Source organism: Adiantum capillus-veneris, chromosome 6 (assembly GCF_014529385.1).
Source record: "Adiantum capillus-veneris isolate H3 chromosome 6, ASM1452938v2, whole genome shotgun sequence".
In the NCBI taxonomy this organism is placed as follows: domain Eukaryota; kingdom Viridiplantae; phylum Streptophyta; class Polypodiopsida; order Polypodiales; family Pteridaceae; genus Adiantum; species Adiantum capillus-veneris.
Window position 1 is genome coordinate 168,211,369 of NC_140936.1, and position 65,001 is coordinate 168,276,369.

At 44.2% G+C, this 65,001-nt stretch overlaps 1 protein-coding gene across 11 annotated transcripts; it reads right to left on the minus strand.

Moving 5' to 3' along the window:
• Positions 1-22,995: 22,995 nt before the first annotated feature.
• LOC147456680 (uncharacterized) lies at positions 22,996-60,679 on the minus strand. 11 transcript variants are annotated; one of them, XM_086515120.1, is made up of 6 exons: positions 60,553-60,679; positions 26,066-26,462; positions 25,882-25,948; positions 24,036-24,204; positions 23,660-23,757; positions 22,996-23,571 (listed from the first exon to the last, which is right to left on the minus strand). In XM_086515120.1, exons 4-6 carry the CDS (start codon positions 24,165-24,167, stop codon positions 23,418-23,420), a joined length of 384 nt encoding a protein of 127 aa, XP_086371246.1. In that variant the 5' UTR covers positions 24,168-24,204; positions 25,882-25,948; positions 26,066-26,462; positions 60,553-60,679; the 3' UTR covers positions 22,996-23,417. The 11 variants fall into 11 exon arrangements, with proteins under 11 accessions (XP_086371246.1, XP_086371244.1, XP_086371238.1 ...); XM_086515118.1 differs by having other exon boundaries at positions 24,312-25,948; XM_086515112.1 differs by having other exon boundaries at positions 24,036-24,102; positions 25,882-25,952.
• Between the last annotated feature and the right edge of the window lie 4,322 nt (positions 60,680-65,001).

Sequence of the window (65,001 nt, forward strand, 5' to 3'; positions counted from 1 at the left end):
GAACCGGTGTCACCAATGCATCAAAAAGATACTTCTTGAGAACCCAACACTTGATGTTTCCCGCATTACACATGTTCTCAAATGCATAATATGCTCTCTTTCCCGCTTCCAAACGACGCATAGCACATTCATGCCACTTGTGATTGGATGGAACCTCAAGGCCAAGGTACTTAAAGCTCTCAACAACTTCAAGTGTCTCATTGTTGTACACAATGCATGGCTTCTCCTTATGGTTGGTTTTCACAAGCATAACCTTTGTTTTGGATTCATTTACAATCAGTCCACTATGTAAGCAAAAGTTCTGAAGGACAACCATAAGCTTTTGTGCATCTTCTAAAGTGTGTGCTAGAAGCACTACATCATCCGCATACAACAAAAGCATGATTACCGCATTGTAAATAGTGACCTCTTCAATGCCTTCTTCTTGTATAAAGTCAAGTACCATTTGTTCCAATTGATCGATGCATAGACCAAAGAGAGTTGGTGACAATGGACATCCTTGTTTAACCCCAATAGTGCTTACAAAAATTTCTGAAATTTCTCTTCCCATGCGCAATTGACAAATCACCTTCTCATAGATTCGAGAAACCGCAAGCATAAACTCACTTGGCACTTGGAGTTCTTCCATTCTTCTCCACAAATTGTTACGTGGAATCATATCAAAGGCTTTCTTAAAGTCCACAAAACAACAATACAATCGCTTGCCTTTCAACCGACTTTCCTCCATGAGAACACGAAGAGTGACAAGATGATCAATGGTGCTATGGCATCGACGAAAACCCGCTTGTCCCTTTGCACGCTTGTCATTCTCTTCAGCCCAATCACTCAATTTCATCTCCATTATGCACCCAAACAACTTTTCCATAAGAGACCCAATCATTATAGTCCGGTAGTTGCTTACATTCTTTACATCCCCTCCTTTATGCAAAGGCTTAACCCAATTAGTACTCCAATCATAAGGCATACCATGTTGAAGTGCAAGGTTGAACATATCACACATCCACTCATGGGTAAAATCTCTCGTCCATTTGATCATCTCCGGCTTGATACCTTGAAGATCTCCCGCTTTGCGAGTGGCTAACTTTTCAAGCCCATTGCATACATCCTCAATAGTAAAAAAAGACGGCATACATGGGAGTGAACCATAAAATGGCATTTTTTCAGTATTTGCTTGCTCATATAATTGCCTACAATGTGTGTACATATCCACTAGACTCAAGTTATCAAAATTCTCAACCCGCTTGCCTCTCAAGTTTCTCTAAAATCTTCCACATGCATGTGCCTTTTCTTGGACTTGAAATTCTTGTTGCTTTACTTCCCATCTTCTTCTCTTCTTTTGAATCAATGCCTTGTATGTATGCAAATGACTTTGATAGTTGTCTTTGTCCATAGTTGCATCAAGCTTTATCAAGGACTTTCGAGCATCTTGACATTCTTTATCAAACCACCTTTTGCGTGATCTATCTTTGTTGATACCATGGAGATGCTTTATGGCAAAGTATTCTTCCGCACAAGAACAAATAGCTTTCTTGAAAGCTTCCCATTTAGTTTCCAATGGTGCATCACATTGAAGCTTTGTCATCCATAATTTTTGCTCAACCATTTCAATGTACATTGGTGCCCGTTTGAAATCCATACATAGTGATAACTTCTCTTTCCTTTGACTGAGATTATCATGCTTAGTTGCTTCTCCACATGAAAGGTCAATACATAAGGTGCGATGGTCGGATTCCGGGGTCCATTGACCAAACATAAAACTCTTTATGCGATACATGATGGCTTCAGAGAGTAGCATATAGTCAATCACACTATCCCCATTATGTCTCCTACATGTAAATCCATTGGTTCCACTCCACAAAGATACACCATTGGCAATGAGCATACTTGTGCTATTACACATGTGTAAAAGTAACTTTCCATAGTGATCCGGCTCTTTCTCATCCATTGAAGTACGATCATACAAGTGAACTTCCTCCAACTCCCTTGAAATGTATGGCATATCAAATTGTTGAGTATCATGTTGCAATGTTTTTGTGCGAGCATTCATATCCCCAAATACAATAACATCACCTTCACCTTTGAAATAAGCAATGTCCTCTTCCAAATCAGAAAATGGTTGATCTCTATCCATGCAAGCATAAAAGGGAGAATCATGATGAGGAATGTAGCAACCGGCTACAAAAATGGGTGCTCTTTTTGGTGTCATAATTTTCAGCCATACATAACGTTTGTACTTGTCATCTTTCACAATTGATACAAAATCTTCCAATCCTTTCTTAACCATACATGCTAACCTTCCTTGTCCTCTTCGTTGCTTGAGATTCTTTGACCACATCAATGAATGTACATTGTAATCCTCCAAGCCGTTAATCCTTTGTGTATCATGCTCCCAAGTTTCTACAAGAAGTACAACATCGGCTTTGCTTGTTAGTTCATCAATGCCAACCCCCGCATTCCATGGGTATCCATTACAATTCCAAAAGCATATTTTCAATTGTAACTCGGTCTCATAGGTCACGCATCCCTATTTGCTTGAGAGACTTGCCTCCTCCTTGGGCACATTTTCTTCATGAGAGATCTCCTTGTTTTTATTATTCTTTTCCTCATATGCCTTGCGACGCATATTTTGTTGCTTAATAGTGAGATCTTCACATACAAAACATTTTGTATCCCTCAAATAGATCCAACTATTATCAAGGATAATCTTTTGCTTGGTCTCATCCGGCATGGTGCATACAATTGGCCGTTCTCCCGAGCGAAGAGCTCCTTGCTTCCCCACTCTATGTGCTCCATAGACCATAACTCCGGACATGCCAAAGTGGGTTTTGAAGAAATCTTCAATAACAATGGCAAGAGAAGGAGGTGTCTCTAACTTCTCTTCGGGAATTCCACGAATAACAATGTTCTTGGAACGTCGCTCCCGTTCCTTCAACTCCTCCACATCCACATTCTCAAGATTCTTTGTTTGAACCATAGCTTGCATGAGTGAAGAATTAGAAACCACATTGCTACCACATACATCAGCCCAAGACTTAATTGTGCATACATTTTTCATGTCGCATACATCCCGGCTCATAGTGTCAAATTTCTCCTCTTTCAATACATGCTCTACCTTGCTCATCCGCTCCTTCAAAGCATTCAAGTCCACAAGAGAGCGTTTACATTCCTTGACTTCCTCTTCAAGTTGCATCAAACGTGTTGTTTGCATCTCAAGTCTCCTCTTGAGATTCTTCTCAACCACAAGTACCCTTAGTGTGCCATTCTCCATTGCAAGTGCTCGTAAGTCTTCGCCTTGTTTGTTTACGGTCTCTTGCAATGATACCAAGTACGCCATGATCATGGTTTCCGATGTCGTTGGTTGGGTGGTTGTGTTGCTATCTTCACACTTAGAAGATTTTGGATCATTTTCCACAATGGTTGTGGACCTTGTTGAAGAAGAAGAACCCTTGCGAGTGCCGGAAGACATTGTATGTAAAATAGGAGATGAGAATCAATTTTGTTGAACCTGTTCACTTCGAAAATGCTGCTACAGAAATGCCTTCCATAACTCTGAAAATTTATGTCTTTACATCAAAGCGTAGAGGACTTCGTGCTCTTCGATTGAGGCTATAGATCACCCAAATCGGAGTTCGGATGAAGAAGTTATGATCAAAAGAGTGGACCGCTGTCTACTAGGTCAAAAAACGGCTGCGTTTTTTGAGAGAGAGAGAGAGAGAGAGAGAGAGAGAGAGAGAGAGAGAGAGAGAGAGAGAGAGAGAGAGAGAGAGAGAGAGAGAGAAACGAAATGTAATATTAACGTCTTCAAAAGGCCAAAATGACCTATGAGACCAAAAGGTTACGTGTGGTGAATCTAATACCAGGTTTGGGTACAAAAAGTACAAAGAACTGAAAAGAAAATAGTGGATAGGGGTGGGGTGAAAGCTGATACAAAGGGAATACAAAGGGGTGAGCTGATACAATGGAGCTCTCTGATAGTAGAGGCATCATGTACATATGCATCAGTATCCAAAACGCTATAGAGGTTCAATGTCCTCCAAGGTAAACACTTTGTCGGCTCCTATGTCGCGCCAGTATGGTATATATCCTCTGTCGCAATCTGCGTCGATGTCGAGAGGGCCGTCTCATTCGTGGGCTACGGGACCGCCCCAACTCTATCACCCGATCAAGCTGTATGCCTCTGGTGCTGCTATGGTGTGGGGGCTGCTCGAACTCTTTTGTCTGTGACTGAAAGAAATCTGTAATTTGCCGCTGTCGCTGGATCTCTCTCATTGTGCCCCTCTTCAAGAGGTCCTCTCTGTGTCTGCAAATCTCTAGTAAGCATAATCCGAGGCATCTCTGATCCTGGTATCTCATGACTCTAGAAAGTGGTCCAAAACCCTCTTTGAATAGACAATGAAAGAGGCCTCGTATCTCATAGTATACTGGGCAGTGACATATGTAATGTAGCTCCGTCTCACGCTCTATTTGGCACAGCTGACAAATTCTGGACTCAGCGGGTACTACTCTAAATCTGCCCGTCTCGATCTCTAGCTGATGTGAGGATGTGCATATCTGACCAATACCACATCGTATCCCGTAGGATAGATGAGTATCCATGTATCTTGGTCTGATCACAAAACCATCCTCCGTAAGCTGGAGAAGATGCACAAGAGAGAGAGAGAGAGAGAGAGAGAGAGAGAGAGAGAGAGAGAGAGAGAGATATGAAATGAAATGAAATGATATATTAACGTCTACAAAAGGCCAAATGACCTATGAGACCAATTGATTACAATGATGAGTCTAGTACCAAGTCTGGGTACAAACAAAGAAAACTACAACTAAAAACTGAGATAGGAGTGCTACCGACTCCTATGGGTGGCTGGTAGGCCGAGCAATGGTATCATGCCACAGGGATCCTCTGCCGCAATCTCCGCCGGTGCTGCATGGCTCCGCTCCTCAGACTTGGTCGTCTCGATCTCCCCAACTCTATAGCTCGGTCAATGAGAGTACCGCTGGTGTGTGTATGGGTGGGAACCGAGCTCTGTGATGGTGGTGTCCCCTCTGCCTCTATGGTACTCAGATTGAAGAAATCTGAGATGCGTCTCTGGGGCTGTCTTTGTCTATGCCCTCTCAATAGAGAGTCTCTATGTCTGTGTATCTCAAGTAGAAATAATCCGAGACATCTCTGATCCTGATATCTCATGACTCTATCTAACGAGTCGAAACCATCTCTGAATAAACAATGAAAGCGTCCCCGTATCTCATAGTAGACTGTGGAGTGACATATGTAGTGAAACTCTGTCTCTGGCTCTGCATGGCATAACTGACATATCCTACTGTCTGTTGGTATGCCTTTGAATCTACTTGTCTCAATCCCAAGTTGGTAGATGTGCGAATCTGGCCTATGGCACATCGTAACCCATGAGATGGATGTGTGTCCATGTAGCTGGGCCGTGTGACATATCCGTCTGTCGTGAGTTGGAGAAGATGCTCTCTATAGAAAGCCCTCTTCGTACCCAACTCCCGTGATGGCTCTATCCAAATCCTCCTGCTATCAAGCTGGATAAGATCCTGCCGAATGAGTCTAGTAATCTCCATCCGTGTAAGAGCCAAAGATGGTGCATCAAGAGAATACTGGAAAGGGGGCAGCCTGTCCATGCTGAAACCATGCCTCTGAAACCATGAGCTCATCTGTGCATACCAACATGATGTATCTCCCTGTAATGCCAGCTGTCTGGATGACTCAAGAGCAAGCCTAGCATACCTGTCCCTAGTGGTAAGCTGTGTACAAATGATACTGATGTGGTGAGTGCCTCAACCTCCATAGGTGGGGCAGCCAGCTCCGCTCGTATGATGTCATGTGGAATTGAGGCCTTGGCTCTAATCAGCCTAGAAATCATAGATATCAAGGGCCTCTCCATATTACTCCATCCAGCACTGTCAACAGACGGTCCCCAAACCTGAACCCCGTAGTGCATAACTGAAGCGACTAAAGTGTCGAAAAGCGAGACCTGCGAACAAATCCTCTCTAAACCGTCTAGTGCTGCATAAGCACGAGTTAATCTAGTGTCTACTGCCACTTTCAGTGTGAACCTCGGTCCACTAAAGACCACCCCAAGATATGTGTATGCATCAGTGTACTCCATACTGTCCTGACCATATGTGAATGTAGGTGCTGATCTCCTAACCCACTGTGCGTGGTATTAAATACCATGACCTTGGTTTTACCAAGGTTGACAGACAATCCACTATCCCCTGCAATACTATGCAATGTGTCCAAATGTCTCTGCATACCCTCTGGTGAGTCTGATATCAACACGATATCATCAGCATACAATAAAAGAGGGATCCGTGTCCCTGCAAGCTGAGCACCTCTATCTCCTCCTCTGTCAATATAATCAAAGACCTCATCAACATACATACCAAATAAAGTAGAGGACAATGGGCATCCCTGTTTCACTCCGATAGTGGAGTGAACTATGTCAGATATCCCCTCTGATGTGCGTACATGACTCATCACTGAACTGTACGATGCAATAATCCCCTATATCAGCTCTGTGGGTACCCCCTATTCCATAAGTCGGCGCATCAATCTGGCCCTCGGTATTGTGTCAAAAGCTTTGCGGAAGTCCACAAAGCTGCAATAAATCCGTCTACCATGTGCTCGACCCTCCTCAATGATAGCTCTGAGTGTAAAGACATGATCCAGTGTGGAGAAACCCCTCCTGAAACCAACCTGCCCAGGTGCCCGTATGCCCATAATCTCTGCCCAACTGCTCAGCCTATGCCCAAGGATGGATGCATACAACCGTGCCAATGTGTGTCCTACCATGATAGTATGGTAATTCCCCAACACTGTGGGGTCTCCTGTCTTGAAGATAGGTACAAGTAGATAATCTCCAAGACTCACGAAAGCCCTCACACATGACACGGTTGAATAACCGTGCAAGCATCTCTACCAACAAGTCCCCAACATGTATAATGTGCATCTCTGCCAACAAGTCCCCAACATGTATAATGTGCTCTGCTACAAAACCCTCATGATCCTGTGCCCGTCTGGTCTTCATCCTGTCAATGGCCTCCTTTACCATCTCAGTGGTAAAGAAGGTGCTCGTAGCTGGACATGGTTGTGGTGGATCTGGTAGTGGTGGCTGTCCAGGTACAGTGTATAAAGATGCTGCATACTGCCCCCATATCTCTGTAGAAGTAATCACTGGTGGGGGAGACTACTCATGGAATAGACGCCAAGCCTCTCTTGAATCTCTACTTAGGAAGAGTTGATATAAATCTTGCTCCATCTGGACCAAGAAAGCTCGTTTCTTCCATCTCACTAGTCGTCGTGTAGCAATACGAGACTGTCTAGGTGATCACTCCCAATGCAAGCTCCCGCTGTATCTGAGCTCTCCTCTGTCGACACTCCTCATCATACCAGCTGTTCTGAGGCATGTACTCAGAACGACGTCTCTGACCAAGCTGAGTGTGTGGGTATGCCTCTGTTGACACTCCTCATCATACCAGCTGTTCTGAGGCATGTGCTCAGAACGACGTCTCTGACCAAGCTGAGTGTGTGGGTATGCCTCTGTGGTCGCTACCCCATGTAATATCAGTGTCAGCATAGATGTGATCTCCTCCACTGTGTATATTGGCTGTGATGTGCATAAAAGCCTACGTATCTCCTTTGCATAGACTGAGTCAGTCTCTGGCGTAAAAGTATAGCGTGGATGTCTACCACCCTGTGAGGCGTGAGATGTATTGTACTCAAAGGAGACTGATAATGTCAATAGTGCATGATCTACTGCTACCTCAACAGGCCTGGGCCCCACTGTGAAATCCTGAATGTGAGAGATAAAGCTCGGATGTGTCAGAACATAGTCTACAGTTGGATCCATGTGTGTGCGGAAAACAAGTAAAGCCTGTAGACGATGGGAAAGTCGGTAAGCCATTCAGCATGGCTAAACTGTGAGTAGTCGTCATCTCCCTTAGATATTTCCCATACTCCGTGCTCTCTGTCGTGTGAGCATCTCTCAAGCCCCATCTCCTCTGGCTCTAGCTCTCTGAGCATCTCCTCTGAGGTGTCATAGAAAACCGTCTGTGAACTGCGTGTACAGGCATTGAAATCCCCCAAAAGTATGATGTCTCCATCCCTGGAGAATTCCCAGATATCATCATCAAGTACAGAGTAAGGAGACTGTCCTCTGGGTGAAGCATATATTGAAGTGCTGGGAGGAAAATAGCATATGGCGATGTACAAGAAACGTCCAGTCTCTGCCCTCAGCCTCACCCACAAGTATCTGGCCTGATCATCTCTCCGAACTATGTGCAGTAGTGGCTGGAGCTCCTCTCTAAAAAGAACTGCTACACCTCCTTATCCTCTAGTCCCATGCTCAGATCTGGTGCATGTCCGGCAAGCTATCTCCCATCTGTATCCTGATATATGTGGCATCAACTGTCCTGGAGCCTGATGAGTCTCTGAGTAGAAAACAATGTCTCTGTCTTTGAAGCTGTCCTCAAAGGCCCCCACATCAAGTCTATACGAACCATTATAGTTCCAAACCGCCATCCTGAGAGTGGTCCCATAGGTCTCGCACCGTCGTGTAGAGCGGTGCTCTGTAATCTCTACTCGTCCATTTCTGTAGAAGGCTAACTTTCCCTTCTCCCTTGCTGCTATAATCTCCGGCATGACCTCTCTCATATGTGCAAGCTGTGAGAGGGTAAGGTCATCTCCTAAAAAGATACCTGTTTTCTTGAGGGTTGGCCTCTTCTTTAAAAAGTCTTTCTTTTCTTCCATGGAGGGAAAGCGCAAAATGAGAGCCCATTCTTTTGAACTCTCCCCATTACCTTCACTCTTCTTCCCCACTCTCCAAGCTTGTGTGTGCAAGGGCTTCTCCACCCCCATCATTGACATGAGGCTCTTCACCTTTTGGCCCACCTTATTTGAATCTTTTAGGCCGGTCACTCTCACGTGTAGAGCGCGTACCCTTCTTCATTGTTCCTCTTCAAGTGTTTTGATGATGTCGGGTGTAGTCGGAATGTCCTTGCCCTTCCCCTTCTTGACAACTTCAATCCACTTTTCAGCCTCTTCCACCTTCTTTTGCGTTTTGGAGAGAACCTCCACCCATGAGGTCTTCTTTTCTCCTTCCTCCTTTATTTCTTTGACTTGTGCTCGTATACTATTCAGCTCATCTATCATTGATGGCTGAATTTCTCCATCTTCAAGGCGTCCTCTATCTTTGGTTTCGTCGAGTTCCTTCCGAAGGGCTGAGATGCTACCTTTTAGAGCTTGAATTTCAACCCGGAACTCCTTGCGCTCTAGTTCCCTCGCCTGTTCCTCCCTCTTTTTCCGTTCAAGAATTGAGTTCTTCTCTTTCTTCCACTCATCCATGTGAGCTTTGCATTCTTTCAACTCTCTTTCTATGGCTGTCATCCTCTTGCTTGTGACCATGTAGTTGCCGCCATCTTTCTTGCCTATTTGTTGCACTTCCTGAGAGAGAGAGAGAGAGAGAGAGAGAGAGAGAGAGAGAGAGAGAGAGAGAGAGAGAGAGAGAGAGAGAGAGAGAGAGAGAGAGAGAGAGACCTGAAAAGAAATCGGAAGCTGCTCCCGGTAGCGACGCAACTATGATCATCGAATTTGTTTCAAAATCATCGTCATGTTGCAAGTGATTGGCTCCTTGCTGTGAGGTCTCCTTTGCGCCTTCAAAGTGAGAGCGAGCATGCAAGTGATGACCTTGCAGATACAATAAACACAAGTGCAGCAGAAAACAAGGTCAAGGAGGTTGCCAGAGAGATGCAAGAGAGAGAGTGTGAAAAGCCTGTGCCTTTGCCTCTGCTTTGCCCTGCGCGCGAGACAGTCTGCGCCTCTGTCTCTGCCCTGCCCTGCGCGCGCGAGACAGCTTGTGTGAGTTCTGCCCCGCGCGTCCCAAGCTCCCTGGCGCCTTGTCCCTGCACGCGCTATTGTTGTAAAACAGAGAAAGAGATGCTGCGCGTGCTGCTGAACCTGAGAGAGAGAGAGAGAGAGAGAGAGAGAGAGAGAGAGAGAGAGAGAGAGAGAGAGAGAGAGAGAGAGAGAGAGAGAGAGAGAGAGAGAGAGAGAGAGAGAGAGAGAGAGAGAGAGAGAGAGAGAGAGAGAGAGATGAAATGAAATGAAATGTTATATTAACGCCTTCAAAAGACCAAAATGACCTAAATGACCTATGAGACCAAAAAGTTACAATGCGGTGAATCTGATACAATATTTGAGTACCGAAAATGAAAAGAAAAGGTACTAAAAAGGGAATTGTGTATGATACGAGCAAGGGAGGGGTGAGAGTAGTGAATGATGACTAATATGACAATGTGGGTATGTGTGTGGTACAAGATGAGCAAGGTGAACAGTCCTCAAAAAATCACAAGAGATCCATCATCGGGCGTCTGCGGATCTCATCAATCTCCTCCATGGTCAGTAGTCTAATCGGGCGGTGTGCATGTCGGGCCAAAGTGACCCGGATCCTCTGTTGCAATCTCTGACGGTATTGTGTAGTCCTCCGCCGTAGTGGGCATCTGGATCTCCCAAGCTCGATCGCTCGATCGATCAGCGTGCCTCTGGTATAAGGAGAATGTGAGCTCTGCTGTGGTAGCTCCTCCTCCTGCCGCCTAGTGTCCACTTTAAAGAAGTTTGTGATCCGTCTCTGAGACTGGCTAGCCTCTCTTCTCATCAGGCTCTCTCTGTGTCTGCGCAGCTTGAGCAAAAACAATCCCAGACATCTCTGATCCTCATATCCCATGACTCTAGAAAGTGGTCCAAAGCCCTCCTTGAACAAGCAGTGAAAGCGGCCTCGTATCTCATAGTAAATTAGGCAGTGGCATGTGTAGTGCAACTCTGTCTCCGGCTCCATGTGACATAGGGGACATGTCTTGGTCTCTGCTCGTACTCCGCTGTATCTGCGTCGGTTGTATCCATGTCCTCCTGGTATCTAGTTGAATCAAATCCCGACGTATGAGTCTATTGGTCTCTATCCGTGTGAGAGATAGGGAGGGTGCATCCAAGGAGTACTGGAATGGAGGCAGTCTATCATGCTAAAGCCATGTGACTGAAACCATGAAGTCATCTGCCCATACCTGCATGCTGTGTCCCCCTGTAGTGCTAGCTGTTGAGATGATTAAAGGGCTAGCCAAGCATATCTGTCTCTGGGGAGGTCCCATAAATTATGCATGAAGAATATTGATCTACTAAGGGCCTGACCACGAGAGGTGGGGCAGCTAGCTCTGCTCGAATAATCTTATGTGGCATTGAGGCTTTAGCCCGAATCATCCGAGATATCATAGAGACTAGAGGCCTCTCCATACATCTCCATCCATCAGTGCTACTAGATCTGCCATGGTGGTCCACCGAGGGTCCCCAAATTTGAATCCCATAAAGCATAGCTGAAGCCACTAGAGTGTTGAAAAGCCATAGCTTTGTTCGAGGTTCCTAAAACTGAACCCACGAACACATCTTCTCCAATTCTCCCAAGGCTGCATAAGCTCTCGTCAATCTAGTTTCTGTTGCTCTCCTCAATGAAAACATTGGTCTATTGAAGACTACCCCAAGATAGGTGTATGCATCTATATACTCCACGGGCCATATGTAAAAGTGGGTGCTGACCTCCTAACGCTGTATCCCCTATGGGGAGTCAGAAATCAACACAATATCATCAGCATATAACAATAGTGGGATCCATGTCCCTGACAATTGTGCTCCTCTATCACCATCCCTCTCAATGAAGTTAGCAACCTCATCCACATACACGCCAAATCGTGTAGGAGTAGCGAGCAGCACTGTTTCACCCCAATAGTGGAGTGAACCGAATCATGAATCCCCTCTGGAGTGCATACATGCCTCACTACTGACTTGTAGAGAGCCATGATCTCCCAAATCAACTCTTTGGGTACCTCCATCTCCTGCAGTCTGCGCATCAATCTAGCTCTAGGCACTTATCGAAGGCTTTCGGAAATCCACAAAGCAATTATAGAGCCGTCTCCCACGTGATCTCCCCTCCTCAATAATGGCTCTGAGTGTCAGAATATGATCAAGAGTAGAGAAACCTCTCTTGAAACCCACTTGTCCTGCTGCGCGTACACCCTCTCTCTGCCCATCTACTTAACTGCAAAAGAGAGAGAGAGAGAGAGAGAGAGAGAGAGAGAGAGAGAGAGAGAGAGAGAGAGAGAGTGTCACAAAAATATGGAAGCGTAAACTGACTTTTAATTGTACTTCAAATACTCAAGAGAATTAGAGAGAGAGAGAAAGCTTGACACTTCATTGGGGACCTGTCCTCTATTCTTTCTTGGCCTTTTTCTGCTTCTGACTGAGAGAGTAGAAGAACTGCTCTCTAACTACTGAGAGGATCTATCCTCTTCTGCGAGATTTTGGGAAGCTCTCGTAGGGGAGAGTCTACCTTCCACAAAACTCATCGGAAGCTCTCACGAATGAGGGTCTATCTTCCGCTAACTGTGCCACTTTGGACGTAATCATTCCTGCAATCAACCAACCACAGAAACATGCAAAACACACACACACACGCTTGCTGTAATTTTCTGCACATAATCAGAAATTGTTACCTAAGCGCGTTCCAATGCCAAAATGGAGGTCCTTTTCGCGATAGAAATGCTCCAAGCTTGGTGTATGTGTAGAGTAGGTAGTGGGGAACAAGATTCTATTAAGACTTTGCTGAAATTCACCCTAATACAAGTGATTAGGGGCTGAAAACAGGGAATTGCAGTAGCTAGACAAGGGAGAAAGAGAGTTTTCTACTACTTTACGGGATGAAACTTCTCCCAAAGCTGCATGCAACCATGAGAGGCCTTGTTCTAGGTGATGGGTGCTCAGAGGCTCCACATACACCACAAGGTGCTGCTCTCAAGCTTTAATGGAGAGCTTCACTGCGTAGAGGGTGGTCAACTTTGGGGGGGTAGTGCACTGCCAACCTGGCAAGAGGGGGAGGGGTTGCTCTCTTATAGCCTCCCAGAAGAGGGGGCGCTAGCATGAAGAGAGGGAGTGAGGGAGAGAGAGAGAGATTGCATGGGAAAGTGTGCCAAGTGGCACACTTACTTTAAAAGTTAAAAACCATTGAACTTTTGACTTTAAAAATCCTATGCTAGTTAATGAAATGTGCAATTAAGTGCACAACTGCACACATAGATGCAACAAATGAAAACGTTATCTACTCCCTAGCGCATTGCCATACCAGCAATGCTCTGGCATTACCTGTTTGCACTTGTCCGGCTATTTGGTCCAGCGCAAATCATTTAAGAATACTTTTAACTAACTTATCCTAAGGCCGTAAAATAATCAGGCCTTAGGGTTATTATTCTAAGGACCCCATCTCATTCCTGTGCTTGCACCAGCGCGCGTAATTTTCTAAGCCTGAAATCTGAGGCTACTATCTACCCCTTCATTGAAGACCCGATTTCCCAATCGCTAGGGCTTCAGGGTATTTTCTGCTAGGGTCTCCCTGAGGTGCACTGGCCCAAACTTGGGCGCACTTGAGGCCTAGAATTGCTAAATCTATTCTGATGTGCACTCAACTAATTAGATATTTCTTTTCTCGTAAATAAATTAATTATTTACAAAGTCTGACTTAGTTACATTTCATGGTATTTTCTGCTAGGGTCTCCCTGAGGTGCACTGGCCCAAACTAATTTATTCTGATGTGCACACAACTAATTAGATATTTCTTTTCTAGTAAATAAATTAATTATTTACAAAGTCCGATTTAGTTACATCCCTCTTGGTTCTAAACAGTTGACTTCAACTGTAGAGCGTCAGCATAACTATGCAATATGTCCGGGTAGTCCTTAATATCGGACTCAGTCATCCACTTTGCATCTAAAGGAGTGTAATTCTTGAACTTGACTAAATACTTTCGATGTAGACTTTCCGACTTGAGTTGTCTCTCCGAGTGGTGTATTATCTGTTCAGGTTGAAGGATTTCCTCAGTCTCTTTGATTTCTGTAGGATCTTCTTGTACTGGCGCCACTGGAGGAGGTCCAACATATGGTCGGAGGAGACTGACATGAAAAGCATTATGGATGCGCCAGTTAGAAGGCAAATCCAATCTGAAAGTCACGTCATTGACTTTATCTGTAATTTTGAAAGGGCCGTAAAATCTATGGGAAAGTTTGACAACTTTCCCTTTTCCGACCTGCTTTTTCAATCTAGCTTTCTCAAACTGAAGCAGGACATATTGTCCTTTTCAAGATTGAGATTCCTTCTGTGCTTGTCTGCTTTTCTCTTCTGTTGCTTTTGAGTACGAAGAATTGCTTGCTTTACTTGTTGATGGGCAATATCAATATTGCGCACAAATTCATTTGCGGCGAAGATGTTTTCTTTGGTAACCATAATAGGAAGTAAGAGTGGCTTCCCATAAATAATTTCGAAGGGAGCTTTATCAGTTGAGGAATGTATGGTATTATTATACGCAAACTCAACTATTGGTAAGTACTGTTCCCATTCGGATTGTTGTTCCGAAACATAGCACTTGAGGAGATCTAAAATAGTGGCATTAGCGATTTCGCTTTGACCATCTGTTCGAGGGTGATAAGCTGATGAAAAATCAAGCTTAGTTCCCAAGTTTTCAAACAATGCCTGCCAAAATAGACTAGTCATGTGTGGATCTCTATCGCTGACAATAGTCTTTGGCAATCCATGGTGTTTAAAAATCTGAGCTAGAAATATTCTAGCCATGTGATCAGCTTTGATCGTCTTCTTTACTAGAAGGAAATGTGCTTGCTTACTGAATCTGTCTACTATAGTCGAGATTGTATCATTTCCATTCTTGGACCTAGGAAGATCCGTAATAAAATCCATGGCAATACTTTCCCATGGTGTGTTAGGCACAGGGAGCGGCTGAAGCTTGCCATAAACTTTATGTCTGTCATATTTTACTTTTTGGCAGACTAAACACTCACGTACATGTTTTTCAATGTCCGCACGGAGTGTTGGCCAAAAGAAATACCTTTCGAGGGCACTAGTGGTGGAAGCAATTCCCCGATGCCCGGCATAAGTGGCAGGGATATGGGTGGTGGTCTAGTCGACACCGTGGCCAGCGAAGAATTTGGTCCCAACATGGCAAGGACCATACATGGGACATGAAATTTTGCCACAGGGTGCGGTCCACCTAGCGACTTTGGAGGTGTTTCTTTGCCGTTGGTAAATGGCTCCAGGATCAAATGCTACCACCCCTCACCATAAACCATACATCGCCACTCTCTCCCCGCTGGTATTTAACCTGTAGCGTGTCTTCTCCCTCATTCAGTCTGGCATTAGACACCTTGTGCTCCCTACCGTCCTGCTAACGATTCACCTCACTTCTATCATTTGTCTTCATCACAGTCTTTGCCTCACCTTTCTCCTAGCCCCACTGTTTAAACAATGTTCTTCTGCTAATTAAGTCTGTATTCTGCCCTGCAAATTCTTCAATTGATTCCCACTCTGTTTAATAGACGCATTGTGTTCTCTCATGCAACATTCTCCCATTTGGTTAATTGGGTCTGTACCTTTATTCAGTGGCACTTAGGTCTCTATCTGTTTAATTGGGTACTTCTGTCTTTTTCATAGAGATTTCTCTCTTAAACTGCATTACTACTTCCTTTCCTTGGTCTCCCCTTTTTTACGGAGTATGCCTAGCAGCTGTTGTACTCTTCTTTTCCTGAATGCGGTCTTCACTTCACATGCAGAGTTAAGTTTCTGTTTGTTAGCCCTTGTGAACATAACAGTGTATGATTCATTTGCCAAATGTTTTACAAACCCATCTATCTCTCAGGGTAAGTTCTATCCCCACCTTAAGTTTGGTATTGACTCTAATGTCTTCATCTCCTACACCCTCAACAGCAGCCTTGGGCCTTCCAGATTGTTACTTGCTTTAGACAGTTCAAATAACTTTCCACGAGCCAGAGCATTCCCTCACCATGCCTTACTTAACCAAGTGAAATATCATCGTATCCTGTTTTCTCTCTTGCTCCACCAACACTCTAGAGGGAAATCCCCAAAAAGCGCCATCTTCCCGTCTCCCTAGTTGTTCAACTTCCACCAGCTCTTTAATTTCCTCTTTGTTCTACTCTCTCCATCTACCCCGTATGTCTGGTACCTGAAGGCCCGACCTTCCCCCCTCGTCCCTATCTAACTCTCTCGTCTCTACCTCACTATCTAACTTCCTCGCCCATACCCTCCCCCCTCGTCCCTATCTAAACCCCCTCGTCCCTACCCTCTCCTTTGGCCCCTACCTAACCCCCCCCTCGCCCCTACCCTCCCTAAATCGCCCCTACCCAAACCCCCTCGCCCCTCTCCAATCCCCCTCGCCCCTACCCTCCCTAATTCCACCCCTCGCCCCTCTCCCATCCCTCTCGTCCCTACCCTCCCTAATTCGCCCCTACCCTCCAAACCCTCTTGACCCTACCCTTTTTCACTCACCTCTGTCCAATCCCGATCGTGCCCTTTTCCCCTCACCCCTACTGTCACCAGCGTGTGACTACTATCTATCCTTTTTGTTGATTTCTTTCTTATTATCTATTTACTTTCACTTTTTGGAAACACCCCTCGGGAAATCGAACTGCCCTGCATTGCATAGCTAGTGTGGAACTGTCCAGAGGGAGTCCAGGCTTGAGGGCAAGAGAGCACTAAGGTTGGACAAGGACTATGGTTAGCCAAGTGGGGTCATTGACTAGCCAAAGTGGAATCCTTTGCTACAGAGGCTACATTTCAGTTCTGGATGTGGCCGCAGTGTACAAAGAGGGTCGGATGACCTAGAAAGATGCAATGGCAGCATCTCCTAAAATTTAGGGAACTGCTATTTTGGGACCTGAAAATGTGTTGACGTCATTACCTCCGGAATGACAAGGGGAACATTTTCTTACTCTGCCGTGAAGTCAACTGGGCAACCGGTTGGGATATTTTTAGACGGCAACCCCGAAACGGGAAAATGCTTATAAATGTGCCAAGTGGCACCTTCTGGTGCACTTGCCTCATGCAACAAGAAGTGGCGCTGAATTTAGGAGGGGGAGAGCCTCATTTTCAGATTGGTCACAGGTTAAGAGCTATGGAGTGCTTGCTTTCCCTCTTATGCACAGTGCGGTGCCAGGAGTGATGCCCTGCACTCTACGCACTGCCCTCTCTCTCCCCTTTGGCAGTATGTTATGCCCCTCTAGTGGGCTCTTCATTTGACCAATGTACAGTTGTGTGGGTTCATGCGCGATTGCCGAGGCAAGAGCCTCTTGCACAGGTACTGGATTAGCTAGCGGCTAATCCCCCCGCAGGTACAGGTGAAATCGGAGAGGTTTCACGCCAGAAATCTCGTCTGATTCAAAGGGCAAGTAGCCCTACAGGTGCGGGAGCTCGAGGACTTGCTACGGATGCGACCGGCACGCGAAACGGAGCCCGAAACAATGAATTACAGCCTGCTGTGTATTTTTGCAGGTTTAGGGTTTTGGCCCTAAACGGACCATAATACCCCCAGGAGGTTCGGGGACGCAAGGGGACCGCTGTACAGGTGATCTGGTGCATTTTCAGGGCTGAAAATAGAGAATTCAGCGTGCTGCAGATTCTCGCCAGGTTTTGCAAAGTGCCCGTATGCGTCGGGAAAGTCAGTCAATGCGTGGGAATACTGACTGTGAAGGGTTCTAGTACAGTTATGTTGCTGAAATCAGGCCGGAACAGTTGAAATTCAGCCAAGTTTGTGCGGGGCAGCTTGTAGGGATCCACAACATTTATTCCCTCTTTTAAAGAATAAAGAAATACCGAAAGGGGCGCCTAAGTTAGGGGCCAATCTGGTGTCGGTCTTATCATACAGGTGCATTCTAGCATCTGTATCCCATTCCCCTCTCTTGTGTCACTATAGCGCAGGTATAATAGACGACTAATAATGGGTGAAAGCTAAATCAAGGTTTGAAGTAAAGTCTACCGCCCTTTTTGGATTGTACAGGCCGGTTTCACCTACCCAACCCCGACGCCCCTCTCTCGTTAGTATCGCTCTACCTCTCTACCCGTGTCTGCCTTGCCCTTGCCAAGCTCTTGCCCTACACTCTCTACATTCGGGCCTCCACAGATCTCTAGCCCTTACCTTTAACCCTAGCACTTTCCCTCTCTCTCAGTTGATATGGCAGGTAGCAGCATGCAATTACGAAGGGTAGCTTTGCGGAAAAAGCAAGCTTTGGTTGCAGGTTCAGGGAGTGATCATGACTTAGACAACAATAGCCACGGCCTTGATGACATTGTAGCAAGCTACAATGTCACTTTCACAGGAAACTCAGTTAGTACGGTTGGTCTGGTCTGGTTCACACTGGACGGACTCTCTGGGCTGGGCTGGGCAGTGACACGTGGCAGGAATGCGGTGGTCTAGTGGACATCGTGGCCAGGTCATCTCCACCACTCAGTGGAGATAGACTTAGGTGCTGTCATTTATGAGCCGTTGGTGGCTCTTTATGGTTGTACATATGAGTAGTCGTTTTTGGGCCAGTGATTATCTTGTGCTGAGTCGTCTAGAGTGGGTCTTTACACAGAGCACGTCTGCACCATCCCGGCACATCTGAGCCTCGACACCCCCATTGTACCTGTGAGTCCTGGGCTGGAGCTGAGTGTGCTACCACGCCAGAGTCTGTATTAGTCTTTGAGATAGTCGAGTCATATGTTCTGGTCTGCTGTTGTGTCTTTGCGAGCTCTGTTGACGTCTATTGTTTCCTTTCTATTCAGTCTGTTTGAGGGAGATTCAGTTAGTTTGAGTGAGATTGTCATGCATATTGCACTGAGGACCACTCACTGTAGAGAGTACGACACATTATCCGCGCTACAGGTGCTCTCATTTTGGCGATCACGGTGGGACCTCAACTGAAATCTCACTCTGTGAGGTGCAAATCTTGAAGCTAGTTGGGTCTATCTAGCTTCGCCTACCTTGCCTAGCTTCGCCGACCTTGCCTTGCACTTCGCTTGGTCCAACTGCTCTCTCGCCCGGGTCCAACTGCTTTCTCGCCCTGGTCCAACCTGTCCTCGTCCCTGGTCTAGACCTCCTCGACCCTGGTCTAGTCCTCCTCGTCCCTGGTCCAGCTTGGTCTAGTCACGCCTGGTCTAGTAGAGTCTAGACCAGTCTTCAGTCTTCTTGCCCAAAGGTTGGTTGGATTGGTGGTCACTGCATGACACATACAAGGCGGTCAGTCGAGCGTCAAAGCGCACTACTGAGCCCTCTGAAGTACTATAACAGAAGACGACCTTTGGTACCTAGTAGAAGTCCATCAACCTCATCATCTATACCTCCACATACATCACCCATTCCTTCATCTGGTTCCATATTTTCCAGATCACCTTCTCCAGTAAAGCTCTCTCCTATTCTGCTACAGCAAGCTACTGGGCAACAGGCTCAGCAAGGCGCCATGGAGCCGTTGGCTAGCATTTTGGCTAAGGTAAACATCAAATTCCCTACATTCAAAGGACTCTCTTCAGAAGATGCTGACGACCATGCAAGGAGGTTTGTATCTCTCTGTAGGGGTCGTGGTCTTAACACGGAAGATGCGTATTTGGTACTCTTTCCATCCACCTTGGATGGCTTAGCAGACAAATGGTAGAGCCAGTTTGCAGAGAACCATTTTGCAACCTGGGCAGCCTTAAGGCAACAGTTCTGTGCAGCTTTCAGGCCCGGTGACTACCAGGAGAAGGTGTTGGATGAGTTAGCCAACATGGTGCTCCAGCCAGAGGAGACTTTTGCAGAGCTTATGACTAAGACCAAGTCTCTGGTTGCCAAGCTTCCTCAGCAACCCGGTGAATTCATGGTTAAGAAGTGGATGGAGAAGGCGCTTCCCAAAACTTTCATGTAGTGAATTCAATCTTGTGCCTCAATCCTCTTTGTCAAAAGCAAAGAATACATCTTAAGCAAGTTTTTATCTATTTTCATTTCCATTGAACATATAGAGTATAAAAAAAAATTGTGCTATTTCTAAACTATGCATTGATATAACATTGTACGCTAGTACCTGTACGACTCTAAAAGTAATAAATATTGGCTCACATTATCATATCACAATAAGAAGATAAACAGGATACTCGTCTTTCAATTACATGAACATTACTTCATCTATTCTTTAAAGAATCCACTAACATTTCAAAAACTATAAAGCATGGGATTCCCATGAAATTGAAGCCTTGGATAATTTTATTTGAACTTATACGAACTAAAGTTGTAACTATGTTGCTAAATAAATTGTGCATAGAGAGAGCTATTTCTCACAGATAAATGACCATAGTCATGAAAGTAAAACGATTTGTAAAATCGAATGATATTTTCATGAGGCTCAAGACATGACACTACAAGGAAGTGTCTTCAGTGTATAAACAAAGTTTAACAAAACACACAATGTTTTAGCTTGCTTTAGTGAATACTTCATTCTTGTTGGCCTCCAAAGAAATTACAATACGATACTTCCTATCAAGGTGAACTTGTTCAACCATTGACAATGACAATAGCAAAAGTAATTTACAATAATAGCTTATACATCAAAAAATAACAATTAATTTTGATTGGCTTGTAACACGATGATACTGTTAGAACTATCTTCAAGGCGATAACTCTGATGATTTGCTTATTTCTTTGATTTGGGTTCACTTATGGAAAGGGAAAGCAAGAACACAATTCTGGTGAACATATTTTATGAATGATAATAATGGTGTAAAAATACTAGAGACTAAGGAAGGTTAGAAGAATTATGAGTGTTTACACACATCTAAATATTACAAAAAATAAAATCTTTAAAAAATTAAAATGATTTCACAACTAGGACCTCCTATTTCTTTGTTACACTCTACATCGGATAGACAATAGCACGACCTAATTGACGGCTTGACCAAATTGTACAACATAACAAGAGCGAATGACAAATTAGAAAACTTAATTTAATATGATCCAATGCCATACTCTAGATATTATCTGCATCAATTCCAAAGCTTTTAAAAATTGCTAAATAAAGCCTATTATATAATAAGAAGAAAGGTAATAGATTGCTTCTTTGTAACATAATTGCAAAACATAGTTTATATGGATCAACTATTCACCAAAGTTGTATTTTGGGGCTCTTAAACTAACAAGATGAACAAGAGAGAGAAGAGGTCATGGCAAGGTTGTAGATGCAAAGGTCAACAAAAATAAAGACCCACCAAAACAGAGTTTTATTAGTGAGACAACTTACATATATAACCTACTAAAAGTTGGTGCAACATATTTGAATTGTTGCATATCAATTGCAACAATTCATATCACACACTACCCTTCAATCCCTCAAACATAAAGAGCAATGGCTTCATAAAGCCCTTGATAATCTTTATCTTTTTGAAACAATAAAGAATCAACAAATAAAACACACATCATAGTATTGCATGAATTAATCGTCAAACACCAAAGAAAAAACATGAGTATAAATTTGTGGTTGTAATAATAATGATATTATCATTCAATCATTTGACACAATTAATGAAATTACTCATTATCAATGACTTCATAACAACAATTCGCGAATATTCTTTCTGATTCATCAAAACGACCAACAAAGGTTATGACCTTATATAAAGAAACATTTTCTTAGCTTACACAAATTTGACACACGCAAGGAAAACAAGCACTATGATCATAAGAGACTTCAACATGCATGTCAACACAAAGAAGTTTGATTACATAATACTTAATTAGTACATGAGACCGAGAAACTTTATGCGAACAATTAATCAAACACCACCAACAATACATCAATCTACTAAATATCACATTTGGATGGCCGCTAACATAAATAAATGTACGATTGGATCAAATTTCTATTGTTGGCCAAATCATTCCACAACATACTTCATTCTACCACATATAGACAGACCTCCACGAAGTACACCTCCACTTCTCAACTTGTTCAAACATGCTTCACCATCAACAAAGCTAGATGTCACATTTGTGATCACGCATTGTACAAAAGAAGAAACTAGCACAATCAATGTCATCAATGTTCATATCAATCAAGCTTTCACATAGATACACATAAATTACATTTCTACTGCATAATATACTTACTATTACATTTGGATGGCCACTAACATAAATAAATGTACAATTGGATCAAATTTCTATGGTTGGTCAGATTTTTCAATAACATCATTCTACCGCATATAGACCTCCATGAAGTACACCTCCACTTCTTAACTTCTTCAAATATGCTTCACTAGCAACAAAGCTAGATGTCACATTTGTGATCACATTGTACAAATAAAGGAACTAGCACGATCAATGTCACCAATGTTCAAATCAATCAAGATTTCACGTAGATACACATCATGGTCATGTGCTCCCATGGCAAGCCATAAACGTACTCTCTGTCTCTCACACAACAATTTTATCTTAGTTTCAAAACAGATTGTTGAACTTGACACTGATTGTAATTTTTTTGTAAAATCTTCTATAAATGTTGTTAATGTTTACGTGTAATCTTTTTATTGTTCAACTCAAATTGATAGCAATTTTTCATGAAGATATTTACATTAAAATCTTGATAAATTTTTGTTGCGTAAATTTGATTTTTTTATTGGTTTAAAGTTGAATTAGTATAGACACAAGATTTAGTTTATGATTTAGGTATAAATTTAAAGTTTAGTATATGATTTAAATTCATTTTTTAGATTTTTAAGTTTGCAATTAGGTCTATGCTTAGTTTTAGGTTTTAGGTTTAGTTTTGAGTTTAAAATTAATTTTTATATTTTAAGTTTAGTTTTTTAGTTTAAGTTTAAGATAGTTTTCAAGTTTTATAATTAGTTTAAGATTTAATTAGTATAAAACTAAGATTTAGCTTATTTCAGGTATAATTTAAGGTTTTATATATTCGTTTATAGATTTTAAATTTATGATTAAATTTGTGCTGAGATTTCAGGTTTTAAGCACCTCCCTTGTGGGCCACTAATGCGTCGAGGGGAAAAAAAGTTTTCTGTTTGGCTTTTATGTTTTAAGTTTAGTTTTTTAGTTTAAGTCTAGTGTCAAGGCAATGAACTCCCAATGCTCTTTGTATAGCTTGTTAGAGAATCGTGAGAAAAGAACAATTTGAATGTAGAACACATGAAAATAGAACAAAAGGGGCAGTGTCACAAACATGCAACACTACTGCATGCTGCACCAGCAGACGCTGTGAGGCAGTCTATGACTCTGGAACACCATGAATAAACATGATGTCACAAGAGATTCCTGTAGAATCTGAGAACAAAAATTATAATCAGCATTGTGAAGTACAGGGGATACTTTGCAGGCGAGCACTGCCCTCCAAAAGCTATGCCTCTGTTGAATCTTGATGCTTTTGTCGAATACAACATTCTCAAGCATCTACAACACCAGAGCAATGCAGCTAGAAATGCAGCACGACAGATCTTGTATCAACACCCTTGGAGGCGCTCAATCTACCAGCCAGTCTTGCTCGGTTACCCTTCATGTGCTCCCACTTGAGCGATATTTTGAGCGCCTCGACTGCCGGGACAAGTCCCTCTCTACGCGTTCTTTTTCCCTCATCTTTCTCCTTATCTCTTTTTTCCTTCGAACAATCTCCGAATACAATCGCTCTCGATATTCTTGTATCGTAAATCTAAAGCAATAAACAAACACAACACAACACATGATTTAGACAAGTTAAACAAAATCAAGAGTTGCATTCATGTTGAGATTGAACTCACTTAGTGTTATCATCTATGGGTATTCTGATCCCACGATTGCAAACAGGTTCATCCATGGGATTATGGAACTGAGCAAGGTATGGATGCTGTAGGGCTTGCTGCAAACAAATTTTTTCAAGCACAAACTCAGAAAAAAGGGTTCTTTCCGCAAAGCACCTAATTATGCAATCAGATTTGTAAACATGGATAGTATTGACTGTGATGTGAGAACCCTGATCAGCAAAAGTATGGCCAATAATATTCAAACAGAAAGGAGACAATGCATGGAGATCAAGCACATGAAATTATGTACGAGGGAAAACCGCTTTTGCAAACCTATTTTCTCTTCTTTTGAATGATTATGAATTAATTATGAACATAGATTGACTAGGCTTACCTCAGCTGTAAGTCTTTTGTGAGGGTTGAATTGTAGCAATCGACGCAGTAGATCTTCAGCTTCGGGACTAGCAGTTGGATTTATTTGTAAAAGGTTTGCATCCCAACGAAAATTTATAAGAAAGACGCTCATGGAACCATGATATAAAATGTGATTTTATGTCATAAATCTGAACACAAAAGGATCGCATAGTTGGCATTCTTGTCAATAAATGAGCATATACAAGACAATAAATAAGAACCCAATCTCTTGAATGAACACGCCTAAAGAATTTACCCAAGAAGCGTAGCTCAATTGGTGAGGCCTTAGTGATGTAACCCCAAGGTTGACGTTTCGATGCTCATGGGCTGCGTTCTTGATGTTTGTATCCTCCTTCCCATTGGGGAGGTGGTTCCCCACGGCTGCTATTTGCAGGGGTAATGTACAGCTATGTGCAGTTATAAATACAGAGTGTTGCTTTCAGAGGATCAGAGTTGTACTAGTGTCATCGACTGCGTCAGGACACTAGCGGCTTTGGGCTTGGGAGAGCCACCCTCTGGTACAAGTGCAATGCGACCCGGGAGAGTGGTTCTGGTGGGATCATTTCTCTTCAGCCGATCACCCAAGGACCCCCTTTTTCTAGTACATAGCTCGCTTGGGGCGACACATACTGGCAGCACAAAGAGAGGCTCACCCAGCTGCAACACTTCACTGGTAGGAGGAGGGTCTCACAGCAGAGTTCTTGTCAGGCTTCTGGGAGCGGTTGTGAGACAGCAGGCAACCGAGGAGAGTTACTATGTTTCAGTGGCTTGTAGTGCACAGGGCTACAACAGTTGGGAGTTGGTTGATACACAACGGCTTCTCGGCAACACGTGCAGCTTGTGGCCATGCTTTGGAGAGTCAGCGCCATTGTTTGTGGGACTGCCCCATGACACAGCAGGTTTGGCTTCGGGTTCTCTGGCTTATCCCAGCCCTCTCCATAGTCTGACAGTACACTTGGGGTGTTGCAGCCTGGTCAACTCTCACAGGCCCTGCGCTCCACTTTGAGTTGGCTTCCACCGATAGGATGATAGTGATCCAGGAGGGTCGACCTACACTTCAGCTTGCCACAGAGTTCATCCCTCAGGAGTGGTGCAATGATAGAGAGTCGTGTTTGGGAGCTCATCTACAGCCTGACACTCTGGTTCATCTGGCGGGCCCGTTGCTTTCGCACCTTTGACGCTCGCCTTGTTCCACCGGCAGAGACTATTCAAGACATTTGGCCGGAGCTGATTCAAGGGTCAGTTTGAGAGACTTCAGGGCAGCTCCAACCATGCCGAGAGGCTTTTTTGCGACTTTGGCACCCAGGGCCTTTCTTCACCATGGTTCAGGGTGTGCCTAGATGGCACTACCGGCCACCAATGTGGCTTTTTTCTCCTCTCATCTCGTGATCTAGCCCTCATTGTACATACTTTTTCTCGTTGGGAGAGTCTCTGCATGTTTCTGATGTAGCCCTCTCTCGCAAAGGTGGTTTGTAGCCTTCGGGCAGTTATTATAAACTAATGGAAGGATCTTTTTTCTTGCCAAAAAGAAAAAAGTTTCTCCCTACTACCTTCGCCGGGCTCATGATTTATTAAAAAAAAAAAATATTTTCAATTTAACGCATTGCAAAGCTCTCATGCAATTTCATACCCCATTGCCACCCTCAACATGCATTTACATGTGTGATTCTTTGGGAGACTCTTATCAAGAAACTGGCTGAAGCTACAACTCCAGTTTACTTTGAGACAGACTAGCCTAGCATGTTATATACCATGATTATACTATTTAATCAACTTTCCAACTGTGAAATATATCAACTATGGTTGAGCTTCAGAGATTTACCGACCTTGCACTTCCACAATTCATATTTTCGAGCATTGTTGCTGCAAAAGGAGATTCAAGTGCTGCTATGTCTTCCTTCATCACGCATTCAAGCCATAACAAAATTGAGAATTACATCAGCTTGATACAAACCCACAAAAATCCATCTCAGGAGCACTGTACAAAATGCCATGAATGCATAAAGATACCAGATCTGGCTTGCCCAGCAAGTCCAAAACTCTTTCAATTTGATTCATTGTAGAAGTTCCGGCATTTATTGGATGTTCAGATGTCGTAAGTGTGTGCATGAGAGCGCACGTGCACACATACACTGCAACCGTTGTGGGTTCCCTCCTTGCAATATAGAATTGCTTCAAAAGCGAGTGTGTATGCGCGTGTGTGTGTGTCACAAAGAACAGACACGTTCAAGAAGACTAATAGCTCTCATTCTTACCTTCTAAGAAATCTGTACAATTATTTAGTAAAGATGTAATCACATCCATAATGTACAAAAAGGTTTCATTACTTAAGTAAAGAATCATTTTTCGTAGTCCAGCAGTCTGCACACAAAGCATCACACAACAAGAGAAGGGAAGTACTTCTTACCTGCATCCATCAACAGAGAAAAATGCATGATTAGTCAGCGGTTGGTATTGAAGGTGTCCAAGGACCGCACATGTTTTATATGTCACCCAAGAGTTTTATCAAATTTGATCCACTTATTTCAAAGACAACCAAATCCTAACACTTCTAATCACCAGAAATCATATTGGGCATAACTTGGGACAATTTACAGGCAGCTCTTAATACCTTTTGCTTGGCCAACCGTGCTCTTATCAATTGGCACAAGTCATTCGGTTTTTTGGTTGGAGTTGAGGAATACTGTCGATAAGGAGTGCAAGATCATTTTACTTGGTTGACGCCAGCCCAGCCCAGCCCAGCATTGTCACAAGAAACTCCGTTTCGAGCCCTATCGGATAGGAAACTCCATTTCCAAGGTCACCCGATTCTCATTCCCTTTGTACCATTTCTTAATGAATATATTATGGTTACATACAAAATGGAACTATAAGAAGCCGTTTCTAATCTGCTCCATTGCAAAGAGCAAGCCAGGTCCATCTTCAATGGCCTTGCCGGCCTCGTTTCCATTTCCCGTTCCATGTGATTATGCAGCCCAGACTAGCAGATAATTGGGTTTTTTCGTTCACGTTGATGAGTCACCGAAGTAGCAAAGTGAGTCAATTTTTGGAAATCAATTAGGAGGAATGTGGCGGAGATAATGTGTCGTACTCTCTATAGTGGGTGCTCCTTAGTGCAATGTGCATGAGATCTAACTCCATAGAATGAAAACACAGAAGACAGTGAATAACAGAGCAACAACAGCAAGACTCAGCAGTGAAACCTGAACAGCATAAACATTGACTAACTCAAAGAAACCAATATAGACTCTGGCATGGCAACACACTCAGCTCCAGCCCAGAACTCATAGGTACAATGGGGGTGTCGAGGCTCAACTGTGCACGGATGGTGAAGACATGACGTGCGTGAACTCAAGATACTAGACTCAAGAACTCACAACCACACAAAGAAGATGATAATATCATAGTAACAGGGAATGGCCGTTTTCAGGTCTCCGTCCCCGTTCCCATTCTAAGTTCCCGTTCCAAATCCCCGTTCTGTGTTTCAAACGTGAGCACCCGTAACAGGGAATGGCATTTTGTGGCAGTTGCCGTTCCGCGTTCCCCGTTCCGGTTTCCCGTTCCTGATAACTATGGATAATATGATCCAAACCAACTAAGGGTTTATACAAACATGAAGAGCCGCCAACGGCTACAAAATATCCACTCCGGCTAAATCTATCTTAAAATTGTGGTGGTGATGCGCGGCCACGGTGTCGACTGGACCACCACCCGTATCCCTGCCACGTGTCACCGACCAGGCGAGAGTCCGCCCAGTGTGAAACCTAGCCCAACTGTAACAAATTGCATGTCCCGTGCCAGTGACATTGTAGCCCTGCTACACGTTGCCCGCCACAAGACCACTCGCCGTCTCGGGTGAGAGAAACAACTGAAGCTGCTAAAAGACCTTAAGACTGCAAAAATAAACGGCTACTGCACTGCCATGGTGAAAAGACTGAACTGCAAGCGGATGCAGTCACCCAAGAGAAAGAGTAGTCACCATGGCCGCACCCGAAGTGTCTGTCTCTGAAGGTGGAGCCATCAAATCAATGGTGGAACCGTGAGGCTGTGGACTGGGGGCTGCTGGGCTCTGTTGTCTACAAACTGGCCTCCTGTGAAAGGAGCATCCACCTGCTGCACGGTAGGTGGGAGCACCTGTCTGGTAGTGTACTGGCACCAGCAACGCTGTCACAGCAAGGAACGCTCTGCATGTGTGTCATATGGCCCGATGATTAAGACCCCCGAGGATACTGTTGAGGACAGTACTGGAATGGACTCTGTGGAGGGTCTCTTGAATTGCAGAGAAGAACCTGTCGCAGCATACCCGACACGAGGCAATACTTGAGTCTCTGATCCAATTCATCCATACCCCATGCCTACAGGAGCCTGGGTAGACCTATCTCCATGTAAAAGCATTTCTCGAAATCCTTGTCCCTGTGCTTCAAGGTCGTCAATGATTTGGGACTTTATCTTCAAAGCTTGTTGCAATGCAAAAATAGTAGCATCCTGATCTGCGATGGCACTCTCGGTGACTCGAAGAGATCCCTCCATAGCTGCGTATGTGGCGAAGTGACGCTGGTGCGTAGCAGCTAACTGCTTTGTTCCTAGCGCTATGGTGGCGATAGCATTCCTGAATCTTGTAATATCTTCTCAGAAAGCTCAAACAGAGAAGTAGAGTCGGCAACCTTTGAAGATCGCATGTGGTGCTGGAGGACGCACAAGCGGCACAGCTGGTGAGCTAGGAGTAGGGTGTGAGATATATTGACTGCACTAGGGGTGAATATGAGAGAAGAAGGAAGAGGATCCTATGAGGGAGAAACCACCGACTTGTCATGAAGAGTGGAGCTAGACATGAAGAGTGGAGGTAGACACTGGCACAATAGAACAAGGGGTGGAAGTAGACAGAGAGCTTCGCGGAAGATGCATCACCCTAGCCTGCTTGGTCTCTGACATTGGCAATGAGAGTAGAGACTCTATTGTGTCCTTCGCCACCTTTGCTTTGATCTTCTTTTTCTTAGTTACTTTAGGATCAGCTTGAATGCTTAGAGATTTTCTTTTCCCGTGCGAATGCAGTAGTTGCGTATCCTCATCCACATCGTCAAGGGTAACATGTATATTTATGACCCACGCCAAGAGAGGTGCTGCAAAACATTTGAAGCTCAACTGCACAGACTGCCCAAAATCGTTTGGCCCTAAACTGTAAGGATGTAAAGAGAATCTGATGGAATCCATAGGGTAAGGTGTGGATCGAACAGTAAAGGCATTCCCAGTGGGAGAATGTAATGGGCACGTCATATTTTTCCTTATTTGCTTTGGCATCTCGGGCCAGAAAGTAGTACCTAAGATTGCCAGGAGCTGTTTGTTTCTTTCGTACTTAGGGTGATATGTACTGAGCATCTCTTGACATGCTTGAATTGTTGCATCCTTGGACAAATGAGAAAAGATCTATGTAGCCGGCTTCACAAATGGAAAGCTAGTCATATCCATGGCATGGCCAAGCCGTGTAGCAATGAGTTTGTCGCCCCTTACCGTGGGAAAAAATTTTAAAAGCTCATGTATGGAACAATGGTTGGTAGATCGGCATGATGCATCAACCAATGCTGTGAGACCCAGAGTCTGTAGCTGAGCACTGGAAAGGACCTTGCTCAGAGATGGTCGAGGGGCTGTAGATAAAAATCCAAGGAGAATGTTGAGCGATTTTTAGATGTTGCAGGCCTCCTGATCTCATGTGGGATGACATGATGTTTGTCTTTCTTTTGACCTCCTTTCGGATGTTCCTCTCGATCGCTGGAAGCATCTGATTCATAGTTAGCTTCAGAATCCAGCTTTGAGTCTACTGGCGAGATGCTGTAACTTTCATCATTGGGTCATTGGAAGTGATGTCGTCGAGGCCGTGGCTACTGTTGTCTGAGTCATCATCACTCACTGACCTTGCAGCCAAAGCTGGCTTTTTTCACAAAGCTACCCTTCGCAATTGCGAGATAGGGAGGAAGTTAGATAGGGAGGGTAGAGGCGAGAGAGTTAGATAGGGACGAGGGGGGAAGGTAGGGCCTTCACGTACCAGACAGACGGGGTAGATGGAGAGGGTAGCATAGGGAGGAAATTAGAGAGCTGGAGGAAGTTGAACAACTAGGGAGACGGGAAGATGGCGCTTTTTGGGGATTTTTCTCTAGAGTGTTGGTGGAGTAAGAGAGAAAACAGGATACGATGATATTTCACTTGGTTAAGTAAGGCATGGTGAGGAAATGCTCTTGCTCGTGGAAAGTTATTTGAACCGTCTAAAGCAAGTAACAATCTGGAAGGCCCAAGGCTATTGTTGAGGGTGTAGGAGATGAAAACATTAGAGTGAATACCAAACTTAAGGTGGGGATAGAACTTACCCTGAGAGACAGATGGGTTTGTAAAACATTTCGCAAATGAATCATACACTGTTATGTTCACAAGGGCTAACACACAGAAACTCAACTCTGCAAGTGAAGGGAAGACCGCATTCAGGAAAAGAAAAGTACAACAGCTGCTAGGCATACTCCGGAAAAAGGGGGACACCAAGGAAAGGAAGTGGTAATGCAGTTTACGATGAGAAATCTCTATGAAAAAGAGAGAAGAGCCGAAATTAAACAGATAGAGACCTCAGTGCCACTAAACAAAGGTACAGATCCAATTAACCAAATGGGAGAATGTTGCATGCGAGAACACAATGCGTCTATTAAACAGAGTGGGAATCAATTGAAGAATTTGCGGGGCAGAAGACAAACATAATTAGCAAAAGAACATTGTTTAAATACTGGGGCTAGAGGCAAAGACTGTGATGAAGACAAATGATAGCAGTGAGGTGAATCGTTAGCAAGACAATAGGGAGCACAAGGTGTCTAATGCCAACTGAATGAGGGAGAAGAAACGCTGCAGGTTAAATACTAGTGGGGAGAGAGACGTATGGTTTATGGTGAGGGGTGGTAGCATTTGATCCTGGAGCCATTTACCAGCGGCAAAGAAACACCTTCCAAAGTCGCTAGGTGGACCGCACCCTGTGGCAAAATTTCATGTCCATGTATGGTACTTTCCATGCTGGGACCAACTTCTTCGCTGGCCATGGTGTCCACTAGAGTACCACCCGTATCCCTGCCACGTGTCACCGACTAGGCGAGAGCCGTCCAATGTGAAACCCAGCTCAACTGTAACTAATTGCCTGTTCCGTGCCAGTGACACTGTAGCCCTGCTACAAGGAAGCTTTGCCATTGGTATTCTATGCATTTGTCTTGGGCTCGTAAAGCTTTGACTGTAATTCTTGCAATACCCTTTGACTCTACACCCTCAAGGTTATGTCCCAATTGCGGCGCTTATTGCGCAATTTCCTTCTTGGTGGCTCAGATGGCTCTAGAGACATGTGACTGTTAAGAGGGGAGGGAGGCCTGGACATTATTGATCTAGAGCAGCAGAGTAGTGCATTGCGTTCCAAGCTCATCGGTCCAAGATTTGATGCATAAACTTAAAGAAGGGAAAGGCCCAGTGAAATTCTAGATTCTGACAATATCAATAATTGCTGTGTTCACGCTAAATTCTGTCAGGTCTAGAAAGCTTTGGTTGTAGAGAAAATAGATTCATTTGTAAATATTTGAGCCTAATGTATCATACTTTGTTGATCCAAGAAGAATCTCAGGGGCCCTATACCTGGATTGTAATACAGCAAACAAGAGTTTTCAATAGACGTAGATAAGTTATGTCTTAACTACAAAGGAGAATAGATAAGTTATGTCCTTAACTAGCTTGATGCTGGGGTCTGTTTTTTCTGGGCTTGTTAGCATAATCAAATAAACAAACAAACTTTAATGGTGCAAGGATCGTCTTTATTTCCTTGTATATACATGATATGGAAAGGTTTTGAGCTTTACAAACACTTAACTCTCCTTTGTCCATCCATTACAAAGAAGAGCCATGATTTGGGTGTTCATGAGCTTTGTCAAATAAACACAAAAAATGACTTTCTCTATATATCATATTAAATCCACCAATGTAGGTCAGCTTGGTAAAATTAAATTAGGGGATCTTTAAAAATTTGCAATAATACCAACTCCAAAAAGCCTTCCCTGTTCCACTTCACTTGTGAATGAAGTACAGAACACGATCCTTTGAAGGATTTTCAAATATCATTGGCAAACATCTTTGTTACTTTCAGAGGATGCTCTGCAGGCTTTTACAAGGGTAGCCGCTAAACAAAATCACCGCAAGAGGAAGCCAGTAAGGTCGTGACTCGTCAAAAGCCAACAGACCAAACACCAACAAACACAGATGACAATGTAAAGAAGACCACCGGTTCACAAGCAGGAGTGGAAGCTCTCATCCCAGCCGAACCCATCAAGCTGCCATTGTTGGAAGGAAACACCGCACTGAAGAACCCACTACAACGACCCCCGTGAAAGGAAAAGACAAAACAAAACACAAACACAAACACACCAAACATGTGCACACACACCCAGCCGGCACACGAGAAAAACTACCAGCACACGAGAAAAACTAATAAAGACACAAAAGAAACCAAATAGAAGAAAAGAAAAAACAACACAAACCGCCACACTCTCTCTCTCTCTCTCTCTCTCTCTCTCTCTCTCTCTCTCTCTCTCTCTCTCTCTCTATACACCCAGAAGAACAGACAGAGGAGCAGCCAAGAGTGGAGAGGTCTGCCCGCACTAGTGGGATTCTCATAGACCGAGCATTGGAGCTAGGGAGATCTAGACGACCCTGATGGAGAAGAGGAGCTACACAGTTTCGAAGGAGGCTACAACAAAGGATTCGAGCCATACTTTTTCATCGTCCAGAGTGCAAATGAAGATGGATCTCTATGAAGATGGATTCTCTACTTCCCTCCCATATTGTCTACACATTGTACTGCTTAGTTCACACATTTCGCGCCTTTCACCTTTCACACCTATCAGCTTAGTTTAGGATTCCGTAGTATTTATATTCTATTATCCTAGTTTAATTTATTTTGTTAATCTGATTTTGTATCAGATACACCGCATTGTAACTTTCTGGACTCATAGGTCAGTTTGGCCTTTTGAAGACGTTAATATAACATTTCATTTCATTTCATTTCTCTCTCTCTCTCTCTCTCTCTCTCTCTCTCTCTCTCTCTCTCTCTCAGAGGCAAGGGAGGTTCTTGCAGGCCAGCACAAATTCTGTAGGTTGCACATATCATAGATGATGGACCAATCAGACTATACTTTTGATCCAGATGCATTTCAAACACCACCCAAAGCAAAGGTCACATTTAGGCAGAAAAGTCGGGATAGCACATTATCACCTAGTTCTCTCAGAGCTAGAAAACTATCCAGGGTTAGGAATGACCTAATGTTTGAGAAGGTACAGGTGATGATTAAGACGGAGTTAAACCTTATGAGGGTAGACTTTGAGAAGGAGATGTATGCAACTCTGGAGAATTATAGAAATGCTATGTATGCACATATGAGGAAAGGGATGGGAAAAGAGATGCTTGGTAAACACGATGAGATCTACACGGCACTGAAAGGGGAGATGCAAGCCATTGTGAGGGCAGAGGTCCAGGTAATGGAAGTTGTGATGCAAAACAGGCTAGATGAGGCTTTGCTTCTAATGAGTCCTGGAAATCAAACATGGAAAAACGCTTGAGTGCAAAAGATACATTGATTGAAGAACTTAAGGGACAATTGCAAGTCTGTAAAAGTAAAAATATTCCGGGTAAGCAGGGAGAAATTCAGCCCTCAATGATTGATCGGAGAACAGGTGAACCTCTCCGGGCAGAGGAAGAGAAAAAGTCAAGAACAACCACTCCATGGGTGGATGTCCTCACCAAAACGCAAAAGAAGGTTGTTGAAGCCGAAGAGTGAATTGAGGTTGCAAAGAAGGGAAAAGCCAAGATGGCTGAAGCTACATCGACAACAACCATTATCAAAATGACTATCAAGGAAGAGCAAAAGCGGAAGACTAGAGCCCTTCACGTGTGTGTCACAAGACTTACGTACATTGGAAATGTGGAAGACGAAGTGAAAGAACTCTTGAAACGCATTTCTGAAGCCACACACACAAGTGCATGGAGAGTGGGGAAGAAAGGAAACGGTGGGGAAGGAAGTTCCAAGGAAAGAGCACTCATTTTACATTTCCCTACTGTGGAAACTAGGAGAGAGTTCTTGAAGAAGAAGCCAACCCTTAACAAACTGGGATATTTCTTCGCGATGACCTCACTTTAGCACAGATTGCACACATGCAAGAGCTGATGCCAATCAAGGCTGCGAGGAAGAAGGGGAAATTTTCTTTCTAGAGAGGGAAGAGAGTGGTGATCTTGGAAAGACGCGCTGCATGACGGTGCGAGACCTATGGGACCAATCTCAAAATGGCACTATAGAATTGTAATTAGATCAATGAAGCTAGATGTTGGTGCATTTGAGGATAGCTTCAGGGGAAGAGAAAGTATTTTCTACTCTGAGACACATCAAACTCCCGGTGTCACATTGCCTAGCGTGACGGAATACCATTGGGAGACCACTTGTAGACAAGAGGTGAGATCAAAGCATAGAGGACGTGGGTTAGGAGGTGTAGCAATCTTATTCAAGGAAGAGTTGCACCCTCTCATTCGTATTGTTCACAAAGATGAGCATGCTAGATATATGTGGGTCACGGTGAGAGCAGAAACAGGGAGACCACTTTATATTGCAATATGATATATCCCCCCGAGCACATCCCTCTACGCACCACCCAAGGGGCACTCACTATACATGATTTAATATGAGGACATATGGGCTTTCTAGAGATGGGGATGGCATCCTCCTAGGGGACTTCAATGCCAGAACGGGCCACTCTCAAACAGCCTTCTATCATACCTCAGAGGAGATGTTAAGAAAATTGGATGTCAGTGATATGAGATTGGCCAAGTGCTCACGGGATGTGGTGCATAATGAATATGCGAGATAATTGAGAGACATGGGGACTGCACATAGGTTGGCCATCCTGAATGGCCTACAGAGATTTCCAACAGCAAGTGGGTTCACTTGTTTTCCTAACAGATATGAGGCTAGCACCGTGGACTATGTTATGGCTAGGCCCAGTTTAATACCACCTATTCAAGATTTTATAGTTGGCTCTAGTCCTATTGGAGTAGCAATAGATCACACCCTCCTCACATTTACAGTTTCATTCCAAATACACTTTTACATAAGAAATTGACTCTGTCTACATGGACAGTATTTACAAACTCCAGGCCACAGAGGAGCCGGGACGCCCATTAGAGAAACTTACCCAGATATTGATCAAGACTTTACATGATGTAGTAGTAGAGGCATACCCACACCCAACCCGGGCATAGACGACGTTCTAGGAGTATGCCACAGAATAGTTGATATGATGAGGAGTGTAGAGAGACAAGAGCCACACTTCAGAGAGAGGTGCTTGTAACAAACTTGGACACCCCAAGTCTAGATTCTATTGCGACACAACAGAGATTCTCTTTAAAACAGTTCACAAAAGATGACACGCCGCAGCGAAGTTTCGTGCCCAAAGGTATTGGCCCCAAAGACTAGCGCCCCTTTCGGTATTTCTTTTTATATTAATCTGTGTGCAAAGTACAAGAGCCCGCGGGTGCTCACTCTCAATCTCTGCGTCCAAATGCCCATACAAGTGAGCCCCTGAGGCTTATTTATTATTACAAGGGATGCCCAAAAGCAGAGCCTCAAAAGTTAAACTCAAAAGCTTCTCAAACTTAAAAGCAATTGTAACCCAAAAGCTGCCAAATTCAGCCAGCATAATTTTCGTACAGTCGGTCAGCGTAAATCATGGAATTCCGTATGTCTGCCAGGTCAGCATGTCAACAAAAATTGCGGAGGTCAGTACGAACTACCATGTCAGCCGTTCGACATCTTTTCCGGGGCCTGCTACCATGTGGCATTTCCTGTCGCAGGGTGTGTGTGTCCGGGGGCGTGCCACGTCACCAGTTTGTGACATACACCCCTCTTGATAGAATTGTAATCGCCCTTGATTACATCTACAAAACAGACAAAGGCCATAAACTGTCTTCGTAGACACTGACTGTTAGTACCGACGCACTAGACACAACACATCTAGCACTTGTACAAAATGATAGTCACATCATAGGACATCACATGACAAATCACATACAAATTCATTCCAAATCTCAAACCATGACCAATCGGCAACGTATTTAGTAATCGCATCTAGATCAATTTCGGACCTCACCGATGCCCGATTTAACTAATCCTTATTGCAATATGTCTAGAGATTTATGAGACCAAAATGCTGCAGTCATTTCGTCTTTCAGCTCCTGCACTCAAAAAAGTCAAGTACAAATCAATCATTTTCATTTTCGGAAATTCCAGTTATAAAGTCATACAACAGAATACTACTTAGCCCTTTAGTATCCCTTAAACCCAAAGGGGACATCAGTGACTATTCAAAATCAGGGTAATCCATTGACAAAGGAGCGGAGTGACTCCCCTCTAGTACAAACCTGCTACACTAGATTCACCCTCGCTGAAGTTGGGGTTCTATCGGAGTAGACTATGCTAAACCGAATGCTTCAAGGTAAAGTTCCAAAATCTGAGGAGTATCTACTAGGTCCTCCTCCTCCATTTACTTCGCATCCAATGCAGGATAGTTCTTGAACTTAACCAAGAACCGCCTACTTTACCTTATATCTTTTTGTCCTTGTGTGCAAAAATCTGTTCTGGAACGATATCTCCTCGCTTTCCTCCACTTCAAGTTGCTCATCAGGCTCCCCATCATCGGGCATATCGCTTTTAAAAGGTTTCAATAGACTCACACGAAAAGCATTGTGAATCTTCCAAGTATCGGGCAGCTTTAGTCTAAAGAAGACATTATATATCTTTTCTTTTATCTGGAAAGGGCCATAATACCTCATGCTAAGCTTTGAAATAAGCCGCTCCTTTTCCCTTTTCTTTCTTAGGCATGCCTTCTCAAAACGAAATCGCGACGGTGTCAATCTGCTGCCTTCTTGTGTTGTTCCTGAGATTTCACTAAAGCCTCCTATACCTTGGCAAATGCAGTGTCCAAGTCCCAAGTGTACTAGTCGGCTTCAAAAGAAAATAAAAATTGGTGCTAAGGAAGGGTGGAACCTTCGGAACACCTTCAATGATCTCAAATGGCGCCTTCCCCGTCAAAGAGTGTATCGTGTTATTGTAGGCAAATTCCACCAAGGACAAAAAAAATTCCCAATGAGTCTTCTAATCAGTGTACCAAACTTGGACACTCCAAGTCAAAATTCTACCGCGACACGACATGAATTCACTTGAAAATAGTTCACAATTCACAATTGATTCGACACGGCCCGGCGGAGTTCCGTGCCTAGAGATATTGGCCCCAAAGACCGGCGCCCCATTCGGTATTTCTTTTTGTATTAATCTGCAACTCAAAGGACTCTGCGTCCAGATGCTCTGAGATGTGAGAGCCCAAACCTCATTTATAAAGGTTTACAAGGGATGCTAAAAGCAGAGCTCCAAAAGCTGAAAATCAAAAGCTTTCAAGCCTTTTTAAAAAATAAAGCAAATACTCCAAAGCTCTCTCTCAAATCTTTGTGTAGATTTCATCTGCGAAAAAAAAAACAGCCTTGCTTTTTTTCTCACGCCAGCCAGCCAGCCAGGTCAGCATGTCATTCGGTCTTCCGCGTTTTTCCGTCGTGAAGTGCGCCGTGATGTACGGAACTGTTGCCACGTGAGCTCGGGTGTGTGTGTGGTTACTCCTGCCCAAATGGCTACCACGTCACTGATTTGTGACATACCCCCCTCTTGAAAGCATTGTAATCGTCCTCAATTACGTCTGCAAAATAGACAGAGGCCATAAACTGTCTTAACAGACACTAACTGTTAGTACCGACGCACTAGGAAAACACATCCAGCACATGTAACAATCGACAGTCACATCACAGGACATCACAGGACATCACTTGACAAATCACATTCAAAATTCTTTCGGATCTCAAACCATGATTTATTGGCAATGCATTTAGCAATCGCATCTAGATCCACTCGAGACCCCATAGATGCCAGATTGACTAATCCTTATTGCAACCATGTCTATCGAGATCGTTCAGACCGAAATGCTACAGTGATTTCGTCTATCAGTTCCTGCACTTAGACAAGTCAAGAACAAATCAATATCATATTATCGGGAATTCCAGTTCATAAAGTCATACAGCAAAATAATGTCAGCTCACAGTATCTTGGAAACTCAAAAGAGAAATCACTGACTTTAGTATCAAGAGCGAGGCAATCTCTTGACAAAGGAGCAGAGCGACTCCCCTCTTGTGCATACCCGCTGCACCAAATTCCGCCCAAGCTGAGTTCGGGATTCCATTTAGAATAGACTATGCTAATCCAAATGCTTCAAGGTAAAGATTCACAATCTGAGGAATATCTGCTAGGTCCTCCTCCATCCACTTCGCATCCAATGCAGGATAGTTCTTGAATTTAACCAAGAACCGCCTTATCCCTTTACCCTTCATCTTTCTGTCTTTATGTGCCAATATCTGTTTTAGAACAAGGATCTCCTTGTTTTCTTCCACTTCGGGTTGCTCATCAGGCTCCCCATCTTCATGCACATCCCCTTTTAAAAGGCTTCAGGAGACTCACATGAAAAGCATTGTGAATCCTCCAAGTATCGGGCAGCTTCAGTCTAAAGGAGACATCATTTATCTTTTCAAAAATCTGGAAATGGCCGTAATATCGCATACTAAGCTTTGGAAAAAGCCTCTCCTTTCCCTTTTTCTTTCTCAGGCGTTCCTTCTCAAAACGTAAGAGCACCCAATCATTTTCCTTCAATTTCAAATCATGACGATGGCGATCTGCTGCCTTTTTCTTTCTTTCTTGAGATTTCTGCAAAGCCTCGTAGACCTTGGCAAAAGCCATGTCCAAGTCACACGTGTACTCGTCGGCTTCAAAAATCTTATCTGTCGTGCTTAGGAAGGGTGGAACCCTCGTAGCACCTTCAATAATCTCAAATGGCGCCTTCCCCGTTGAAGAGTGTATCGTGTTATTGTAGGCAAATTCCACCAAAGGTAAATACTTTTCCCATTGAGTCTTCTGATCCGAGATGTAAGACTTCAATAAAGCTAGTACCATTGAATTAGCAATCTTTGATTGCTCGTCAGTCTGCGGGTGGAAAGATGACGAGAATTGCAACCGCGTGCCAATGTTCTCCCAAATTGCCTTCCAAAACAAACTCGTAAATCTGGGGTCCGTGTCCGAGACAATCATCTTAGGCATGCCATGCAATCTGAAGATCTGGGCCACAAATAGTCTCGCTAAGTGATTCAGCTTGACTGTCTTCTTCACTGGAATGAAATGAGCTTGCTTGCTAAATCTGTCAATAACAGCCCAGATACCATCGTGACCACTCTATGTTCTTGGGAGATCAAAAATGAAATTCATTGCAATACTTTTCGAGAGGCGGGTGGGTATGGGTAAAGGTTGTAACAAACCCTATGCTTTATGCTTGCCAAACTTGACCTTCTGGCATACCAAGCAACTGCGTACAAAATCGTCCACGTCCTTCTTGAGTCCCGGATAAAAGAAGTAACTCTACACACCTTTCAAGGTGGTAGCTATGCTGCGCTCACTCATAAAAGGTGGTGGGTCCATAACCCACAGGTCCCAAGATCGAAACCTGGCTCTGATACCACTGTAACAAACTTGGACACTCCAAGTCAAGATTCTACCGCGACACGGCAAGTATACACTTCAAAATAGTTCACAGTTCACAATTGATTCGACACGGCCCGGCGGAGTTCCGTGCCTAGAGATATTGGCCCCAAAGACTGGCGCCCCTTTCAATATTTCTTTTTGTATTAATCTGCAACTCAAAGTACAAGGGAATGGAAGGGTCTCACTCTGAGACTCTGTGTCCAGATGCTCTGAGAAGTGAGAGCCCAAACCTCACTTATAAAGGTTTACAAGGGATGCTAAGAGCAGAGCCCCAAAAGCTGAAAATCAAAAGCTCTCAAACCTTTTTATAAAATAAAGCAAATACTCCAAAAGCTCTCTCTCAAATCTTTGCGTAGATTTCAGCTGCGTAAAAAAAAACAGCCATGCTTTTTTTCTCACGCCAGCCAGCCATGTCAGCATGTCGTACGGTCTTCAGCGTTTTCCGCCGTGAAGTGCGCCGTTATTTACGGGACTGCTACCACGTCAGTTGAGGTGTGTGTGTGGTTTCTACTGCCCAAATGGCTGCCACGTCACTGATTTGTGACAATCACAAATGTAAGACTTCAATAAATCCAGTACAACTGAATTTCCAATCTCAGATTGCCCATCTATCTGCAGGTGAAAAGATGACGGGAACTGCAACCGTGGGCCAATGTTCTCCCAAATAGCCCTCCCAAACAAACTCATGAATCGGGGATCTCTGTCAGAGACTATTGTCTCAGGCATGCCATGGAGTTGCAAAATTTATGCAATAGACAGTCTCGCTAAATGATCCGGCTTGACTGTTTTCTTCACTGGAATGAAGTGAGCTTGCTTGCTAAATCTGTCGCCGATGACAATTAAAATGCCATCTTGCCCACTCTGTCTTCGGGAGATCAAAAATTAAATCCATAGCAATACTTCCCCATGGACGGGTGGAAATGGGTAAAGGCTGTAACAAACCCTTTGCCTTATGCCTATCAAACTTGACTTTCTGGCATACTAAACAATTGCATACAAAGTCATCCACATCTTTCTTGAGAATCGGCCAATAGAAGTAACGCTCCACACCTTTCAAGGTGGTGTCGATGTCGCGGTGACCCGTAAAAGGTGGACAATGGTACTCAGTCAGAACCTTTTCCCTCAACGGCTATGTAATGCACAACATCGTTTTCTTCATCAAGTAGCCATCCCGTATGGAATATCCCGCTACTACCTCCCCATTCTGTATTCGAGTGAATATATGAAAAAAATACGGATCTGTGGCATACTGATCAACCATGTTCCCCAAGCTTCTATGATGAATCGTGGAAATAGCCAAGACTAGCGGCTTCTGAGACAAAGCATCTGCAACCAAGTTCTTTTGTCCCTGAACATGGACAATTTGAAAGTGAAACTGTGACAAGATGTTAGCCCACCGCATTTGCTTTTCCAGAAAGCTGCTTCTGTGAACAAGAAGTAGCGTAAACTCTGATGATTAGTGAAGACTGTAAAATCGGCTCCGAGTAGGTAATGTTGCCATTCAGTAACAACATGGATCACTGCCAGCAGCTCTTTCTCATATATCTGTGCTGTCAATTCTAGCCTTGAAAACGATCGGCTTTCAAAGGCAATCACATGGCCTTCTTGCATTAAGACCCCTCCCAGACAATGACCACAAGCATCACAATATACTTCAAATGACTTTTGCAAATCCAGCAAAGTCAGTAACTTGCCCCAAACCTTGGCGTCCCTTTAGATATTTCTTTATATTGCTTCAACACGGTACAACTCCCATGGCGTTGCTCTGCATCTACCCCGGGTAGACTGCCAGAGTGAGAGCCCATGGGCCATATTTAAAGGCACAGTTTACATGAAAAGCATTCAAACTCAAAAACTTCTGGTCCAAGAGTTGGTGTGACAGACTTGAACACTCCAAGTCGAGAATCTACCACGACACCACAATAAATCACTTCAAAACAGTTCACAGTTCACAGTTCACAATTGATTCGACACTGGCCTGGCGGAGTTCCGTGCATAGAGATATTGGCCCCAGAGACTGGCGCCCCTTTCGGTATTTCTTTTTGTATTAATCTGCAACTCAAAGTACAAGCGAGTAGTCGGGACTCACTCTCAGACTCTACGTCCAGATGCTCTAAGAAGTGAGAGCACAAACTACTAATTTAAAGATTTACAAGGGATGCCAAAAGCAGAGTCCCAAGAGCTGAAAATTAAAAGCTGTCCAATAAAGCACTTTCAATTTTCTCTCACAAGCTCTCTTGAGCTAAAATAAAGCAAGGGCTTAAATTTGAAAAGCTCTCTCTCTCTCTCTCTATCTTGCCAATTGCGTAGCCAGAACATAAAGCAAAACTGTCGCAAGCTGCACTCGCCAAAAGCTTTGCTTTCCGTACGCTGTCAGCCATGTATCACTCCATATAGCTTGCGTGAATCGCAGGGACTGCCGTACAACATGCCACGCGAGCCCTAGAGCTGAATTTCCGCCATTTCTGGGAGCTGGCCAGAGAAAGGGTGTGTGAGTGTGTATTTGCTGCTCCCTTGCAGGCTGCTACGACATTGATTTGTGACATACCCCCCTCTTGAAAGCATCGTAATCGCCCTCGATTACGCGTGCAAAACAGACAGAAGCCATAAACTGTCTTAACAGACACTGAATGTTAGTATCGATGCACTAGGAACACACATCCAACACATGTACCAATCGACAGTCACATCACACGACATCACAGGACATCACATGACCAATCACATTCAACATTCATTCGGATATTAGACCATGATTTATCGACAATGCAATTAGCAATCACATCTAGATCCATTCAGAACCTCATAGATGCCCGATTGACTAATCCCTATTGCAACCATGTCTATCAAGATCATTCAGACCAAAATGTTGCAGTCATTTTGTCTATCAGTTCCTGTACTTAAACAAGTCACGAACAAATCGGTTTCATAATATCCAGAATTACATTTCATAAAGTAATACAGCAGAATACTGTCAGCTCTCAATCAGCTCTCAATATCCCTGAAGCTCAAAGAGACATTAGTGACTCTAGTATTCATAAATCAAGGCATCTGTTGACAAAGGAGCGGAGTAACTCCCCTCTTGTGCAAAGCCACTGCACGAGATCTCCGGCCAAGCTGAATTCGAGGTTCCATTTGGAGTAGACTATGCTAAACCAAAAGCTTCAAGGTAAAGTTTTACAATCTGAGGAGTATCTGCTACGTCCTCCTCCTCCATCCACTTCGCATCCAATGCAGGATAGTTCTTGAATTTAACAAAGAAACGCCTTCTCACTTTACTTTTATTCTTTATGTCCTTATGTGCCAATATCTGTTCAGGAACAAGGATCTCCTCGTTTTCTTCCACTTCAGGTTGCTCATCAGGCTCGCCGTCTTCGGGCACATCACCTTTAAAGGTTTCAAGAGACTCACATGAAATACCATTGTGAATCCTCCAAGTGTCGGGCAGTTTTAGTCGGAAGGAGACATCTGGAAAGGTCCGTAGTATCGCATACTAAGCTTTGGAAAAAGCCTCTCCTTTCCCTTTTTCTTTCTCAGACATGCCTTCTCAAAACGTAAGAGCACCCAATCATTCTCCTTCAATTTCAAATGGCGACACTGGCAATCTGCTGCCTTATTCTGTCTTTCCTGAGATTTTTGCAAAGCCTCGCGGACCTTAGCAAAAGCTGTGTCCAAGTCGTGCGTGTACTCATCCGCTTCAAAAATCTTATCTTTCGTGCTTAGGAAGGGTGGAACCTTCGCAGCACCTTCAATAATCTCAAATGGCACCTTCCCCGTCGAAGAGTGTATCCTGTTATTTTAGGAAATTCCACCAAAGGTAGATACTTTTCCCATTGAGTCTTCTGATCCGAGATGTAAGACTTCAATAAATCTAAAATCACTAAATTGGCAATCTCAGATTACCCATCAATCTGTGGGTGGAAAGATGACGAGAACTGCAACCGCATGCCAATGTTCTCCCAAATTGCCTTCCAAAACAAACTCGTGAATCTGGGGTCTCTGTCGGAGACAATCGTCTCAAGCATGCCATGTAATCTAAAGATCTTGGCCACAAACAGTCTCACTAAGTGATCCGGCTTGATTGTTTTCTTCACTGGAATAAACTGAGCCTGCTTGCTAAATCTATCAATAACAATCCAGATACCATCGTGATCACTCTGTGTTCTCGGGAGATCAAAAATGAAATCCATTGCAATACTTTCCCTCTGTGGCTCTGATACCACTGTAGCAAACTTGGACACTCTAAGTCGAGAATCTACCGTGACACAACAATAAACCACTTCAAAACAATTCACAGCTCACAATTGATTCGACATTGGCCCCAAAGACTAGCGCCCCTTTCGGTATTTCTTTTTGTATTAATCTGCAACTCAAAGTACAAGCGAGTAGTCGGGAGTCACTCTCAGACTCTATGTCCAGATGCTCCGAGAAGTGTGAGCCCAAAGACTCTTATGAGGAAGCTACAAGGGATGCCAAAAGCAGAGCCCCAAAAAGCTGTTTTAAAAGGCTCTTAAAATAAAGCTTTCTCTCTCACAAGCTTTGCAAAAATAAAGGAAAGCTCTCTCTCTCTTGCCAATTGTGTAGCCAGAAAAGCAACATGAGCGTAGGATTTTCATCAAGCCTTGCGTAGGAAAATCTGCCGCTTTTTGCGTAGCAAAGTCCGTACAGCTGCTGCCACGTGGCTGGTTTTCTGCATATTGCACTGCAATTTTCGGCATACGGGCAGCCACGTGAGCATTACAGCAACGGAATTTCCAAGAGCAGCAGCTAGCGGAGGTCCTTTTCTGAGGCTGCCCATGCGCAGAGTGTCCATGCCTAGCGGTAGCCACGTCACTAGTTTGTGACATACCCTCCCCTTGAAAGCAGACACTGACTGTTAGTACCGACGCACTAGGAACACACATCTAGCACATGTACGAATCGACAGTCACATCACACGACATCTCAGGACATCACATGACAAATCACATTCAACATTCATTCGGATCTCAGACCATGATTTATCGGCAATGCAATGAGTAATCGCATCTAGATCCACTCAAGACCTCATAGATGCCCGATTAACTAATCCCTATTGCAACCATGTCTATCGAGATCATTAAGACCAAAATATTGTCATTTCGTCTATCAATTCCTGCACTTAAACAAGTCAAGAACAAATCAGCTTCATATTATCCGGAATTCCCTTTCATAAAGTTATACAACAGAATATTGTCAGCTCTTAGTATCCCTAAAGCTCAGAGAGACATTAGTGACGCTCATGCCGATTGCTTCTCAGAGGGCCTGCTAGGAGAGTTACTACCTGCTCGTCCTGAAGATCATACCATTGATCTGATACCTAGAAGCACACCACTGAACAGGCCACCTTACCGTGTGAGCCGAGCCCACAAGGAAGAAATTATGGACCAAGTGAAAGACCTCTTGGAAAAGGGTCTTGTCCAGCCTAGTACTTCACCGTACTGCTCTCCAGTGTTATTGGTTTTGAAGAAAGACGGATCTTGGAGAATGTGCATCGATTACAAAGCTCTCAACAAAATCACCATCAAGAATAGATTTCCGATTCCTAGAATCAATGATATACTTGACCCACTTCAAGGATACTTGTGCTCTAGCAGGATCGACTTCGATAGGGGATATCATCAGATCCGAATCGCGTGGAGAGAAATCTACAAGACAGCCTTTCGGACAACTTTTGGGTTATTTGAGTTTTTGGTGATGCCTTTTGGCCTAACCAATGCTCCTGCGACATTTAACCGAATGATGGACAAGATTTTTTGAGAGTACAGACTATTTGTTTGCACTTTCTTTGACAACATCATTGTTTTCTCCAAGGATGAGGCAGAACATAGAGGACATCTGCTTCATGTCTTTTAGGATTACGAGATCACAAGTTGGTGATTAATGCGAAGAAAAAGTCAATTTTTCTTACTAGAGATACACTTTTTGGGACACATTGTCTCGGCAACAGGAGTGCAGATAGACCCGGCCAAGATAGAGACTATCCGTGATTGGGCCGATTTGAAGAATATCCATGAAGTTAGAAGCTTCTTGGGATTGTGTTCATACTACAGGCGGTTCATTAGAAAGTTTGCAGAGGTTGCTTTCCCTTTGCATATCTTGACACAGAAAGAAGTCCCTTTCCCGTGGGGACCCACAGAGGTGATTGCCTTTCAAACATCGAAAGAGAAATTGACTACGGGACCAGTTTTGACTTTGCCGGACTTGCGAAAGTCATTTGAAGTATATTGTGATGCTTGTGGTCGTAGGACTGGATGCGGTCTTAATGCAAGAAGGCCATGTCATTGCTTACGAAAGCCGATTGTTCTCAAGGCCGGAATTGACAGCATAGATTTATGAGAAAGAGCTTTTGTCGGTATCCATGCTCTTACTCAGTGGCGGCATTACCTACTCGGAGTGGATTTTACTGTCTTTACAGACCATCAGAGTTTACGCTACTTCTTGTCACAGAAGCGGCTATCGGAAAAGCAGATGAGGTGGGCGAACATCTTGTCACAGTTTCAGTTCCAGATTGTCCATGTGCAGGGATAGAAGACTTTGGTGGCAGATGCTGTCTCGGAAGCGGTTGGTTCTGGCTATTTCCGTGATACATCATAGGAGCTTCGAGGATACGGTCGATTAGTATGCCACAGATAAAGATTTTGCATACATTTTCACACGGATACGGAATGGGGAGACAGTAGCGGGATATTCCATTCGGGATGGCTACTTGATGAGAAAAGCCATGTTGTGCCTTACACAGCCGTTGAGGAAAAAGGTTATGACTGAATGCCACTGTCCGCCTTTTAGGGGTCACCGCGGTAATGCTACCACCTTGAAAGGGGTAGAGAGATACTTCTTTTGGCCGAGACTCGGGGAGGATGTGGACGAGTTTGTGCACAGTTGCTTGGTATGCCAAAAGGTCAAGTTTGACAAGCATAAAGCACAGGGATTGTTACAGCCTTTGCCCATACCCACCCGCCCTTGGGAAAGTATTGCAATGGAAGTCATTTTTGATCTCCTGAGAACACAGAGTGGTCACGATGGTATCTGGATTGTTATTGACAGATTTAGCAAGTAGGCTCATTTCATTCCAGTAAAGAAAATAGTCAAGCCGGATCACTTAGAGAGACTGTTTGTGGCCCAGATCTTCAGATTACATGGCATGCCCGAGACGATTGTCTCCGAGAGGGACCCCATATTCACGAGTTTGTTTTGGAAGGCAACTTGGGAGAACAATGGCACACGGTTGCAGTTCTCGTCATCTTTCCACCTGTAGACTGACGGGCAATCTAAGATTGCCAATTCAGTGGTTTTAGATTTATTGAAGTCTTACATCTCGGATCAGAGGACTCAATGGGAAAAGTATCCACCTTTGGTGGAATTTGCCAACAATAACACGATACACTCTTCGACGAGGAGGCGCCATTTCAGATTTTGAAGGTGCTGCGAAGGTTCCACCCTTCCTAAGCACGACAGATAAGATTTTTGAAGCCGATGAGTATATGCGCAACTTGGACACGGCTTTTGCCAAGGTCCACGAGGCTTTGCAAAAATATCAGGAAAGACAGAAAAAGGCAGCAGATCGCCATCGTCACGATTTGAAATTCAAGGAGAATGATTGGGTGCTCTTACATTTTGAGAAGCCACACTTGCGAAAGAAAAAGAGAAAGGAGAGTCTTTTTCCAAAGCTTAGTATGCGATACTACGGACCTTTTCAAATCTCCGAAAAGATCAATGGTGTCTTCTTCCGACTAAAAATGCCTGATACTTGGAGGATTCACAATGCATTTCATGTGAGTCCCTTGAAACCTTTTAAAGGTGATGTATCCAAAGATGGGGAGCCTGATGAGCAACCCAGAGTGGAAGAAAACGAGGAGATCCTCGTTCCTGAACAGATATTGGCTGATACGGACAGAAAGAATAAAGGTAAAGTGAGAAGGCGGTTCTTGGTTAAATTCAAGAACTATGCTGCGTTGGATGCGAAGTGGATGGAGGAGGAGGGCCTAGCAGATACTCCTCTGATTGTGAAACTTTACCTCAAAGCTTTTGGTTTAGCATAGTCTACTTCAAATGGAACCCCGAATTCAGCTTGGCCTTGATTTTTGAATACTAGAGTCACTGATGTCTCTCTGAGCTTCAGGGATATTGAGAGCTGACAGTATTCTGCTGTATGACTTTATGAAAGGGAATTCCGGATAATAGGAAACTGATTTGTTCTTGACTTGTTTAAGTGCAGGAATTGATAGAAAAAATGACTACAGCATTTTGGTCTTAATGATCTAGATAGACATGGTTGCAATAGGGATTAGTCAATCGGGCATCTACGAGGTCTTGAGTGGATCTAGATGTGATTGCTCATTGCATTGCCAATAAATCATGGTCTGAGATCTGAATGAATGTTGAATGTGATTTGTCATGTGATGTCCTGTGATGTCGTGTGATGTGACTATTGATTGGTACATGTGCTAGATGTGTGTTCCTAGTGCGTCAATACTAACAGTCAGTGTCTGCTAAGACAGTTTATGGCTATTGTCTATTTTGCAGGCGTAATTGAGGGCGACTACAATGCTTTCAAGGGGGGGGTTATGTCATAAACTAGTGACGTGGCTACCCCTAGGCATGGACAGTCCCCGCATAGGCAGCCCCAGAAAAGGACCTCCGCTGGCAGCTGCTCCTGGAAATGCCGTTGTTGTAATGTTGATGTGGTTGCACCGTGCAGACAGCCTCCGGAAATTGCTAGCCCTTGTGAACATAACAGTGTATGATTCATTTGCCAAATGTTTTACAAACCCATCTATCTCTCAGGGTAAGTTCTATCCCCACCTTAAGTTTGGTATTGACTCTAATGTCTTCATCTCCTACACCCTCAACAGCAGCCTTGGGCCTTCCAGATTGTTACTTGCTTCAGACGGTTCAAATAACTTTCCACGAGCCAGAGCATTCCCTCACCATGCCTTACTTAACCAAGTGAAATATCATCGTATCCTGTTTTCTCTCTTGCTCCACCAACACTCTAGTGGGAAATCCCCAAAAAGCGCCATCTTCCCGTCTCCCTAGTTGTTCAACTTCCACCAGCTCTTTAATTTCCTCTTTGTTCTACTCTCTCCATCTACCCCGTATGTCTGGTACCTGAAGGCCCGACCTTCCCCCCTCGTCCCTATCTAACTCTCTCGTCTCTACCTCCCTATCTAACTTCCTCGCCCATACCCTCCCCCCTCGTCCCTATCTAAACCCCCTCGTCCCTACCCTCTCCTTTGGCCCCTACCTAACCCCCCCCTCGCCCCTACCCTCCCTAAATCGCCCCTCTCCAATCCCCCTCGCCCCTACCCTCCCTAATTCCACCCCCTCGCCCCTCTCCCATCCCTCTCGTCCCTACCCTCCCTAATTCGCCCCTACCCTCCAAACCCTCTTGACCCTACCCTTTTTCACTCGCCTCTGTCCAATCCCGATCCTGCCCTTTTCCCCTCACCCCTACTGTCACCAGCATGTGACTACTATCTATCCTTTTTGTTGATTTCTTTCTTATTATCTATTTACTTTCACTTTTTGGAAACACCCCTCGGGAAATCTAACTGCCCTGCATTGCATAGCTAGTGTGGAACTGTCCAGAGGGAGTCCAGGCCTGAGGGCAAGAGAGCACTAAGGTTGGACAAGGACTATGGTTAGCCAAGTGGGGTCATTAACTAGCCAAAGTGGAATCCTTTGCTACAAAGGCTACATTTCAGTTCTGGATGTGGCCGCAGTGTATAAAGAGGGTCGGATGACCTAGAAAGATACAATGGCAGCATCTCCTAAAATTTAGGGAACTGCTATTTTGGGACTTGAAAATGTGTTGGCGTCATTACCTCCGGAATGACAAGGGGAACATTTTCTTACTCTGCCGTGAAGTCAACTGGGCAGCCGGTTGGGAGATTTTTAGGCGGCAACCCCGAAACGGGAAAATGCTTGTAAATGTGCCAAGTGGCACCTTCTGGTGCACTTGCCTCATGCAACAAGAAGTGGCGCTGAATTTAGGAGGGGGAGAGCCTCATTTTCAGACTTGTCACAGGTTAAGAGCTATGGAGTGCTTGCTTTCCCTCTTATGCACAGTGCGGTGCCAGGAGTGATGCCCTGCATGCTACGCACTGCCCTCTCTCCCCCCTTTGGCAGTATGTTATGCCCCTCTAGTGGGCTTTTCATTTGACCAATGTACAGTTGTGTGGGTTCATGCGCGATTGCCGAGGCAAGAGCCTCTTGCATAGGTACTGGATTAGCTAGCGGCTAATCCCCCCGCAGGTACAGGTGAATTCGGAGAGGTTTCACGCCAGAAATCTTGTCCGATTCAAAGGGCAAGTAGCCCTACAGGTGCGGGAGCTCGAGGACCTGCTAAGGATGCGACCGGCACGCGAAACGGAGCCCGAAACAGTGAATTACAGCCTGCTGTGTATTTTTGCAGGTTTAGGGTTTTGGCCCTAAACGGACCCTAATACCCCCAGGAGGTTCGAGGACGCAAGGGGACCGCTGTACAGGTGATCTGGCGCATTTTCAGGGCTGAAAACAGAGAATTCAGCGTGCTGCAGATTCTCGCCAGGTTTTGCAAAGTGCCCGTATGCGTCGGGAAAGTCATTTAATGCGTGGGAATACTGACCGTGAAGGGTTCTAGTACAGTTATGTTGCCGAAATCGGGCTGGAACAGTGGAAATTCAGCCGAGTTTGTGCGGGGCAGCTTGTAGGGAACCACAGCGTTTATTCCCTCTTTTGAACAATAAAGAAATACCGAAAGGGGCGCCTAAGTTAGGGGCCAATCTGGTGTCAGTCTTCTCATACAGGTGCATTCTAGCATCTGTATCCCATTCCCCTCTCTTGTGTCACTATAGCGCAGGTAAAATAGACGACTAATAATGGGTGAAAGCTAAATCAAGGTTTGAAGTAAAGTCTACCGCCCTTTTCGGATTGAACAGGCCGGTTTCATGGTTCCATCGACGGGATTAAATCACTTTTTCCCATAGAAGTGAGCCTTGGTCAGTTTTGGGCTTGCAGACACAGGGGATCATAGACCAGACACAGGGAATTGCAATTATGGCTGACAGACCAGATGATGTGACTGAAGAGGTTTCCTCTTCACAGGGTCAACAGACACATGAAGTGGGTGAGTCGTCAAGACCACCACAGACAGATGACGATATATTCAGGACCCAGTTGGCTACTGCTGTGGCTATGTTCACACAAGTAATGCAGAACCCGAGGTTTTTAGCCTTTCTGCAACCTCCTGTTCCGTCTCACCAAGTTGGGCCACTGGATCATATTCAAAAGCCTGTTAAGGCTGGAGCACAGGTGATTCATACCGCACAGTCAATGGAAACACCTGTACACTTGACGGAGAACATGCAGTCTCCACAACCTATGCCTAAGGTGCAAGAATAGGTGGCTGAGATGCCAGTCTTTCAAACTGTACCAGTTCAGCCCGCCACCTTTTAGCAGCCTATAGTTGGTTCTAATGGGCAAGGAAGCAACCTACAGGCTATGCAACAAGTCTTCCCACCACCTTCAGTACACCTTGGCTATTTTGGAGGTGGATCGGTATTCCAGAGCATGGCTGGTCATGCACCTGGAAATCAGTTTTACACGCCAGGAACAGTGTTTGGGGGTGCTCAAACGATGATGCCTAACCCCATGTACAGTGTCATGGGTATGCAACCAGGGTTTCAGAGCACTCAGGGCCAATTTGGGATGCCACAAGCAAATTTTGGTATGGCTGGAATTACAAATCAGCAGCCAAATATGGCATTTCCAGGTTAAGTTAATAGCGGCCAAGGAACATAGATGAACCTTAATAGTGTTCCCATGTTTCAGTCACTTCCATATGACAATTTAACGCCGCTGGAGAGGCCAACTCCGTACAAAGAAGGTGGCAAAGGTGTGTCATTCACGACCTTTACAGGGTTTGATGACAGGAAGAAGGCTCTCTCATTCCTCCAGCAGTTTGACAAGGCCTATGCAGGGGGAAACTTTACAGAGGCTTCAAAGGTCCGCAAGGCAGCCACTTTCTTGACAGGGAATGCGGGACAATGGTGGACAACTTTATTGCTTCAAGGGCAAGCTCCGTCCACATGGATTTACTTCAAGCAGATTTTTGCAGCAGCATGGTTATCTGATGACTTTGAAGCAGATGTCATGACAGAATGGCACCAGCTAAATGCTGCCACTTGCAGAAATCTGGATGATTACAATCGGAAGTTTTGGAAAGCTCTACTTCCAGTAACTTCCTATAGGTTTGTGCCATTGACAGAACAGATTGAAAAATACTGTTGTGGCCTACCTAAAGGATTGAGAAAATACTGCACGAAGACAAAAGTCACTACTTTGACGCAGCTCATCGAGGTAGCAAACACTGGCAATGGTTTGCTCAAGGGAGAAGATTGTGAATTTAACACTGGCGTCAAGGCACGATCAAGCAAGAAAAATTCAGCCAAGAAGCACGTTCCCAATGAGGCTCCTAAAGGGACTCAGGAGTCAGCCAACGCAAGGAAAGATAAAGCTACGGCTGAATCAGAAAAGGGACCAGCGAAGAAATAGAAAAGACGTTTTCCTCGCAAGTCAGAAGAGCAAAAGAAGGTCCTGAGGACAGAGAACAAATGCTTTATATGTGAGCAGCCTGGCCACATTGCTTACAACTGTCCTACAAAGAAAAGGCCAGCTGATTCTGAAGACAAGGAGGACAGGAAAGGAAAGAAGCCCATGGCTGGTCTAGTGCCAGATATGGTGGGCAATAAGCCAAATTCAGATGCAAGTGAGCTTTGCAAAGCATGGGGAAAGGTTAGGGATCAAACAATGCTTATCTTCTTTGATCCAGGTGCCAAAGCTAACTTCATTTCCCCTAAATTGGCTTCAAAGTTGGGAATCAGACCTGAAGAGATGGGGTATACAGCAGAGGCAGGTTTGGCATGTCCTGGCCATACAGAGGCTGTGACACCCATCATTGGAAAGTTGCGTCTACATATCCAGTCCTATGTAGATGCTGAAGAATTTTACATCATGCCACTGGACGGATGTGATGTGTTGTTAGGTATTCCTTGGTTGTTTCGTGTACAGGGAATCATGGATGCCTACAACAAAAAGATCACTGTACAGAGCAGGGGAAAGACTCACATTCTGGATGTAAAGCTTATAGGGGAGTCTATTCCTACTGTATCAGCTTCTGCTATTACTTCTGTAATGAAAAAGCATCTTTCTGCGTACTTGGTTTTTGCACGTGAAGTGTCAGATTGTGATGAATCAAATTTATCTGTGCTAGATAAAGAAAGGTCAATGTTTTTACAACAGTATAGTGACTGCTTTTCCGATTCATTACCGTCTCAATTACCGACAGAGAGACCCGAGGACCATGCGATAGATTTGGTGCCAGGCAGTAGCCCACCAAATAAGCCTCCGTACAGGGTTAGTGCGGCTCAGCAGAAAGAGATAATGGGCCAAGTACAGGAGCTGTTAGAAAAGGGGCTGATTCAGCCCAGTTCATCTCCATTCTCTTCTCCAGTGTTGTTGGTGCAGAAAAAGGATGGCTCATGGCGTATGTGCATCGACTACCGTGCACTGAACAAGAATACCATGAAGAATAGGTTCCCTATACCTAGAATTGATGATATTATGGACAAATTAGAAGGAGCAGCTATGTTTAGCAGGATAGATCTAAAGAGTGGGTACCATCAGATCTGCATTAGATCAGAGGATGTGCACAAGACTGCTTTTAGAACGACGTTTGGCCTTTACGAATTTTTAGTGATGCCCTTTGGTCTCACAAATGCTCCTGCTAAGTTCAATAGGATGATGGACAGAATTTTCCGTCCACACCAGCAATTTGTTGGCACATTCTTTGATGGCATGATAGTCTACTCAAAGAATGAAGAGGAGCATAGGCATCACTTGGCCATTGTGTTCAAAGAGCTACGCAGTCATAGGTTGCTCATCAATGCAAAGAAAAGTGAGTTTTTTCTGGAAGAGATTCACTTTCTGGAACACATTGTCTCAAAGGATGGTGTCAGAATGGATCCTGCAAAAGTTGAAGCGATCAAGTCATGGCCAAATTTGAAGACGGTGCATGATGTCCGAAGCTTTTTGGGACTATGCTCCTATTACAGAAGGTTTATCCGAAATTTCGCTGAGATTGCTTCACCTTTACATGCTCTTCAAAAGAAGGCAGTCACCTTTAGATGGACACAAAAAGAGATTTCAGCTTTTAATCTCTTAAAGGAAAAGATGACTTCAGATCCAGTCATTGTGTTGCCAGATCTTAGGAAGTCATTTGTGGTCTAGTGTGATGCCTGCGGTAGTAGCATTGGTGCAGTGCTAATGCAAGATGACAGGGTAGTAGCCTATGAGAGCAGAATTTTGCAAGGGCCAGAGATGACCATGCAGGTCTATGAGAAAGAGTTACTGGCTGTGATTCATGCGCTCTTAAGTTGGAAACACTACCTGCTAGGTGCAGATTTCGTTGTCCAAATGGACCATCAGACCTTGCAGTACTTCTTGACACAGACAAAGTTATCTGAGAAGCATATGCGATGGGCAAATATCTTGTCCATGTTCCATTTTCAGATTGTGCATGTAGAAGGCAAGAAGAACGTTGTGGCTGATGCCTTGTCAAGGAAGCCAAAAATTTCAGTTGTGTCAATTCCTTATCATCATGAACTTGATGATATGAGAGAACAATATGCAAATGATGAAGATTTTGCAAGGGTCTTCGAGCAACTAAGGAATGGACAACGTCATGAACACTATCTTCTTAAAGACGGGTTCATGATGATGCATGGCAGATTGTGTGTCACAAAGCCATTGCGACGCAAAGTTATGGAAGAGAGTCATGTCCCACCGTATGCAGGGCATCGTGGTATCGATGCTACAGTTAAAGCGGTTGAGACATTCTTCTATTGGCCTACATTGAGAAGAGATGTGGATGCCTTTGTGCGAGAATGCCTAATATGCCAAAAGGTCAAGTTTGACAGGCAAAAGGCACCAGGGTTATTGCAACCACTACCTATTCCAAATAAACCATTGGAAAGTATTGCTATGGATTTTATCTTTGATCTTCCGAGAACGCAGACAGGAAATGATGGTATTTGGACCATTATTTGCAGATTCAGCAAACAGGCTCATTTTATTCCTGTCAGGAAGAAGATAAAGCCAGATCAGATGGCACGCTTGTTTATGAGCAATATTTTCAAGTATCATGGCATGCCACAGTCGATTGTTAGCGACCGTGATCCACGCATGACAAGTTTGTTCTGGAGAGGCTTGTTTGAGAATATGGGCACCACGCTCAAATTCTCTTCGTCATTTCATCCTCAAAGAGATGGGCAGTCAGAAGAGGCAAATTCTACTGTCCTAGATCTGCTGAAGTGCTATGTGTCAGAGCATAAAGGAAAGTGGGAGCAGTATTTGCCATTGGTGGAGTATGCATACAATAATACAGTGCATTCATCAACTGGCAAGACACCCTTTGAGATAGTTGAAGGTGGCAAGAAAGTTCCTCCCATACTTCATACAAAGGACAAGATATTTGAAGCAGATAAGTATGTTCACGACATGGATGAAATGTACAAGAAGGTCAAAGTGGCCTTAGAAAGGACTCAGGCAAAGCAAAAGAAAGCAGCTGATCGTCACCGTCGTGAAGACCATGGTATATGGTGATTGGGTGCTTCTACGCTTTGAAAAGGCAAGGTTAAAGAAGATGAAGGGCAAGGAAAGACTGTTTCCAAAGCTCAGCATGCGTTACTATGGGCCTTTTCAAGTGTGCGACATAATCAGTGATGTTGCATATAGGCTAAAATTGCCTGACAGTTGGAAGATTCACAATGCGTTTCATGTGAGTCTTCTCAGACCCTATGTGGGTGATGTGCCAGAAGATATGCCAGCTGAAGATCAGCCGGAAGTCGAGGAACTTGACGAGATCTTGGTCCCTGAACAGGTTTTGGCACACAAAGAAAGGAAAGTGAAAGGCAAGGTTGCTAGGCGTTACTTTGTAAAGTTCAGAAACTATCCACCAATGGATGCTAAGTGGATGGAAGAAGGTGAACTTGCAGAGTCACCAACTGTGTTTACCTTGAAGCCTTCGATTTGCAACCTACCTTGACCCCTTGAGTTTCAAAGCTACATGTATTGTCAGTGTGACAATGGCTTTTGAAACAAATGATGTACATGGTATTTAAAGTGAGCTCAAATCAAATACCTGTTACATGAATGTTAGAGCTGTACAGATTGTCAGTTTGGCAATTGCTCTTATGGAATGTCCAAAACTTTGCTTAGTGCTATAGAAGTGAGTATTTCTTGTCAGTTTGTCAAGGATACAATGATTGCTTCTATTGAAGAGTACATGTGTAACTACATTCTTAAACTGTCGGTTTGGGTATGCTCGAAAGTGTTACGAGATCCAACGTGTACTATAAGACAGTGGCAAAATGTGCAGCTACCATTTTGTCATTGGAAAGTTAGTGACTCAAAGCAATGGCAGAGTGCGAAGCTACCACTATGTCATTGGGACAGGGTTCACACGCAGGCAATACATGAGTCGACGAGGTGTTGAATACACCAGGGTTGACAATGAGCATGTATGTGTCGTATATGTGTCGACAGGTGTTGAATACATCAGTGTTGACAGTAAGCATGTACGACATAGATGCAAACGAGGACGTTTGAGATTTCAAGAGGGGGGTATGTAACCAGCGTGTGACTACTATCTATCCTTTTTGTTGATTTCTTTCTTATTATCTATTTACTTTCACTTTTTGGAAACACCCCTCGGGAAATCTAACTGCCCTGCATTGCATAGCTAGTGTGGAACTGTCCAGAGGGAGTCCAGGCCTGAGGGCAAGAGAGCACTAAGGTTGGACAAGGACTATGGTTAGCCAAGTGGGGTCATTGACTAGCCAAAGTGGAATCCTTTGCTACAGAGGCTACATTTCAGTTCTGGATGTGGCCGCAGTGTATAAAGAGGGTCGGATGACCTAGAAAGATACAATGGCAGCATCTCCTAAAATTTAGGGAACTGCTATTTTGGGACTTGAAAATGTGTTGGCGTCATTACCTCCGGAATGACAAGGGGAACATTTTCTTACTCTGCCGTGAAGTCAACTGGGCAGCCGGTTGGGAGATTTTTAGGCGGCAACCCCGAAACGGGAAAATGCTTGTAAATGTGCCAAGTGGCACCTTCTGGTGCACTTGCCTCATGCAACAAGAAGTGGCGCTGAATTTAGGAGGGGGAGAGCCTCATTTTCAGACTTGTCACAGGTTAAGAGCTATGGAGTGCTTGCTTTCCCTCTTATGCACAGTGCGGTGCCAGGAGTGATGCCCTGCACACTACGCACTGCCCTCTCTCCCCCCTTTGGCAGTATGTTATGCCCCTCTAGTGGGCTTTTCATTTGACCAATGTACAGTTGTGTGGGTTCATGCGCGATTGCCGAGGCAAGAGCCTCTTGCATAGGTACTGGATTAGCTAGCGGCTAATCCCCCCGCAGGTACAGGTGAATTCGGAGAGGTTTCACGCCAGAAATCTCGTCCGATTCAAAGGGCAAGTAGCCCTACAGGTGCGGGAGCTCGAGGACCTGCTAAGGATGCGACCGGCACGCGAAACGGAGCCCGAAACAGTGAATTACAGCCTGCTGTGTATTTTTGCAGGTTTAGGGTTTTGGCCCTAAACGGACCCTAATACCCCCAGGAGGTTCGAGGACGCAAGGGGACCGCTGTACAGGTGATCTGGCGCATTTTCAGGGCTGAAAACAGAGAATTCAGCGTGCTGCAGATTCTCGCCAGGTTTTGCAAAGTGCCCGTATGCGTCGGGAAAGTCATTTAATGCGTGGGAATACTGACCGTGAAGGGTTCTAGTACAGTTATGTTGCCGAAATCGGGCTGGAACAGTGGAAATTCAGCCGAGTTTGTGCGGGGCAGCTTGTAGGGAACCACAGCGTTTATTCCCTCTTTTGAACAATAAAGAAATACCGAAAGGGGCGCCTAAGTTAGGGGCCAATCTGGTGTCAGTCTTCTCATACAGGTGCATTCTAGCATCTGTATCCCATTCCCCTCTCTTGTGTCACTATAGCGCAGGTAAAATAGACGACTAATAATGGGTGAAAGCTAAATCAAGGTTTGAAGTAAAGTCTACCGCCCTTTTCGGACTGAACAGGCCAGTTTCAGAGATCACACATTTCTATTTAACGATCTTCAGAGAGAGGTATCTATCTGAGTGTTTGTCTAATTTGTTTGAATTAGAGTAACGTTTGCATTCATTTGGCTATTTTATAAAAACAATTTGTCAAAATATTCACCCAAAATTTTTGAATTTTTGTGGTTTTAAGAGATAAATTCGCCAAAATTACACTATGGAGTGCCGTATTTGTCAAAATTTTCAAACGACTCATCCCAAATCCCATACATATACTTTATGGTAAGATATATTCACCAACCCTTCCAACTCCTCTACACTTACAAACTCTTGAAGGGCTCTTACTTTTTACCCTCTCACTCACATCCATTTGTGGCCCTCTCTCTTCGGGCTTCGCTCCCAACTCTGCCACCTGGTGAAATAAAGTTGTCCTTGGCCCCATCGTTGAGGAAAATCAGTCCCTCCTGATCTCGTACTTTGCCCCACGCTTTGCAAAGCTCAATACTCTCATCATCATGTGACATCCCCTATAAATATGACACAAGTCTTACATTGATCTTTGGCTTCTTTGCCTTCTCTTCTCCGGCTGTCTTTGATGTCTCAGGTTTGTCTGTTGATTTTCCTTCTTAGTCGGGCACTTGGCTAAAATATGCCCCATTTCTCCACAAGTGTAGCACTTCACCTGCTTGTACCATTCTGCCTTCTATTCAAGTGTCAATTGTGCCTTGCTCAACCGCTTCCACTTGACTAACTTCTTTGTTTTCGTCTTACCCTCCTACTCTTTGTTTTGCGACTTCTCCTCAAACTCCTCGTCCGCAAAAGTCAATGATCCCATGAGAAAAGCATAACTGTCCTGTTGCATGAGCCATCTGTTAAAGTTTCATCTCTACTGCTTTTTGGTTTTTGACATTCTTCTATGGCTAGTAGTTGTTCGAGACCACCCACTGCATTGCATGTAGGCTGTTCAAGTTTCTAGGCAGCTCCAACCATGCACTCTACATGCAATGCAGTGGAGCTAGAAGGCTCAAGCCAAGCAATCTACATGCAATGCACTGGAGGCTTTTGAGGCACTAGCACAAGCAAGAGAGAGAAGATCATGCTATGGAAAGATGCACAGTGGTTTATGACAAATTTCTTGGATATAGGACTGCTACCACCCTTCTAGCATGACTCTAACTCGCCCTCTATCCATCTCTCACAAAGCAAGAGGAATCAGGTCCTTTGACATGATATTTGCAAATGTATATTCGAGAGACATGGATTACATCCACACAGCCTCTTCCATTGAAGATACAGTACTATAAAATCAATTCTTGACTATCCTAGTAAATAGTTTCATACAAGGTCAAGCTACATGGATGTATACATGCCACACAGTGTTCGAGTGGCAACAGGACAGCTAGTTGTCTCCACGTACTACATAGCATAGGTAGAGAACGCGAAACACTATAAATGCAAATGCACAGTTTATGAGAGCATACAAAATTGATACAGCACACTCCGAGAGCTAATGGCATAAGAGACCAATAAATTAGGCGGACATAGAGACACACATAGTAGTCACCCACTATCTCTAATAAAGGACAATCCCAGCTCACTCACTTCTTTTAGAGGACAACCACTACATCCCCTTTCACCAACGGGATGAGAGAGGAATCTCACTCCAATGGGCAAAGATTGACTGAGCCCACAAGCGAACTCAAGAGCCAGGATACCGAGCCACGATAGATCAGAGGAAGATTAGAGACTTCTGGGTATGGCCCCAAATGGCCAGACAAGAGGGGAGAGTAGGCTTTTTAGGAACCTACTTCTATTCTTTGAGAACCATTCACTCCATATCCTCCCACGCATGATATCTTATACCTGCATCTTGGTACTTAAAGCCCCATCCCAGCTGAGACTTGTAGGGGATGTAATCACTCAACCTTAGGTGCCACACGGAGTATTTGCAGCAGCTATGGCGGCTCGATGATGCTCTGTAGCCCCTACAATTTTTTCAAAAATAGGAAAAACTTGTAGCGCTTCGCAGCACATTGTGCAAAGTAACAGGTAGCCACAGTCAATATCCGAATGCTGAGTCTCTTTTTACCTGCAGATTCCAGTCATGGTGATTTCTTACAAGCATGCGCAGCAAGCTCTATTGGCCCTGTAAGCTTCTGGCACGACCGGGCTGTTACTAGATGGAGCTAGCTAGATGCATGCATATCATGATTGTACGACTGTACTACCTAAGAATCTAGTGTCTAGCCCTAGTTTTTAGAGCTCCATACATCCCAGTGATTCCCACACTCACCCATTTCTGTACTATTCCCACTTGTCAGATTATCTTGTAGTACTTCTATTTTATACATTTTGTCCTCCTTTGCTTTGGGATAGCCAGAAAGCACACCCATGTAAAATTTACGTCTCATTAGTACATCTCACTCTCGAGAAGAGGTAAAGCGCTATTCTCTCTCTCTCTCTCTCTCTCTCTCTCTCTCTCTCTCTCTGCACAAATCCCATGCAGCTCATTAGTACATCTCATTCTCGAGAAGAGGTAAAGCGATATTCTCTCTCTCTCTCTCTCTCTCTCTCTCTCTCTCTCTCTCTCTCTCTCTCTCTACAAATCCCATGCAGCTGCTAGCTAGCTTGGCACTAAAAACATGCCAATGCGGTGAGGCAATTTGAAGAAGAAGAGTGAGGAGACTAACTTTGAAAGTCCTCTTCTCGCATGGAAAGCATGGTGGAGAAGATGATCGTCGCTTTTGTCACTCGTTGCTCAACAAAGCAGTTGGAACTTGGTTATAACGAATCACTGTTGTCTTTTTTTAGGAGCCCTCAAATTTTAAAAATTCCCTAGGATGTATCCTCATATCTAAAAAAATCCCAAAATGCCCTTCAATTTTCCCATGTTCCCAAAATACCCCTACTTATCCCTTCAAACATCTCTTACACAAAAAACTTAAACTATCCACTCACAATTGTGAGTTTTGCAAAAAAAAAAAAAATTGCAACACTTCACAGCAAGAAGAGTTCTCCTTACTAGATAGAACTAGGAAATTTTTTTCTGACACACCAGAGGGCCCAAAAGAGGGGGAGGTGTTTATCCCTTCCAATTATTAGCCATGTTACATAGTCGGAAAACGGACACGTACCATCGGGCAAGAGCCACTCGTAGGCATCACCATGGCCACCTAATTGATGCACCACATGTTAGGAACTACGGAGAGAACTCGTAGCAATCAGCTAGGAACCTCCTCCTCGGGTGACCCACCCCACGAGGAGGATGCACTCAAGTGTGCAAGGGCAAGAACCCTAGCAACGTGAACACCAAGTGAGCACAAAGTGTCCCTCTAGAGTGTGACCCATCGGGGGATTTGAACCCGCAACCCGTAGGTTGAGAGGCCAAACCCTTATCGTTAGACCAACCCTTTGGCGACGATAGAACTACGACTTTAGATGGTATTAAGGACTCTTCATCATTTACTTGTGATTTCATCGGTGAATAATGTCAGAGAATATAATATTTACTTTTAGATTCAGTGAAAATTAACTATGAAAGGTTTTCCTTAAGAGAGGGATAGCAAGGAGAACATCGATTGTGCCGGGCTGATTTCTTTACACAAATACAGATTAAAAACACTTCAACCATGTACATAATTCAAAGAGAATAACCAATTAAGATTGACAACTCAATGAGGACGAGATTTGTTTGGAGTCGGTCCCCCCTCCAAAAGGACTTGCTTGAATCAAGAAGATGGTGTTCTTCAAGATTCCATGGTATAACCCTCCTTCCCGAACCCTAAACACCCCAACGGGGAGAAAGCAACTGTGAAGATGAATGTGGAGAGAATTATTTTTCAAGCAAGAGAATTGGTATTCCATGTACACTTGCTCATGGGCAAGCTCTTAGCATAGCTTAGTAATAGAATACTAGAGATGGAGAAAAACAAATTTTCATTGGCTTGGATTTGCATCCATAGCTAAGAGCCTGAGACAGAGTCCATCTCTAGAGCTCCCATGAGAGAGAGAGAGAGAGAGAGAGAGAGAGAGAGACGGAGAGAGAGAGTTTGCTTTGCCAATCTTGGGCACTTGAGAGAGTGTGTGAGAGGAGCAAGAGCCTCAAAAATGCAACGAGCCTTCTCTTATATAGCTATGCAAGAGTGCAACTAGTCTTTAGTTAGAATGCTTCACACTTGACCAATGAGGTGGGAACACATCCTAATGCAACTCAAGCATATTCCAACACTTTTCCCTCTTGCCTTGCATGCTAGAACTTTGTATGTCATAATAATCAATATCTTATTCTCCTAAATGATATTCTCATTTTAAACCGGTCATTTAATATGGAGAAGTGCCAGGGGAGAAAAAGCTAGAATATTGGTTAAGCTAGCAAACCGGCCATAATAGGGATCCAAAGGAGGGAAAGTAGGGATCCAAAGGGGGGGCCATATGCAAAAGAGCTATGTGCAACAATGGGCTTAAAAGACCCTAAGGTTCATCCCATTAAGACTTCCAAAATTCAAAGGTTGTGTCCAAAGGTCAAACATTGGGGGAATTGGATGCTTTGTGTGTCTCCCAAAACTCTTTATCAATCCCTACATAGGAGGGGGCAAGCCTTGCAAGTAGGGGATGAGAGAGAAACTCACGCACATACACACAAGCTCCCTTTACACAAAGGGAATGAGGGACACATGTCAGCTCCCTAGCCCAGATGCCCACAAGGTGTACCCAAATCCTATTGGATGGCCTTGGAGGTGGACCAATGAGAATTAGGCTAGATTGCATCTAGTTTAATTAATTTAAAAACACTTAATAAAAGAACCAATGGGAATTAAGCTCTCTAGAAGACTATTGGACAGTCTCCCAAGGTGTCCAATGAGCATTCAGCAGCCCAATGGCTTGCCTGATTCCTATTGGCCAGGAGGCAAAGGGGTCCAATGAGAGTTTAGTTTCATTTATTAATTACCTAAAGCTCTCACAAAAGCGGAAAGGGGGACACATGTCAGAAGGCTATCACTTATGCTGCTTAATTACCATTGGCTAAGCATGGGGAGGTCCAATAGGATGCTAGCAAGACCAAATAGCAAGGGGGGTCGAGCAAGAGAGAGAGGGGGACTGATTTTTCAAAGGCATTATCACCTACACACTCACACTAGCTCATGTGTGAAGAAAAGAAGACTCTCTCTCCTTCTCAAGCTTTAATGGAAAGCTTACCACCTACTCCAAGCTTGTGAGAGGGGAGACCTACACCAACAACTCTTGGCTTTATGATGCAAATCCAACCAAGAGTCAAGCTTCAATTGATGCTCATCTCCTCTACCATGCTAATTACTAAGCTAAGCTATGCTAATATGAGTGATTATGTGAGGAGATGTACATCTTTCTCGTAAGAATACTCCTTCCTCTCAATCTATTCTCATACCCTGCTAGCTCTCACCATCTTTGAAGGTGTGTGAGGTCTTGGGTCTGAGACCGTGAGGAAATTGATGTTGTGTTTGATAAGTGTTTTGCGTAGTGCATGAAGTTTCCATCTTCGTTGCACTATCTAGCATTGAAGGAACACAACAAATTGTATTGTAAAATGTCTCTCTTGATGGGAGAAACCATAATACAAAGCCTTTTGGAGGGGGGACCGGCTCCATGCAAATCCGGTCCTCAATTGTTGTCAACTGCTTAATTTCTCTCTCTTTTGAAGTATTGTTCATGCTATCTAACTAGGTGTTATGCTTTTTGTTGCTCTCTCCACCTAAGAACTCCTATTATTCTCATTAGGAAGCTATTCTAATGAAATGCTCACTATGTTCATGCTATTTTCCACTACACACAAGTTACTAGACCATTAAATGCTACATTGGTATCAGAGCACAAGGTTTCTCTTTTCTTGCTCAAGAAGGGAGGTCCTCAAGCTAGCTATAAATGGTTGGTACTATTAATTGCATGTGAGTAAGTAGAATAGGGATTTTTCAGCCTTGCAGTGCGCCTGCCTTTGTGCAGTTAACGGGGCATCACTGTCGAGAGCTATGGTCTTAATAGTGGAGTCCTACGAGGCTTGCCTACGGCTTAACCACTATTGAGTTATTAGAAGCTTGACAGGAGCCGGTGCTGTTTTGGTGTTGAATGACCCTCCCTTCTATTCCTTGAAATTAATGGTATTCGAGCCACAGGTACAGTAGCTTGAGTGCTTTTTCTAAAGGGGTAAAGAGGAGTACCAACTAGGGCTTGAAGTGCCAAAGTATACCTAAAAGTTGTTAGAATGGTTGACAATAGTAAAGAGAGTGAAATTAATGTTGACAACTTTGATTTTGCTAATGAGCAAGCTACTAATGATGCCCCGATGCTTGTTAACTTTCTTGTTTCTAGGCTTCATTAAGCTATGGGCAATCCATCCCTCCAAAGTGAAGTACAATGGCAGCTTCGTTCTCATGGGATTCTCCAAGCTCCTCACCATGACAAGAGAGCACCTAGGAAGCCTCCTTGTGAGACTTCCAAAAGAGGTCTCTCTCCGATTTGGGAAGAAGAAGAGGATCCCTATGAAGGGCTCATAAATTTTCTCCTTGACGACGCATCTCCTTCTCAAAGGAGAATTCAAGAGCCTCCATCGAAGGAACGAGAAAAAAGTGAGTCTCCCGCCACCTCGGCGGAGATGGCTCCACGAAGACGGCCGGCTAAACGCTCTCCATCACCTCCAAAACGGAGAAGACCATTGCATGCTTCTCCGCACCATACTTCAAAGAGGGATGACAAAAATCAAGAGAAGAAAAAGGCGAGAAAGAGGACACCCTCTTCTCCATCTTCTTCATCCTCTTCCTCTTATGAAAGTGATGGTGAAGACAAAGAAGATCAAGGAAAGAAAAAGGCGAGACAGAGGTCACCCTCTTCTCCATCTTCTGAAGAAAGTGATGGTGCAACCTTTGAACCATCAAAAAGAAAAGGCCATAGGAAATCCTATGCCGCGTGGAAGAGGTCGTCCAAGCTCATGAAATTCAAAGAGGGAGGGAAGAGCATCTCTTTCCTTACCTATGATGGCACTTTTGGTGCTACAGACAAAGTCTTGGCCTTTATCCAACAATTTGATGCGGCGTTCGGAGATGAGGTCTTCACGGAGTCCTCTAAGCTACGCCATGTAGCTATGCACTTTCAAAAGTCTGCCAGACAAT

Coding starts and splice junctions, on each gene's coding strand:
- LOC147456680 (XM_086515112.1), bottom strand. CDS start 26,164: ATGCACACACTTACGACATCTGAACATCCAATAAATGCCGGAACTTCT. Junction 25,953..26,065: donor TGCTGGGCAAGCCAGATCTG/GTATCTTTATGC, acceptor TGCGTGATGAAG/GAAGACATAGCAGCACTTGA. Junction 23,758..24,035: donor ACAAAAGACTTACAGCTGAG/GTAAGCCTAGTC, acceptor ATTTGTTTGCAG/CAAGCCCTACAGCATCCATA.